This window comes from Coffea eugenioides, chromosome 11, assembly GCF_003713205.1.
Source record: "Coffea eugenioides isolate CCC68of chromosome 11, Ceug_1.0, whole genome shotgun sequence".
NCBI lineage: Eukaryota > Viridiplantae > Streptophyta > Magnoliopsida > Gentianales > Rubiaceae > Coffea > Coffea eugenioides.
Genome location: NC_040045.1, coordinates 8,941,129 through 9,013,217, shown reverse-complemented (window position 1 = coordinate 9,013,217; position 72,089 = coordinate 8,941,129).

Genomic DNA, 72,089 nt, shown 5'->3' with positions numbered 1-72,089 from the left:
TTTGTTTGAATTGCATTTAGTTCATGATCTTACGAGCTTTGTGATCAAGAGAGTTTGTTTTTGCATATTTTCTTTAATTGTTTCAAATTAAATTGGTGCCTTGACCTTTTCTTTTATTTTGGAGGATAAATAAGTGACTTCACCCCATTAGAGCTCCATTTCAAGGGAGGTATAACTTCTTTTATCTTTTTTGTCTCTCCCCTATGTGATCCAACGTGCTAAGTGAGAATTGCATGTCTACTTTGCTTTCCTTGCTTTTCCTTAATTCATTTCATTTATTTCATTTACTTTCGCTTTTATTAAGTCATTCTTTTATTTATTTATGGGGTATGTGTACACCTCTTGGCTTGTAATAGATAGGGCTTGAAGAGCATTTTTATTCATTTTTCCTCTTCCCCATTTGTTTTAGTTAGCAAATGTAATAGGTTCATTAGCTTGATTGCTTGCTTTTGTTGCTACGTGTTAATTTGCTTTGTTAGGCTCTTGCATTTAGTCGAGCATGCTAAGTGTTATGTGCTACGTGTTTATAGGTGATTGGCATGTCTACTTGCTTTTTATAGTCATAGATGAATGCAATGGATGAATGCGTCACCGTGGCTAGTCCAACGCTGGCCACGGTCTTTCCCCTCGAGCTCTCGCAAGTCCAATGCTTGTGAGAGAATTTTAGAAAAGGGCTAGTCCAATGCTAGACCCCAATAGGCCGTCCCCTCTCGTTAGTACATACTTGCATGTTTCACTACATTTCATACATTTTTCTTAGTTTTCTAGCATTTGGCATGATCCTCCAATCCTTTCCCCTTCATTTTAGGTTTTTGCATCCTCATGCTAGTTATAGGGTACATTTGCTTGAGAGTCCCCTTTGGGTAAGGGAAACGAGCGAGTGTGGCTACAAAATAGCCTTAGCACGCTAGTTCTTCCTTCTAATCAAAGGGAAAATTAAAATCATGAAGTTAGAAGTCATTCCCGTACCCGACTTGATGCATTCCTCTAGGTTCATACACTCTCATTTTTATTATATCACCTCCTCACTTTCTTTATCCACACTCTCTCACTACTTATATTTTTCTCAATCCACATGCCATGTTCGCACATTTTTCTTATCACTTATTTATTTTCTACCTCACAAATTGCACCCAATTGCACTTAGATGCATCTACTACCATTATACCATATTTTCATCCACCTGCACACAAACACCTTTATTTTCTCAATTGGCACACATGCACTTTTCTTACATTTGCACACATGCATTTTTCTTACATTTGCACACTTGCACTTACATTTGTATTTTTATTTTCTTTTGCATTCCTCTTACATTTTCACACTTGCACTCATATTTGGGTCTTCATTTGCATTACCCGTGACCTCTATGAGAGTTTTCCTTATTGGCCATTACAACTCATGTGATTGGGACCAAAAACCTCATAAGAGACATTTTAGATTTAGGATTGCATTTTTTTCCATATCCATTAGTCACATCCAACATGCAACACATATTTTGGGTAGAAGAATTAGGAAAAGTGGGGCTAAGTCACGCAACTAGCTTTGGCTAGGGTAAGGGAGTGCCTTAGGTTTTGCCTTTGCCTTCTCATTTATCAAATGTGACCCCCGATCCCTTTCTTTGGTTACGTAGACCTAAAAGTTCTTTAAAAAGGGTTTGTTTGCTTTTCTTTCCAAAAAATCACTTTTTTCTTGGGTGACTTGGTACACCCTAACTCTATACCAAGTGGCGACTCCTTTTCTATAAAAACCCTTTTTGAACTTTGTTTGGCCAAACCGTCGCATTTCACAATCCCACGGCCTTTTATTTTCACTTTCACACACGTTCACATACATATCCCACACACTACTTTCACATACTCAAAAGTGGGGTGCGACACTACTCAAATTACTAGCTTGGGAGGTAAGAGATATTGTTTTGTGATTGTTGATGATTATTCTAAATATACTTGGGTGATATTCCTTGCTCATAAAGATGATGCCTTCAAGAATTTTACTTCATTGTTTGCTAAAGTGCAAAATCTGCTTGGTTTAAAAATTGTTAGGATTAGAAGTGATAATGGGACGGAATTCAAGTTTTGTGATTTTCCAGAATTTTGTGATCATAATGGCATAACACATGAGTTTTCTATTGCAAGGACTCCACAGCAAAATGGTGTTGTAGAAAGGAAAAATAGGACACTCCAAGAGGCTGCTAGAACTATGTTGAGTGAATGTAGTTTGCCAAAATATCTTTGGGCTGAAGCGGTAAACACCGCATGTTATGTGATGAATAGAATCCTCTTGAGACCTATTTTGAATAAAACATCTTATGAACTGATTTTTGATAAGAAACCTACGGTTGGATATTTCAAAGTTTTTGGTTGTAAATGTTTTATTTTGAATTTAAAGGAACATCTTGGTAAGTTTGAAAAAAAATCTGATGAAGGAATATTTTTGGGGTATTGTGAGAACAAAAGAGGATATAGAGTCTTTAATAGAAGAACTCTTGTGATAGAAGAAACTATACACATAACATTTGATGAAACTAATGATGATAATTCCAAAAGTTCGTGTGAGGATGATGATGTAGGTGTTCGTGAAGGAATGAAAAAGCTAACAATTGGAGATGAAGGAAACTCTAAACCGGAAGCAAAGGAAATGGAGGATGAAGCTCATGAAGATCAAGAAAAGGAAGATGAAGACAAGAATGATGATTCATTCAAAGACCTTCCCAAAGCTTGGAAATTTAGCCAAAATCATCCAAGAGAGCTTATAATTGGTGATCCATCCGAGAAGGTAAAGACTCGTTCCTCATCTAAGAAATTGATAGACAATTTTGCTTTAGTCTCTCTTTTTGAACCTAAAAATATCAATGATGCCTTAAAGGATGAAAACTGGATTTTGGCAATGCAAGAGGAACTTAATCAATTTGAGAGAAATAAGGTTTGGACACTTGTTGATAGACCTCAAAATCAACCTATCATTGGCACGAAGTGGGTATTTAGAAATAAGTTGGATGATAAAGGTGTAGTTGTAAGAAATAAAGCTAGATTAGTTGCTAAAGGATATGCACAAGAAGAAGGAATTGATTTTGATGAAACATTTGCTCCCGTAGCTAGATTAGAATCGATTAGAATGCTTCTTGCTTTTGCTTACTTCAAAGGTTTCAAATTGTTTCAAATGGATGTTAAAAGTGCCTTCTTAAATGGTTTTATTGATCAAGAAGTATATGTGGATCAACCCCCCGGTTTTGAAAATATAAAATTTCCAAGTCATGTGTTTAAACTCTCAAAAGCATTATATGGACTAAAACAAGCTCCAAGAGCTTGGTATGAAAGATTGAGTGGTTTCTTGATTGAAAATGGTTTCAAAAGAGGTATTGTGGACACCACACTTTTTACTAAGCAAGTGTTAAATAATTTTCTTATTGTGCAAATATATGTAGATGATATTATTTTTGGTGCTACTAATGAGTATCTATGCAAGGATTTTTCCACCATTATGCAAAGTGAATTTGAAATGAGTATGATGGGAGAATTAAATTTCTTTCTTGGACTTCAAATACATCAAGCCCTAGAGGGAATTTTTATAAATCAAGCAAAATACACCAAGGAATTGCTGAAAAGATTTGGCATGGAGGACTCAAAGCAAGTTGGAACTCCAATGTACACTTCTACAAAACTTGACAAAGATGAAGAAGGTAAACATGTGGATGAAAAGCACTATAGAGGTATGATTGGAAGCCTACTCTATTTAACCGCAAGTAGACCCGATATTATGTTTGTTGTTTGCTTGTGTGCTAGATTTCAATCTTGTCCAAAAGAATCACATTTGAACGCTGTTAAAAGGATTTTTAGGTATTTGAAAGGTACATTAGACTATGGTCTTTGGTATGCTAGATCTTGTGAATTTGCTCTATATGGATATTCGGATGCGGATTTTGGTGGTTGTCGTGTGGACAGAAAAAGTACTAGTGGAACTTGTCACTTTCTTGGTAATTGCTTAGTTTCTTGGTTTAGCAAAAAAACAAAATGCAATCTCTTTGTCTACAACCGAAGCGGAATATATTGCCGCTAGTGCATGTTGTGCTCAACTTTTATGGATGAAGCATACCTTGAATGATTTTGGATTGTTATATGACTGCATGCCTATATTCTGTGATAATACTAGTGCTATCAATTTGACCAAAAATCCAATTCAGCATTCTAGGACAAAACATATAGATATAAAGCACCACTTTATTCGCGATCTTGTTCAAAAAGGTGAAGTTTGTGTGAATTATGTTTGTTCTAAAGATCAAATTGCTGATATTTTTACAAAAGCTTTGCCATTGGATCAATTCATTCATCTAAGATCAAAATTAGGGATAATCGAAAAATCATCTTAAAAATTTTTCTGTTCTAAGCTTTCGGACGTCCGAAAGCAGATGAACGGACGTCCGATAATGTTCTTCAGCTATTTTCCCAGAAAGCACCTGTTCGGACGAAACTGTCGGACGCACGACTTCGTTCGGCCGTCCGACAGTGCAACGGTACACTTTTTAAAGTAACTTCCCTCCTCATTTGCTTCAGACCCTTCTTCTTCTCCTCTCTCTCGGACGAAAACTGTCTCTCCTTTTCACTCTCAATTCATGCTATTCTGAAGCACTTATTCCAAAATTGACTCAACCAAAAAATTTTCTGATCATTGCGAGTTCATCTTCCTGATCTTTTCACCAAATCTCATCACATTTCGACAGTTCCCAAATTTCCCTCAAAACCCTATTTTCCCATAGCCATTCTGTTCAATCATCTTCAAGGCTCGTTTACCCCAAAATTCTTGTGTGATTCACTCCCATACTACTGTGTGCATCATTAGCATCATACATCTCATACATTTCACACAATGGTGAATCTAAGAGGAGGAAAAGTGCCTGCCGGACGCAAACACACACTCAGGGATGAGGATAATGATTCTCCTAGGGCAAAAAGATCCTCCAAACGTGTCAAAAAGGGAGCAGTAAAGGCTCAAACTTCACAGCCTTCTACTCAGCCTGAATTCGGACAAGGGACTACATCTCAACCGCCCTTCCAATCAACCACAGTCTCCCCATTCTTTGATGATGCTGCCAAAGAAAAACACTCCTGGATATCCCAAAAAGGTTTCATTCCTCAACGTACCATAAATCCCTCTGAATTTCGCAAGATAGGTTTAGAGTCCATTTTGCGTCTCTTTGAATTCCAGAAATGGTCACATATCATTTCCATGCCTAACGTTTATTACCCTGAAATGCTATATCAATTCTTTGCCAATCTTAGGAAAGGCACTGACCACACTGAAATTTTGTCCAGGGTAAATGGGGTATAGATTTAGTGTTTGATCCTGAGATTGTAAATGCTGTTTTAAATACTGTTATTGAACCAGGATGCAAAAGTAAAATTGCCAATTTCTTTTCTTATGAAGAGCATCCCACTGCTGATAATCACTTTGATAGTGTTAAAATGTTGTCTTATTTTCAAAAGAAGTTTTCTGCCCCTGCTGATACAAAACTAAATGACCTTACTCCTGTGAATCTCATTGCTTTCTCAATCATTTCAAATTTGCTTGTGCCTACCGATGGTCATAGGACAGATGCCAATAAAATGGAGCTGTATCGTTTTTATTCTTTTCGAGAAAAAATTCGCATTGACTTTGGCTTTGTCATGTGCAAGCTTTTACTTCGCTTTACCACTGATTCTCGTAGAAAACTGTCTTATGGAAAATTTATTCAGAAAATTTTTGAGTTTTACAAAGTACCCATCCTTGGTGTTTGTCCCAAAGAAACGTTTTCCTCTACCTTTACTAAGGCTTATTTTGAGCGCAAGAATCTTGTCTTTAGGGATAATATGTGGGCTTATAAGGGGGCCACGTCTAATGAACCTAGATCTAAGGCTGCACATGATCCCCTTCACACTCCATCCTCTATTGCATTGACTTCTATTCATCCTAGGAAGACTGCCACTAAGGCATCTTCTTCTTCAAATTCTGAAGTGGTTGAGCTCCTTCGAGATCTTAAACAACATGTTCTACTTCTTGAATATGGTCTCATGCTCACCATGTCATCCGAGCAACAAGCAGACTTCCTAGATAAAAAGAATCTTCTCTTTCCCCCACCTGTGGTTGAGGAAGTTCCTCATGGCAAAGAGCCACGCTCTACTGATCCCAGTTCATCAGCTCCTATTCGCTCTATGAGTCCTGCTCCCATCGACCTCACCTCTACTCCCGTGGCACCTCATGATCATTCTACATCTGACAAAGGCAAGAAACCAGTTGGTGAAGATGCTGAAAATGATGAAGACACTGAGGAGGATGATCTCTCTCAGTATCTGCTTACTCGAAGGACGCCTGGGTCCACTTAGTTTACCATTTAGGATCACTAGACCTATTAGGATCATTTGCATTCTGTTTGACTGTTTTCTATTTGCTGGATGTTAGATAGCTGCATCGGACTTTTTTGTTTCTTTGATTCTGGTGCTTGTAATGTTCAAAACTGGATATGTGGATGTAATGTTTGTGTTGCTCGTAAGCTATTTTGTTATGAATGTTTAGTTCGTTTTCATGTTACTGGTTCTTGTAATGTCTCTTTGCCTTTTGACTTTTGTGATGACGAAAAGGGGGAGAGATGTGAATATGGATATGTGCGGGATGCGTTGAATTGGCTGGATATTTGGTAAAATGTCGGTTGCTTAACTATTTTTTTTTGGATGATTGAATAAATCTGTGAAGTAGCCAAGTGAGGGGGAGTTTTTCAATTTTTGTTCTACGATTGACTAAGTAAGGGGGAGCTTTTGTCAAATGAGAAAGGGGGAGCCTATTTGTAATCATCAAATTTCATTTCAAACCATTGTTTTGTCATCATCAAAAAGGGGGACAATGTTATTCTTGATTTTGATGATCACAAAGCACTTTGAAATGTTTATCTAATTCTTTTCAAATATAAGTGTTTTGCTTTTTAGAGAATCAGGTACAAAGGTGTCAAGGAAAGAAAATCAACCAAAAGAAGAAGTAAAAACAGGGCACTCATGTCGGACGTCCGAAAGGATGAAGAACATCAAGAAGGAAACTCTGTCGGACGCTCGTGAGGAAGCATCGGACGTCCAGGAGGATCGGACGCACGCTTCGGACGCACATCGATCGCGTTGGACGTCCGAAAAATTTCGCAAAGTTTTCATTGACTCTCTGACGACGTTCGGACGCAGAAGCTGTCGGACGATGGGATCGGACGATGATTAAGCTGTCGGACGTCCGACAGCCCCAACGGCTAGCTGACTCTTCATCTGCCTTCTATCCGTTGGAAGTATTAATGAAACCCATTTTTGGTCCCCTTTAAATACAAACAATTCTGAACCAGCGAGTGACTTTTTGCACACTTCATTTACAAGATCTCAAGAGATATTTTAGTTAGAAAATAGTCTCCTAAGCAAGATTTGTTCTCCAAGTAGTATGAAGTTCTTGTAAGCACTTCTCTTGTGTTTGAAATTTTCAATAGTGTAGCTTTGTTGAGGGTTATTTGTGTGATAGTAAAACTTCCTAACTTGACTAAGTGAGGCTTGGGGCAAGGAGGAAGTGATCCCTCCATAGTACATTGAGTTGATTATTTTTCATCAAAGAGAAGGTGCTCATCTTTGTGATTGGTCTTCAAGTTTGAGGAAAGCTTGGTAGACAATCGGTTTGATACTCTATCTTATTCCTTTTGTTTAATAAAATTCTCATTGCTTATATACACTCTTATTTCTGATCAACATTGCTCTCTTCTTTAAATTTACTTGGCTGATCACTACTAGAAAAGAAGGTAAATTTTTATTAAAGAAAAAGTGCATAAACTCAATAAAGTATTTTTAATCAACTTAATTCACCCCCCTCTTAGGTTGTCTTTGGGCCTTACAGGTGCGCTTTCTATAAACTCTGTACCCGCTTATATGTTGTTTGATTGTAGTGCATCTCATTCGTTTGTTTCAAAAAGATTCGTGAGGTTGCTTAATATGGTATCAGAATGGTTGGACGACCCATATCGTATCTCTACACCTGGGAATAAAATTTTAGTTTCTCACATAAGATATAAGGGTGTCAGATTGATGTGGGAGGTAAAGAGTTTGACGCTGACCTAGTACAAATTGGCATGAATGACTTTGATGTAATTCTTGATATGGATTGGTTAGCAAAGAATTTCGCACAAGTAGATTGTAGACATAAAAGGGTGAAATTTGCAATACCGGGAGAAGAAGAACTTGTCTATCAAGGGAGTGTTAGGAAAGATTAGAATAAGCCCAGTAAATAATTGTTAACATCCGTACAAGCAATTAGAGCCTTAAAAAAAAGGGGCAAAGGAATACTTGGCATATGTGATGGATTCACTAGTGAAGTGCTACCTTTGGATAAAATCCCCATAGTGAGGGAATTCCCTGACGTGTTTCCTGAAGATTTACCTGGGATCTCCCTTGATCGAGAGATTGAGTTTGAGATCAATTTGATACCTGGAACTGAGCCAATTTCAAGGCCTCCATATAGAATGGCCCCAGCGGAACTGAGGGAACTAAAGGAACAACTACAGGAGCTACTGGATAAGAAGTTTATTCGGCCAAGTGTATCACCTTGGGGGGGCACCAGTATTGTTCGTATAGAAAAAGAATGGGACCTTACGATTGTGTATTGACTATAGGGAGCTGAATAAGATCACTAATAAGAATAAATACCCTCCCCCAAGAATTGATCACCTATTTGACCAGTTAAAGGGTGCTAGAGTCTTTTCAAAGATCAATTTGAGGTCGAATACCATCAGTTGAAGATTAAAGAAGGGGATATAGTTAAGACTGCCTTTAGAACAAGGTATGGACACTATGAGTTTTTGGTTATGCCTTTTGGATTGACCAATGCACCAGCTACTTTCATGGACCTGATGAATAGGGTTTTTAAATCTCAGTTGGATCAATTTGTAGTGGTGTTCATCGATGATATATTGATCTACTCCCCAAGCGAAGAGAGGCTCTAGGGAATAGGCACCTTAGGGAAGTTTTAGGCATCTTACAGAGGGAGAGGCTCTATGCCAAGTTCAGCAAATGCGAGTTTTGGCTCCGAAGTGTGCCTTCTTAGGACATGTGATTTCAGAACAAGGGGTATCGATCGACCCTAAGAAAGTGGAAGCAGTTACAAATTGGGCCAAGACCTACTAATGTTACGGAAATGAGGAGCTTTTTAGGCCTTGCTGGCTACTATAGAAAATTTGTAGAAGGATTTCTACAATAGCAACTCCCTTGAGTAGACAGACACAAAAGAGAGCCAAGTTTGCTTGGACACTCGAATGTGAGAAGAGTTTCCAAGAACTCAAGAGAAGATTAGTATGTGCACCTGTTTTGGTGTTACTCTTAGGAAGGGATGACTTTGTGGTTTATAGTGATGCTTCTAAGAATGAATTAGGTTGTGTATTGATGCAAAACGGGAGAGTGATTGCCTATGCTTCAAGGCAATTGAAACCCTACGAGCAAAACTATCCCACACATGACCTAGAGTTAGCAGCCGTAGTATTTGCATTGAAGATTTGGAGACACTACCTATATGGTGAGCGCTGCGACATTTTCACTGATCATAAAAGCCTAAAGTATCTGTTTACTCAAAAAGAGATGAATATGAGACAACGAGGATGGTTGGAATTGATTAAGGATTATGATCTTACCATAAATTATCATCCTGGAAAGGCTAATAGGGTAGCCGATGCCTTGAGTAGGAAGCCCATAGATACAAGGATTTCTGTTTTGAGCAGACAACTAGATGAGCTGAATTTGGAAGTGGTAGACTCAACTAAAGAGGTTTTGTCAGTTTTAATGGCACAACTGACATTGCTAAGTCGAATTCAGAACGCACAAAAGGAAGATGATGGATTTCGGAAGATGAGAGAAAAGTTATCTTTGGACTTCCAAGTGGACAAGGACAGGAGCTTAAGAATAAGAGGAAGGCTATGTGTACCTCGGAATGAGGAATTAAAATATGAGATCATGAAGGAGGCTCATAATAGCAAGTATTCCATTCATCCTGGAGGAAATAAGATGTATAAGGACCTTAAGAAGAACTTCTGGTGGAAAGGCATGAAGAGAGATGTGAGGACTCGCAAATTCCTCGTATTTTTCCTCAAAAATACCCTTTTTTTTTGAAAATTAGTATTTATCAAAGGCCACTACCCAAATATTTCACACTAAGAGTAAATAGACCTAGAAAAATAAGGTTTTACGCTTCAGTTTTAAGTTTGGAGCAAAATTAGGGTTTTCGCGATTTTCCGCCGGATGAATTTTCGGTACAGAGTAAGAATTAATTTGGGGATTAAAAGTGACTTTTAAGTGAGAAATAAGATGTGACTAGTGGCAATGATATAAGGTTTGTGAATGGGAAGTGAAAAACCTAGTACGTGAGTTTTTAAGAAAAACGGCGCGATCCGGCGGGTCCCGCGCATTACCGATTGAACGCACTGCTTGACCACCATTTTTTTTTCTTACCCTACAAGCTCATTGACAATTGAGCAAAATATCTTCTTATATTACAGCTAAGGGGACCGAAATTAGTGGCTAGAAAGCAAGGGAAAGAAAGAGAAAAATTAGTGGCCAAGATTGGGCCAAGTGTTGGGCAACTTGTGGACACCATTAGTTCTAATCCTTTTGGCTTTATCATAAGACAAACTTAGCTCCATTTCTCTTCATTTTCTGCCAAGGGAGCCGAGAGAGAGAGAGAAGAAGAACAAGGGAGAAATTTCTTCATTTCTTCTTGATTCAAGCTACAAAGTGAGAAATCCAAAGAACTAAACCGATTAAACTTCTCCTTGGGTGATTAGCTAGTGATTGGTGGTGAAATTTTGGAGAGAGAAAGCTTGGACTACACTTGGAGAACTCAAATCAAGGTAAGGAGAATGATATCTCTCTAAATTTTTCTTTCAATCTTGGTGAAATTAAGTCTAGTAACTTGAGTAGTAGTGGAATCATGGATGCTAGCATGATTGGAAGTTTTTTTCCCTCTTTATATGATGAACTAGGGTTTGGGAAATTCTGCCCAACTTGTTGTATGATGCTTGTATGTTACAATTAATGTTGTATAAGATGTTTTGGTAGTGTGAGAAGTGAGAATTTGGGGAAAGTTGCACTAGAAACTACAAATTTCAGATTTCTGGAAATTCTAGCTTACATTCTGTCCGAATTTGTATCTGTGTGTTAGAGGCCGAATTGGCCTTGGGTCAAAGAAGGAAAGTTGTAGAGAATGGTATTTTATAGGTGTCTACAAAATTTCAGCTCAATCGGAGCAACGCAGAACGTGAAAAGTCCAAAATACCCCTACTGTTTTAAGTATTTCCCAGCAGTCCGTTTCAGCAGTTAGGTCCAGTGTATCACGATTTTTGACCAGGATCCATTCTGATTTAGCTCTGGGCCAAAACATGAAAGTTGTAGTGTTCTGAAGTAGCTTTAAAATGCCTCTAAGAACACCTGAATTGGATTTTTGTACACTGAGTTATGACCATTACAGTGTTCTGCGTTTAAGCAGCCGACGAATTGGTTTCTGGTTTAGTAATTCGAGAATTTGACCAAGTTACATTAGAAACTGGATTAAGTGACCTTCATGAACATTGTAGCCCTAAGTCTTAGCTTCGAAACGGCATAGGTTACGTCTTAATCCGATAATCGTAGCCTCGGATAAGTTATTTCCGCATTCGTACGTCAAATCTGTCTTGTGCTAAGTTGAATTTCTGCATTTGTTATCATTGTAATTCTTGTTATTATGATATTGTGAGCCTATGGAACGGCTCTTGACATAAATTGCTGATATGTATGATGTTGGGTTGTGTTTGAGAAAAATAATGAAGCCTAAATGGCTGGAAATTAGGTAAACACAAAGGGCATGCTGCCCGAATTTTTACTCGAGGGCTAGAATGCTATATTTTCGACTTGGGTGAAGGTTAAGTACTTAACACTTGAACTAGCGAGGACTTTGGCTATTATGTTTCTTGAGTGTTAAACGTTAGGACTTGACTAAACTTGTACCCTTGGGAAATGAAATAATGATTGCTCGAAGTACGTTTTCCTTGTACTCTCGACTCACATGACAATTTCAAGTATAAATGTTACAAAGTTTTATCATTTAAAAAGTGAGCAAGTATTTCACGAGTACTCTCCAAGTGAATTTCCATTTCTTGATTCTTATTGAACAAAATGTCTAAGTTTCGAACTCTAGTCATGTTTCAAAGTTCTCAAATTGAGTTTTGTCGCAGATTTGGACTCCGAACTCGGAGTATAACCTGAAAGTGACCAGTAAAAGCACTATATCTTTTGGTGAGTGCTTTCAAATACTGAATTGAACTTGATACTTGTACTTGATACTTGTACTTGATACGTGCCAATATGATTACATGTCACATGCGTGAATTGTTAGGGCAAGAGTGTACTTTATCGCACTTGCCCTTACATGATATACACTTGTTTATTGATTGCAATTGACTTGACATACTTGTTATGATGCGCGCACTTCCTGGAATTCCAGACACCCTGTGGCGAGTTACTCTAGTCGGGCCGGCAGGGGCTTGGTCGATTGGGTAACGAGCCCTGGGTCTCTTGCTTTGTCGAGTGGAGTGATATCTCCTCGACTAATCGGTATACTCGAGTATTACCACCCGTGTTTATTGAGGATTTTGGGCCCAGTAGGGGGTGTGAATGGTGGACGGAGAGTAGTGTAAGTGGTGTTCTACTGGATTGGTTCCTTTACTTGAAAATTGACGGAGTGTCAACTACTATGTGATCAAGCTCCTGATGATGAATGGAAGTTGGCTCCTGAGAGCCATCCGTATCTTTATGCTTTGGAATGATTATTGTTTATTGGATTATAGTGTCTTCTGAAAACTTTTACACTCGCTCATTTTGAGATTTCTCACTTTTATGAACTCTTCATGCTCGTTACTTTGCTATATCGAAAACTTGTACTTCTAAATAATGGTCAATTTGCTATTTGGAACCTCACTGGGCTTTTAGCTCATACCACGCTATTTGTTTTCCTTACAGGGGGTACGAGTGACGCGTGAGACTTGTAAAAGACTAGCGTAGCCTTTTGTTTTGACTTTTGACTTTTGGTCTTGTACTCGCGCTATTCCTCGAATGGAACATGTTGTACTTGGATTGTATACGTTTTGAACTAGTTTGGTGTACTGAGGCTTTGTACCTCGATTTCTATCAATGTAAATTATAAGCTTGAATTGTGAATGTTATTTATGGTTCATGGATGTGTGTACATGACTCGATTGAGATAGTGAGTGAGTCCTGGCGAGAGCTGGGCAGGCGGTCCGCCGAACCCTTTGGTACGCCTTAGGGGGAGGTGGGGTCGTCACAGATGGTATCAGAGCTCCTATTGAGCTCGTGCCGGGAGAGGGTTCTCGGACTGTGGGGATTGACTTGTTAAGTATGGAACAATTGTCTATTGTTGGGGACCTTAGATATGTATGTTGGGTAGGAATCTCTAATAGGGTGATTTGCTCTTGAGCCTGGCCAGCTTGAGTGATGAATTATCATATTTTCGGATTCTTGTCCCCGAATACCAAAGAGTGACATCTTTACGATAAGTTGAGATCTCGCGTAATATTGGGATAAGTTTGGATTGCGAAAGCAAAGGCACGGGGAATGCGAATAGTATGGACTTGAAATATATTGAAGATATTTATGGGATTTGGGATCCTTCTTATTCACGTGTTTCGAGCCTTGATTAAGTGTAGTGCCTGAGCGATACCTAGGGTTAATGCTCTATAAGTTATGTGACTTGTTTTGATCGAATGTGTTGTATTGCCTTGTTTTATGATTTAGAGGGGTTTATGATTTGCGTTATTTTATTTTATGCTGTTTATATTTATATAGTTACTTAGTGGTTATATTCTATCATTAATTAGTTGGTTATATTGTTATAGTTGATTAGCTGCGAAACATGGAGGGTAGAAGAAGTCAAGCTAGGGGAACTAACCGAGGACGCGGTCCTAGCCGTGGCCGCGGGGGTAGACAGGCACAAGAACCGGTACGAGAACCGAGAGAGGAAAGAGAGGCAATGGTTGAACCACAACCTGAACCCCAGGCTGCAGGGGGAGATCAAGTGGCAACTGCCATTCAGCAGATGACTAACATCTTGGCTCGTTTAGTGGAACAACAGGGTCAATGATGTGAGACGGATCTAGACGAACACCAAGTTGGGATGATTGGCGGAACTTTGACCCTTCTAGAATCACGAGCCACGAACTAAGGAGATTCCTTAACCCACGACTAGCAAATTTAGTGAACCAAAAGTATGGATAGACGAACGCCACAATCAAGGAGACTACTTGATTGATAAGTTCAATGAACAGCTTGAGATTAATTCTCAAGTATTCAAAGGAAATTCTCTTGAGGCAAGAGAGAGTGAAATAACTCACATATATTTTATAAAATCTGAATTCCCTTTAATGAATGAAAACCTAGGCTATATATAGCCTTACAGGACTCAAACCCTAGCATGTCCAATGGACGACCTTGCCCTTCATTAAGGGCGAAAATGTCTAACAACTAATTGACTAAAATTAAGACTCCAAATTCGGCCAAAGTGAAGTGAAAATTGACCGAAATTATTAATGCTAACAAACAACTAATAATGGAAACTAAAACCCTAATTAGCAAGCTAGTACTCCGCGAACTAGTCTTTACTTGAATCTTCCAATTCCCCATGTGCTTGAATGGAATGGGCCTTGGTCTCTATATTCTCATCATTCCCCTCCTCTTAAAGGCGATTTGTCCCCAAATCATGACTCTTCTTACAAAACAAAGGTGATGAGAGCATGTGTATAGTCACCAAGCAGCCTGCATGTCGCCTTCTCAAGCGAAGAAAGATCAGGACACCCTTGTGGGACACCAGGAAAACGTGTGGTGGTGGTAGATACATGTTGCGGACAGCAAGAGTTCCATGATAATAGCCACACAAGTGACGTCTCAAGCCTATGGGTGGACCGTGAGCGGACGCCCGGTGAACCAAGGTTTGGTTGGGCTGCGCGTTGTACGCATCAAGACGTGCAAAAGCGGCATCAAAGGCCATTGTAACCCGACTAGTGCAGGTTGGAACAAGTAGAACTGGTACAACACAAGGGCTTAGATTCTCTTGAATCCAACCCTTACCAAGCAACTCCTCCACTTGTCGTTGTTGCTCCTTGGTTTCCTCAGGATTGGTCCTATATGGTGCCTTGTTTGGAAGGGAAGATCCAGGAATGAAATCAATTTGATGTTCAATTCCCCTTAATGGAGGCAATCCATTAGGTATATCCTCAGGAAAGACATGTTGATACTCCTGTAAGAGGTTAGTAATAACACTAGGCAAAGAAGCATCAAGAGCATTAGTGAGTAAGGATTCCTTGCCAAATAAAATAAATAAAACCTGATTAGAATGCAAGGCCTTTCTCACATCTTTCACCTTGGCAAGCATGCTGGGTTTTCTCTCCTGTGCGGGGTCGAAGACCGAATGAGAGTGATCCAACTTGCTTGAAGAAGGGTCGGTCAACACTAATTTCTTAGCTTTGGCGTTGTCCTTCTTGGTGGTAGCATGCAAGTCATACTCTTTTTGTAGACTAACTTGATCCTCATGTACTTGTTGAGGTGTAAGAGGTGCAAGTGTAATCTTTTTACAATTATGCATAAAAGAGTATTTGTTCAATAAACCATCAAAAGTGACTCTTTTGTCAAATTGCCAAGGACGCCCTAAGAGTATATGTGCAGCTTGCATTGGTACTACATCACACATGACATCATCTTCATACCTACCAATGCGAAAAGTAACCAAAACTTGTTTAAGAACACGTACCTCTCCACTGTTGTTTAACCACTGAAGCTTGTAGGGACGGGGGTGCTCACTAGTTGGCAAGTTTAGTTTCTCCACCATCAATGCACTAGCAACATTAGTGCAACTTCCGGGGTCAATCACCAAGCTGCATACCTTGGTGGTGACATGGCACCTAGTGTAAAAGATGTTGTCACGTTGAAGCTCATCTTTACTAGCTTGAGTAGCTAGTGCTCTCCTTGCTACTAATCCAACTTTGTCTTGAGTTGGAACTTCCTCTATTTCATCTGCCTCTTCAACCAAGGGAGGCATGTCCTTGTAATCCTCCTCTTCATCATCAGTGACAATGTCTCCATTTGGTAGGACAAGCATGGTCCTTGGGTTTGGACATTGGCTTGCAATGTGCCCAACTCCTTGACACCTCCAACATTTGGTGTCACAATTCCTAGGTTTTGAAGTTTCAAATGTTGGTTTTGAAACAACCTTGGAGTCGGTTTTAGTAAAAGGTGGCCGCGAGCTTGACTCTTGATCTTGCTTCGGCTTTGGAGTGGTCCAAGTATTCGAACCTCTCTCTTCCCTTCTAGGCTGGAATGGTCGAGTAAATGCTTGTGGATGAGGGTTATAATTTCTGGTTGTACCCCTCCTCTTGAGCCTTTGCTCAATCTTGATAGCCTTCTCCACCATATCTTCAATCTCCACATAGTATTGAAGCTCCAGTTGATCGGCTATTTCAACCCTCAGACCATTGAGAAATCTTGCCATTGTAGCCTCTCTATCTTCTTGAATATCAGCTCTTAACATGGAGATTTCCATGTCCTTGTAGTAGTCCTCAACTGAGCGTTGACCTTGTGTCAAGGTTTGAAGTTTTTGGTACAAGTCTCTATGGTAGTGACTTGGTACAAATCGCTTCTTCATCAATCTCTTGAGCTCAGTCCAAGTGGTTATAGGTGGTTCTCCACACCTTCTCCTGCTTGTAACCACTTGTTCCCACCAAACTATGGCATAGTCGGTGAATTCTACTACGGCAAGTCTCAATTTTTGTGCATCGGTGTAGTCATTACAATCGAATACTAGCTCCACTCGACTTTCCCATTCAAGGTATGTATCCAGATCAGATTTGCCTTGGAAAGGCGGAATCTTCGTCTTAATCCCCTTGATGGCATCACCGATTGCTCTTGTGTTTCGCTTTGGTCTTCGTTGTTCGTATGCCTCATGTTCCGAATCGGCATTGGAGTCACTAGATTCCCCCAGGGTGGATTTGCCCCTAGATTTCCTAGAAGAAGCCCTAGACGAACTTAGTTGATCAATTTGCTCATGGATTGTTTCCAACCTTTGGTCAAATCTCCTCTGCATTTCCTTCCACATATTATCCATTTTAAGTGATAACTGAGCAATGGTAATTTCATGTTCCTGAGACATGGTGAAACCTGCAAAACTTGACAAATTGTTAGTAGAAAATGCCTCACTTGCTCCCTTAAGTGTTTCACTCCTCTCGTGTTTTCACTCAAGTGTGTATGGCACTCTAATGCTCTCACCAATTCACTTCTCAAACCACTTGTTTGTTTCCTTTGAAGAATTCAGAAATTTTCTCAAGGAAGTTCAATCAAACTTTAATCAAAATAGCTCCCAATTGTATCAAAGGAACAAGGAAACAAAAAGTAGAAATGGAAAGCTCAAGTAATGAATAAGGAATGGAAGAGGAAAGAATTGATGTACAAAGAAAAAGAAAGTCCAAGTACGATGATGGAGTTCCCAAGTGCTTTACTTAATTGCCCAATTGATTTTTGGAAACAAGTTAGGTGTTAGACTTATTTGGAAATGTCCTTAAAGTCGGCTAACCAAACAGAATTATTACCAAAATTTTTCCAGATTCCCTCTCCAAAAACCTTCCAAAATTTTTCCAGATTCCCTCTCCAAAAACCTTCCTAAAGTCGGCTATAACAAATCAGAATTGTTCCCAAAAAAAATTCCAGATTTCCTTCTCTTTTTAAACCTCCCAAAGTCGGCTGCAAAACAGAATTTGGTAGCTAAAAAAATTTCCAGATTTCTGCTCCTTTTAAACCTTCCAAAGTCGGCTGCAAAACAGAATTTGGTAGCTAAGAAATTTCCAGATTTCTGCTCCTTTTAAACCTTCCAAAGTCAGCTGCAAAAAACAGAATTTGGTAGCTTCCTAACTGCTGAAAATTTCCAGATTTGTTACCTTATCAAAGCAGAATAGCTTCCACGAAAAAATTCCAGATTTCTTGTCTTCTTAAATTCCCCTCAAAGTCGGCTGGAATTTCCTAAAAATTTTTCCAGATTTGGTAGCTTCCTAACCCCAAAATTTTCCAGAATTACCTCTTCTTAAATCCCCTCAAAATTTTCGTCCCTTACTCTCCCTCAAGAACAACAATTCGGCCCTCCCCTCTTTGCTCCACACAAGGACAGTTTTTTTGACGCTTGGTGCTAAACAATGGCTTCACAAGATGACTCAAGCAACGTCACCCAAGAATACCCCAAGCGGCCTGCTCAAGAAACTCCCAAGAGGTTTACTCCTAAGCCAAGAAAGCCCCGTATGGATGCAAGGACGTACAAGAAACTGTTTATACGTAGGGAGGTGCAAATATTCAAGAACCAAGATGGTCAAGTTCCTCAAAAATCTCAACGGGTGATACAAGTGATCAAGACCCAAGGTGTGCAAGATTTTCAAGAGGAGGTTGGTCAAAACTTTTGAGTATGCTTTTCTTGATGTAATTTTCTGGTTTGTTGGAACAATTGCAACAAGACAGAATTGGCAAATAAAAGTGCGGCTTCCTCCTTTGTGGTTTGTCACCCGAATGCCCTTTGTTTTTTTTGTTTTTTTTTTGACTCTAAGAACACACAATTACTCGGCTGTTCTTGGGTAAAATTCCAGAATTTAATGTCAAACCAATGTTCTCCTTCAATCCTCCAACAACTATCAAGACATGTATCAAAGTTTCAAGACTTCAAGATTAGTTTCAAGGAACTCAAGAAACCCTAGATTATTGTAGTTCCTCTTCAAGATTCCAACCCCAAACAAGTTTAACCACAAAAATCAGTTTAGGAAATTAATGAAAACAACTTGGTGGAATAAACTAAAGTTTGGACAGATTTGGCAAGAAACTTGCACCCAAGGAAACCCTAGTTGCAAGTGAAAACCCTAGCCGTCGCAGAAATTTTTTTTTTTGTTTGATATTTAAACAGAATATGCAACGAACAAAACACGGCTACACTTGAAGGCAGGCTTCAAGACAGAATCACACAACAAGTAATGCACGAAGTGGACACGAAGCAAAAGAAATCAAAGAGTGACTCAACAAGACAACAAAGGCGGACAGAATTTTTTTTTTTTGTAATAACAATCGGACTTGACACAAAGGAAGACACGACCAGAATTGCAAAATAAAATTGACTAGAAAGCTTACGAACAAACTCAACGGGATATACTTGATGTCGTCGACTAGCTCTGGATACCAACTGATGTGAGACGGATCTAGACGAACACCAAGTTGGGATGATTGGCGGAACTTTGACCCTTCTAGAATCACGAGCCACGAACTAAGGAGATTCCTTAACCCACGACTAGCAAATTTAGTGAACCAAAAGTATGGATAGACGAACGCCACAATCAAGGAGACTACTTGATTGATAAGTTCAATGAACAGCTTGAGATTAATTCTCAAGTATTCAAAGGAAATTCTCTTGAGGCAAGAGAGAGTGAAATAACTCACATATATTTTATAAAATCTGAATTCCCTTTAATGAATGAAAACCTAGGCTATATATAGCCTTACAGGACTCAAACCCTAGCATGTCCAATGGACGACCTTGCCCTTCATTAAGGGCGAAAATGTCTAACAACTAATTGACTAAAATTAAGACTCCAAATTCGGCCAAAGTGAAGTGAAAATTGACCGAAATTATTAATGCTAACAAACAACTAATAATGGAAACTAAAACCCTAATTAGCAAGCTAGTACTCCGCGAACTAGTCTTTACTTGAATCTTCCAATTCCCCATGTGCTTGAATGGAATGGGCCTTGGTCTCTATATTCTCATCAGTCAAGTCCCTGTAAATCAACCTAGGGACCCTGGTAATGGACAAGATAGGGCCTTGGAGAGATTCCAGAAGTTCTCTCCACCCAAGTTTTTAGGAGGGCCAGACCCGTATGAGGCTGAGAAATGGCTGGAGGCCATGATAAATATTTTTGTTGTCCTAAACTATACGGAGGAGAGACAAGTCCAATTCGCTGTATTTCAGTTCGAGGGACCAGCTAGGGCTTGGTGGAATGTAGTGAGGGCCAAGTGGGAGAGAGAGGGAACTGCCTGGACTTGGCTAAATTTTGTACGGGACTTCAACGAAAAATACCTTCCACCCATCGTCCAGGAGAAGAGAGAGGACGAATTCATTAAACTCCGTCAGGGGATGTTGAGTGTAACTGAGTATGAGACTCAGTTTACAAAGTTGTCCAAGTTTGCTCCCGAACTGATAGCTACGGAACAAAGAAAAGTACGAAGGTTCATACAAGGACTGAACGTGGAGTTACAAGAAGCCTTAGCGGCGGTCCAAATTAATACATTCACAGAGGTTCTGGAGAAAGCCTTGAGGATAGAGACTGCTAGGGCACAAGTGAGAGCTTTCCATGCAAAAAGGAGAGGTGCGCCTGGTGGAAGTCAAAGGCAAGGACAAAGTGATTTAGATATGCCACCTTCTAAGATAGGTCGAGAAGATGGTAGTGAGAAAATTTCAAGGACGTCTAAGGAAAGTACTCCAAGAGGAGCTTCGCGTGGCTGGGGCCAAGCAAGAGGTGCCTCACAAGGAGGTCAGACCTCAACCCCTCAAGTACCTTGCGGGTACTGTGGGAAGGCCAATCACGTGGAGAGTGATTGTTGGCGAAAGGCGGGAAAATGTTTATGGTGTGGTAGCACCGAACACCAGCTTGCAACCTGTCCCCGTAGATCACGCCTAAACCCTGAACAAGCAAGTGTAGGAGGGACTAAGCCAAGAATGCCAGCTAGAGCGTATGCCTTGAACCAACAGGCAGTACCTGAACCAACAGAGATAGTAGAAGGTACGATTCGTGATTTCTATTGTTTCTCTAAGTTTTGGCTATAGTGAGACCTGAGAGCCGGAAATGAATATATAAGGAAAGTACCCTACGTTATTCGAAGTGCATGTATGAATTTCGAGGTCGAAATTCTTTTAAGGGGGAGAGAATGTGAGGACTCGCAAATTCCTTGTATTTTTCCTCAAAAATACCCTTTTATTTGAAAATTAGTATTTATCAAAGGTCACTATCCAAATATTTCACTCTAAGTGTAAGTAAACCTAGAAAATAGGGTTTTACGCTTCGGTTTCAAGTTTGGAGCGAAATTAGGGTTTTCGCGATTTTTAGACGGATGAATTTTCGGTACAGAGTAAGAATTAATTTGGGGATTAAAAGTGACTTTTAAGTGAGAAATAAGATGTGACTAGTGGCAAGGGTATAAGGTTAGTGAATGGGAAGTGAAAAACCTAGTACGTGAGTTTTTAAGAAAAACGGCGCGATCCGGCGGGTCCCGCGCATTACCGATTGAACGCACTGCTTGACCACCACTTTCTTACCCTACAAGCTCATTGACAATTGAGCAAAATATCTTCTTATATTACAGCTAAGGGGACCGAAATTAGTGGCTAGAAAGCAAGGGAAAGAAAGAGAAAAATTAGTGGCCAAGATTAGGCCAAGTGTTGGGCAACTTGTGGACACCATTAGTTCTAATCCTTTTGACTTTATCATAAGACAAACTTAGCTCCATTTCTCTTCATTTTCTGCCAAGGGAGCCGAGAGAGAGAGAGAAGAAGAACAAGGGAGAAATTTCTTCATTTCTTCTTGATTCAAGCTACAAAGTGAGAAATCCAAAGAACTAAACCGATTAAACTTCTCCTTGGGTGATTAGCTAGTGATTGGTGGTGAAATTTTGGAGAGAGAAAGCTTGGACTACACTTGGAGAACTCAAATCAAGGTAAGGAGGATGATATCTCTCTAAATGTTTCTTTCAATCTTGGTGAAATTAAGTCTAGTAACTTGAGTAGTAGTGGAATCATGGATGCTAGCATGATTGGAAGTTTTTCCCTCTTTATGTGATGAACTAGGGTTTGGGAAATTCTGCCCAACTTGTTGTATGATGCTTGTATGTTACAATTAATGTTGTATAAGATGTTTTGGTAGTGTGAGAAGTGAGAAATTGGGGGAAAGTTGCACTAGAAACTACAAATTTCAGATTTCTGGAAATTTTAGCTTACATTCTGTCCGAATTTTTATCTATATGTTAGAGGCTGTATTGGCCTTAGGTCAAAGAATAAAAGTTGTAGAGAATGGAATTTTATAGGTTCCTACAAAATTTCAGCTCAATCGGAGCAACGTAGGACGTGAAAAGTCCAAAATACCCCTACTATTTTAAGTATTTCCCAGCAGTCCGTTTCAGCAGTTTAGTCCAGGTTATCGCGTTGTTTGACCAGGATCCATTCTGATTTAGCTCTGGGCCAAAACATTAAAGTTGTAGTGTTCTGAAGTAGCTTTAAAATGCCTCTAAGAAAACCTGATTCGGACTTGTGTACACTGAGTTATGTCCATTACAGTGTTCTGCGGTTAAACAGCCGGCGAATTGATTTCTGGTTTAGTAATTTGAGAATTTGACTAAGTTACATTAGGAAATGGACTAAGTGACCTTCATGAATGTTGTAGCTCTGAGTCTTAGCTTCGAAATGGTATAGGTTTCATTTTAATCCGATAAGCGTGGCCTCGGATAAGTTATTTCCGCATTCATATGTCAAATCTGTTTTGTACTAGATTGCATTTCTGCACTTGCTATTGTTGTGAACCTTATTATTATGATATTGTGAGCCTATGGAACGGCTCTTGACATAAATTGCTGATATGTATGATGTTGGGTTGTGTTTAAGAAAAACAATGAAGCCTAAATGGCTGGAAAATTAGGTAAACACAAAGGGCATGCTGCCCGAATTTTTACTTGAGGACTAGAAAACTATATTAGCGACTTGAGTAAAGGTTAAGTACTTAACACTTGAACTAGCGAGGACTTTGGCTATTATGTTTCTTGAGTGTTAAACGTTAGGACTTGACTAAACTTGTACCCTTGGGAAATGAAATAATGATTGCTCGAAGTACGTTTTCCTTGTACTCTCGACTCACATGACAATTTCAAGTATAAATGTTACAAAGTTTTATCATTTAAAAAGTGAGCAAGTATTTCACGAGTACTCTCCAAGTGAATTTCCATTTCTTGATTCTTATTGAACAAAATGTCTAAGTTTCGAACTCTAGTCATGTTTCAAAGTTCTCAAATTGAGTTTTGTCGCAGATTTGGACTCCGAACTCGGAGTATAACCTGAAAGTGACCAGTAAAAGCACTATATCTTTTGGTGAGTGCTTTCAAATACTGAATTGAACTTGATACTTGTACTTGATACTTGTACTTGATACGTGCCAATATGATTACATGTCACATGCGTGAATTGTTAGGGCAAGAGTGTACTTTATCGCACTTGCCCTTACATGATATACACTTGTTTATTGATTGCAATTGACTTGACATACTTGTTATGATGCGCGCACTTCCTGGAATTCCAGACACCCTGTGGCGAGTTACTCTAGTCGGGCCGGCAGGGGCTTGGTCGATTGGGTAACGAGCCCTGGGTCTCTTGCTTTGTCGAGTGGAGTGATATCTCCTCGACTAATCGGTATACTCGAGTATTACCACCCGTGTTTATTGAGGATTTTGGGCCCAGTAGGGGGTGTGAATGGTGGACGGAGAGTAGTGTAAGTGGTGTTCTACTGGATTGGTTCCTTTACTTGAAAATTGACGGAGTGTCAACTACTATGTGATCAAGCTCCTGATGATGAATGGAAGTTGGCTCCTGAGAGCCATCCGTATCTTTATGCTTTGGAATGATTATTGTTTATTGGATTATAGTGTCTTCTGAAAACTTTTACACTCGCTCATTTTGAGATTTCTCACTTTTATGAACTCTTCATGCTCGTTACTTTGCTATATCGAAAACTTGTACTTCTAAATAATGGTCAATTTGCTATTTGGAACCTCACTGGGCTTTTAGCTCATACCACGCTATTTGTTTTCCTTACAGGGGGTACGAGTGACGCGTGAGACTTGTAAAAGACTAGCGTAGCCTTTTGTTTTGACTTTTGACTTTTGGTCTTGTACTCGCGCTATTCCTCGAATGGAACATGTTGTACTTGGATTGTATACGTTTTGAACTAGTTTGGTGTACTGAGGCTTTGTACCTCGATTTCTATCAATGTAAATTATAAGCTTGAATTGTGAATGTTATTTATGGTTCATTGATGTGTGTACATGACTCGATTGAGATAGTGAGTGAGTCCTGGCGAGAGCTAGGCAGGCGGTCCGCCGAACCCTTTGGTACGCCTTAGGGGGAGATGGGGTCGTCACAGATGGTATTGCAGAGTTTGTGACTAGGTGTCTAGTTTGTCAACAAGTAAAGGCTGAGTATCAACGTCCTGCAGGATTGTTGAAACCGTTAGAAATTCCGCAATGGATATGGGAACACATAAACATGGATTTCGTCGTGGGCTTGCCTAAGACTAAACTTGGAAATGACACCATATGGGTTATAGTGGATAGGCTGACGAAATCCGCACATTTCTTACCTATGAAGAATACGGCGACGATGGAAAAATTGGTAGAAATATATGTGGAGAACATAGCGTGTCTTCATGGAGTACCGGTGAGCATAGTGTCAGACCGCGATCCAAGATTTACTTCCCAATTCTGGACCGCTTATCAACACGCAATGGGGACGAAATTACATTTAAGTACAACATTTCATCCTCAGACTGATGGGCAATCAGAGCGTACCATACAGACATTGGAAGATATGTTAAGGGCCTGTGCGTTGGATTTCAAGGAGAACTGGAATAAATTGGTTAAACTCATGGAATTTTCCTACAACAATAGTTACCATAGTAGTATTAGAATGGCTCCATTTGAAGCCTCATACGGGAGAAAATGTAGGTTACCATTGTACTAGGATGAAGTCAGAGAAAGGTTGGTAATTGGCCCGGAGTTGATACAGCAAACGGTTGAAAAGATTAAGATCATTCAACAAAGGTTAAAGGTTGCACAAGACCACAGTAAAAGTTGGGCAGACTCTAAGAGACGTCCCTTGGACTTCGGGAAGGGTGATAAGGTGTACCTTCGTATATCCCCTACGAAAAGAATAGTGAGATTTCATAAAGGGGGGAAGTTAAGCCCTAGATTCATTGGAACGTATGAGATCTTAGATAAGGTTGGGGACCTGGTTTACAGGTTGGCCTTGCCACCTTCATTATCACGGGTGCATGGTGTGTTTCACGTATCACAATTAAGAAGGTATATAGCGGACCCAGGGCACGTGCTGAAAGACCTGTGACGGCCCCACCTCCCCCTACGGCGTACCCCAGGGTTCGGCGGACCACCTGCCCAACTCTCACCAGGACTCACTCATTCGTACCTCGAGAAATTAACTAGCATCCATAGAAAAGTAAATAACATGGCAATTCAAGCTTATAATATACATTGATGCACAAACCAAGATACAAAGCTTCTAGACACCAAAATACTTCATAGCGGTTACACTTCAAATACAAATCACCCTAGTCGAGATATAACGCGAGTACAAATTCAAAATTCAAAATAACTAGACTATGCTAACCTGTACACTTGTCACGCCTCGCTCGTATCCCCTGTAAAAAAAACAAATGGCGTGGAATGAGCTAAAAGCCCAGTGAGGTTCCAAATTACAAATTAACCATTTTTAAAAGTACGAATATCAACGTAGCAAATTAATGAGCATCAATGGTTCATAAAAGTGAACAATAATACTTCAAATAGCAAATTTCCAAGTGAGCGAGTGTAAAAGTTTTTCAGAAGAAACAATAATCCAATAAACAATAATCATTTCAAAGTATAAGGATACAAATGGATCTCAGGAGCCAAATTCCTGTTGCTTCACCGGAGCTTGATCAAGTATTAGTTGACACTCCATCAACTTTCATGTAAAGTAACCAATCCAGTAGTACTTCGCTTAACTCCAATCCGTCCACCATTCAACCCCCTTACCGGGCTCGAACACCAACTAAACACTGGTGATAATACTCGAGTATACTGATTAGTCGATGAGATAACACTCCACTTGACATCACTAACTACCCACGGTTCATTATCTAATCGACCAATCCGTTGCCAGCTCGACTCGATTAACTAGCCAGTTGGGTTTGGGTTCCCAAGGTTGTCGATGAGATAACATCTCCAATCGACTAAATCAAAATAAAAGTACGGAGTCGGGAATGAGAGGTACCTCCCACTTGGATCGAGTGTGGTACATACTGCCGCTCAGTACTTACAAGTCAAGTACAAGTATAGCAAGTCAATTGCAACAATAAACAAGTATATATCATATTAGGGCAAGTGCGATAAAGTACACTCTTGCCCGATCAAACAAATTACATATCATTAAATCACATTGGCCAAGTATTGAAAACAAGTATCCAGTTCAATCAGGTATTTGGAAGCACTCACCAAAATGTAGTGCCTTTCAAAAATCACGTTCCGATTCAACTCTTTGGGTGGAGTCCAAATCTGCGATAAAATATCATTTACGAATGTAAACCTTTCTAGAGTTCGAAACATAGGAGTTTCGCTTCAAGAAAATTAGGTAAATGCAACTCGTTATGTAGTATTCACGATACTTATCAAATCCCGAAAAATTCATGCTCGCTCGTTTAGTTTCGGTAAGGAAGTGGTTAAAACTTTAGAACTCCCATTGGAATCGAAAGAACGAGGAAAACATATTTCAAGTAGTTGTTATTTCATTTCCCAAGGGTACAAGCTCGGCCAAGTTTTAACTTATATACCTCGACAATAGTCTAGGTGGTTCAAGTGGTATTCGCTCTCAAGCCTTGCTCAAGTCACAAGTATATCTACCTAGCCCTCGAGCATAAATTTGGGCAGCACGCCCCTTGTATTTTCCTATTTTCTAGCCATTTATGGCTTCATTCTATTTCTCAATCAACCCCACAGTTATACACAAAATAATCTCATTTCAATAGCCGTTCAATAGGCTCAAAGTCATACAAGTACAAAATCAAGTTAAGAACATGTGCGGAAATGAAGTTTAGCCTAAGACAGATTTGACGTTGTTTTGCGCAACGGACACAACCGAAACTACGCTGATCAGATTGAGATACAATTTATACCGCTTCGAAGCTAAGGCAGAGAGCTACAACTTTGATGAAAACCACCTAGTCCAGTTCATAGTGTATCGAGGTCAAAATTTGAAATTACTGAACCAGAATCACACGAACAGGTCAGTTAACCACGCTATGTTTAAATTGTAAAGCCCGAAGACAACCAATGAGACAATTAACAAGAAAGCAAGACTGCTTGGGAGTAGAAGAGATAATCAATTTAAAGAACACAAACGTAACAATAAGTAAATAAAAAGAAAAGAATAGCAAACCAATTAACTACCCAGCTCCTCTTGAGCTTGTAGGTTAATTCAAACAAGCTACTTCAAGTTGATGAATTACAATCACTCTTGTGTACAAAGGAAGGTTCACCTCCTCCTTGCCCCGAACTCCACTCGGTCAAGCCAGGACGTTTTACTATCCCTCAGGACAACTCTCACAGAGTTACACTCATGAAGTATTCACTCACAAATAAAAACCTTACAATGAATCTCACACCACTAAGACTACAAATCTTCTTTTAAGAGTATTTTCTCACAAAAATCACTCTAGATCTTTTGTATCTTCAGTGTGCAAAAGTTGTTTGAAATATCTGACCAACCACTATTTATATAGGATCAAGAAAGTGCCTCATTAATCATCCAACGGATAGAAAGTAGCTGAAGAGTCAACTAGCCGTTGGAGTGTTGGACGTCCAATAGCCCTGTTTTATGCGTCCGACAGCAGGCAGTGAGTTTAAGAGATTTTCTTCAATTCTTTCGAACGTTTGGTACAAGCTTTTTGTGCGTCCGACAGCAAACAAAGAGATTTGAGAGATTATCTTGTTTCTATCGGACGTTCGGTAGAGACATATTCAGCGTCTGATAGTTTCGTCGACTTCGAAGAATCCTATCGGACGTCCGAAGCATGAGTCCGAAATTGTGCAATGATTATTGGACGTCCGGTACAGTCTTCTTGAGTGTCTGACAAGTTCAGCATAACCTGATTTGTTTCATTTCTGAAAAATCCTTTGAGGAGATGTTAGCAACATCCATTTGTTTTGAAATCATCAAAAGTTAGGGACGAAGGTCAACATTCTCCCCCTTTTTGATGATGAAAAAACAATGGATGGAAGAAAGAAAAAAATTGAGCATATAAGCATAAGCTCCCCCTCACACAATGCATCTAAACTTATGAATTCAGAAAAACTCCCCCTTACATATAGTATCCATTTCTCCCCCTTTTTTTCATCATAAGATGAAAGTGAAAATATTATACCATAATTCAGCAACAATAACAGAAAATCCAACATTTCAAACAAAGACAGAGAAATGATACCAGAATTCAGCAATCACCAACATACCAATATATCAAAGCAAATCATCATTAGATCAGAATTGTTCTTTTCTCTCCCTTTTTGTCATCATATAAATTCAATAATATTCAAAAACATCAAGAAAAAACTCAGTTCTAAGCATCAGAAACTTCAAAAAAGAATTACAGAAAAGCATTATGAACAAGAAACTCATCAATCTTACCAATATCTCCTACTTGTTAGAGTTAGCATCATGTCTAACTATTCATATGCATTTCATGCCTTTTTTCATATTTTTTCTCACATAACAATCACTTTTCATGTGACCTTTTTGGCAACAGAAATTACACATAACCAAAGAGTTATTTATATGAACAGGTTTAATAAATCTTACTTGTCTTCTCTTATAAATAGCAAATTCGTTGGAATTAGAATTCAACCTATTCTTTTGAAAACAGACTTGTTTCTTGTGTTTAAGCAACTCATTTAGACCATCCATTCTTCTTTTCAAATCACATTGTTCCTTTTTGAACAATTCACAGAGCTTTGTTTTTCTATCAAGCTCAAAGTGTAAGGCAGTCTCACTCTTTTTGAAGTAATCATTTTCAACTTTCAACTTTTTATTTTGTTGAAAAAGATTTGCATTATCTCGAAGCAAAAAACTAATTTTCTGTTTTAACTCCTTGTTTCTGGCATAGGATTCTTTCAAACTATCATGCAATTTTATAATGAAAGATTCAAGATCCTCATCAGTTTCATTATCACTTTCAAATTGAGAGTTACAAGATGTTACCTCATCATCTCCAATGGTCATAAAAGCCAATTGAGCAGATTCTTCATCCTCTTCAATTTCACCATCGGAGTTGCACTCATTCCATGTGAATTGAAATTTATTGAATCTTGGTTTTCTTCCTTCTTTCTTCTTCATCACTGGACACTCACTTGCATAGTATTCAGGTTGGCCGCATTCAAAGCACTTATCAGTTTGTTTTTTGTTGAACTCTAACTTCCCTTTGTTTCTCAAGTTGTTGGACTGATTCGGGAAGGAGTTGTTAGGTCCACCTTTTCTGAAGCTCCTCTTGTTGAGTATTCTTTTGAAGCCTCGTGTGATGAATGCAATATCACTATCATCGCCTTTCATGTCATCTTCACTCACGGAGGCTGTATCATCTTCATCGTGTGAAGCCTTCAGAGCAATATTCTTCCTCACTTTTGTGTCTTCTTCTTCCTGCACCTTGGACTTGAGTTTTAGCTCATAAGAAGTCAGTGAATTAATGAGAGATTCAATAGGCAAGGTATTTAGATCTTTGGCTTCCTCAATGGCAGTTACTTTACTCTCCCAATCCTTCGATAAAGCATTCAAAATTTTTCTGTTTTTCTCACCTAGAGAGTATTCCTTTTCCAACACCTCTAAATCCTTAATAAGGTCATTGAATCTACAATACATCTCATCAATGTTTTCATGAGGTTGCATCTTGAAGGATTCATACTTTGTAACTAGAATGAACTTCTTTTGTTCTCTAACATTCTCACTACCTTCATGAATTTCTCTCAGTTTATCCCAAATTTCCTTGGCTGACTTGCAGCCTTTGACTCTAATAGATTCATTTGAGTCTAAAGCACAATATAACACATTCATGGCTTTTGCATTTAATGTGAGATTAGCTCTATCCGCAGCAGTCAGTTCACTTCTTGTTTTTGGTCTAGATCTCTGAGTATTTTCATCTATAAGAGAGGCATCATATGGACCTTCACTAATAATAAACCACAATTCAATATCAATAGATTGCAAAAAAAATAATCATTCTTTCTTTCCAACTCACATAATTTGACCTATTAAACATAGGTGGTCTAATGACAGAATGTCCTTAAAAAAATATAGCATTGTTGGTTGTCATCTTTACTCCAAAGCCGATTGAGCTTAATCTCTAGAAGACCAAGTTCTGATACCAATTGTAAAGCCCGAAGACAACCAATGAGACAATTAACAAGAAAGCAAGACTGCTTGGGAGTAGAAGAGATAATCAATTTAAAGAACACAAACGTAACAATAAGTAAATAAAAAGAAAAGAATAGCAAACCAATTAACTACCCAATTCCTCTTGAGCTTGTAGGTTAATTCAAACAAGCTACTTCAAGTTGATGAATTACAATCACTCTTGTGTACAAAGGAAGGTTCATCTCCTCCTTGCCTCGAACTCCACTCGGTCAAACTAGGACGTTTTACTATCCCTCAGGACAACCCTCACAGGGCTACACTCATGAAGTATTCACTCACAAATGAAAAACTTACAACGAACCTCACACCACTAAGACTACAAATCTTCTTTTAAGAGTATTTTCTCACTAAAATCACTCTAGATCTTTTGTATCTTCAGTGTGCAAAAGTTGTTTGAAGTATCTGATCAACCACTATTTATATAGGATCAAGAAAGTGCCTCATTAATACATCCAACGGATAGAAAGTAGCTGATGAGTCAACTAGCCGTTGTAGTGTCGGACGTCCGGTAGCCCTGTTTTATGCGTCCGACAGCAGGCAGTGAGTTTAAGAGATTTTCTTCAATTCTTTCGGACGTCCGGTGCAAGCATTTTGTGCCTCCGACAGCAAACAAAGAGATTTGAGAAACTATCTTGTTTCTATCGGACGTCCGGTAGAGACATATTTAGCGTCCGATAGTTTCGTCGACTTCGAAGGATCCTATCGGACGTCCGAAGCATGCGTCCGAAATTGTGCAATGATTATCGGACGTCCGGTACAGTTTTCTTGAGCATCCGACAAGTTCAGCATAACCTGATTTCTTTCATTTTTGAAAAATCCTTTGAGGAGATGTTAGCAACATCCATTTGTTTTGTAATCATCAAAAGCTAGGGACCAAGGTCAACATAAATGACAATAACTCAGGCTACCGAAGTCCAATCGAGGTGATTCTGGGGGCGTTGGAAAGCTAAGACATATCACTACAACTTTCATGTTTTGGATAAATGCTAATTCAGTATACATCAGGGTGACCAGACACGGTTAGTGTTGTGAAATATCAAAACTGTCCATTGGACTAAACCTATGAGAGTCAGGGGTATTTTTGTCTTTTCATAGGATAATTTCCTCTGATTGAGCTGAAATTTTGCAAGAAACTATAAAACATCATTCTCTACAATTTTTATGTTTTATACTAAGGCTAATTCTGCCTCTAACATGGTGAACTGAAACCGGGCAGAACAAGGTACATACTAACTTCAATTCTGGAAATTTGCTACAATCAATATATAAATCTCATTTTTAGCTTGAAACCATCACTACCACCTCTTATACCAACATATATACATCATACACCATCCATACAACAAGTATGAGGAGGATATCATTCGAACCCTAACTCAATTGCATCATTCCAAACATCCAAAATCAGTTGACATAAGCATTATTATAACCACAAATATAAGTTACTAAGCAACTCCAACATGATTAAAGGAAAAAGAAAAGTGTGGGCAGCCATATTAACTCAAAACAAAGGTTGCTAGAGTTATCCTCCACTTCCCCTTGAAAATTTTGGTTCCTTAAGCTTCCCAAACTCCCAAACTAGTGATTAATCGGTTTAGTTTTTCTTGTTTTCACTAAAAATGTTGGATTCAAGGTTGGAAATTGAAAGCTCTCTTCACTCTTTCTCCCTCTCTTGCTCTCGGCCAAACCAAGAAAAATGGCGAAGAAATGGAGTCCAAGTGAAGATAAGAAGAAAAGAAAATTGGCTTGGTCAAAGGTCTCTAAGTGACCAACAAGTGTCACACTTTGGTGCATCCAAATTTTTTTCCTTTTCTCTCCTTTTTGAGTCAATAATTTTGGCTGCCATAAGGGATATTTTGAGGTGATTTTTACTGAAATAAGAGTAAGGAAATTAAGGTAATAAAATATGGGTCAAGTGGTGTGTTTATCCGGCAACAAACGGTACCCGTCGGTTCGAACCAATTTTCCTTAAATCGCGTATACTAGGGTTTTAATTTATAATTCACTAACTTATTATTATCACTTCTAATCATACACTTAATATCATCTACAAATCACTCTTAATCACCAAATTTGATCCACACTCCGTACCGATTAGTCACACTACGAAAAGGCGTAAAAACCCTAATTTGCGATAACTTAAAACGAAAGGGAAAACCCATAATTCTATGTTCATTTGGACTTTTTATAGGGTGATTGAGTAGTAGGGCTATTATAAAATAATAATTTCCAAATAAAAGAGAATTTTTAAGAAACATATACGGAAATTTTCCGGTCGTCACACTCTCTCCCCCTTAAAGAAATTTCGTCCTCGAAATTTCATGCGTATATCTGTAAATAGCTCATGGTATTTTTCTTGCATGTCATTCTTTAGCCCCCAAATCTCCTCATTAGCCAAACATATAGCCAGACAAGGAAAAACATGAATTCTACCTTGGTGGTCTAAAGCATATACTCTAGCTGGCACTTCGGATTTATCCCCTCTTCTATTCGGTTGTTTAGGGTTTGATATATCGGCTGACGGGGCATCACTGATCAGTGGACAATTGGCGATCCGGTGCTCAGTACTTCCACACCGTAAACATCTTCGAGCCTTTCGCCAGCAATTATCTTCTGTGTGATTGGATTTCCCACAGTATCCACAAGATACTCGAGGGGCTGGGGTTTGACCTCCTTGCGAGGCACTTTTTGCTTGCCCCCTTCCACCTGAGGCCCTTCTTGAAGGAATTTCCTTAGGTGTCCCCGAAATTTCCTCACCACCATCTCCTCGACTCATCTTAGAGGGTGGTCTACCTAGATCACCTTGGTCTTGCCCCTGACTTCCACTAGGTGCACCTCTTCTTTTTGCATGAAAAGCCCATACTTGTGCCCTAGCAATTTCTATTCTCTGGATTTTCTCCAGAACCTCCGTAAAAGTGTTAATTTGGGCTGCCGCCAAAGCCTCATGTATTTCTACATTGAGTCCCTGTACAAACCTTCTAACCCTCCTTTGCTTCGTAGTTATCAATTCGGGAGCAAACTTTGATAGATTAGTGAACTGTGTCTCGTACTTAGATATACTTAGGGTTCCCTGACGGAGCTTAATAAACTCATCCTTCCTCTTTTCCTGGACTATCGGTGGAAGGTACTTCTCATTAAACTCTCTTACAAAATTCGACCAAGTCCATGCAGTCTCTTCTCTCTCCCATTTAGCCCTAATTACGTTCCACCAAGCCCTGGCTGGACCCTCAAACTGAAAGATAGCAAATTGCACCTGTTTATCCTCCGCATAGTTCAAAGCAGCGAATATGTTGATCATGATTTCTAACCATTTCTCGGCTCTCTCAGGATCTGGTCCTCCAAGGAACTTAGGAGGAGAGAACTTTTGGAATCTCTCCAGGGCCCTATCTTGCCCTATTTCAGGATCTTTTGGTTGATTCACAGGGGCTTGATCCTGTTGTTGCTTTACCAAACGAGCAAGGATGTTAGTCATCTGCTGAATTGCTATTGCTACCTGGTCCCCTCCTTCTACTCGGGGTCCAGGTTGAGGTTCAACTATTTCACCTCTTTCCTCCCTTGGTTCTTGCACCGGTTCCTGTGCCTGTCTACTCCCACGGCCATGGTTAGAACCACGTCCTCGGTTAGTTCCACGTCCTTGGCTCCGTCTACCCACCATACCTCTTTTAAACAATAGCCGATATAAGTATAAGAAAATTAAAGTGGCTATAAAACTCGATAAAAGCATTTTCTAATCATAAAGTGGAAAATAATAGAACACATTGAAAATAACATACTTTCTTTCTAGCAATTCACATTTCCTATGGAACATTAACCCCGGGTGTTGCTCAACCATAGCACTTAAGCAAAACTCGAAGAAATATAACCAGGTATGTACACTTGCATGCTAAGGGTTTCAATTCTCCCTAATATCTTCAATCTATCCCAAGTTCAGACTAGTAGCCTTCCTTGTGCCTTGGCCTTCGCCATCCTTACTCTTTCTCATATTACTCCAAATATCGACTTATCATAACGGTATCACTCTTTGGTACTCAGGTACAAGAATCTACAATCAGATAATTCACAACTCGAGCTGGCCAGTCCCCAAGAGTAAATCATCTACTTTTGAGATTCCTACCCAACGTACATATCTAATATCTCAAACAATAGATAGTCATTCCACACTCAACAAGCCAATCCCCATAGTCCGAGAACCCTTTCCCGACATGAGCTCGATAAGAGCTCTGATACCATTTGTGACGGCCCCACCTCCCCCTAGGACGTACCACAGGGTTCGACGGACCGCCTGTCCAACTCTCGCCAGGACTCACTCACTCGTACCTCGAGAAATTAACTGGCATCCATAGAAAAGTAAATAACACGGCAATTCAAGCTTATAATATACATTGATGCACAAACCAAGATACAAAACTTCTATACACCAAAATACTTCATAGCGGTTACACTTCAATTACAAATCACCCTAGTCGATATATAGCGCGAGTACAAATTCAAAATTCAAAATAACTAGACTACGCTAGCCTGTACACATCTCACGCCTCGCTCGTATCCCCTGTAAGGAAAATAAATGACGTGGAATGAGTTAAAAACCTAGTGAGGTTCCAAAAAATAAATTGACCATTTTTAAAAGTACGAATATCAACGTAGCAAATTAATGAGCATCAAGGGTTCATAAAAGTGAACAATAATACTTCAAGTAGCAAATCTCCAAATGTGCGAGTGTAAAAGTTTTTCAGAAGAAACAATAATTATTCCAAAGTATAAGGATACAAATGGCTCTTAGGAGCCAAATTCCCGTTGCTTCACCAGAGCTTGATCAAGTATTAGTTGACACTCCGTCAACTTTCACGTAAAGTAACCAATCCAGTAGTACTTCGCTTAATTCCAATCCGTCCACCATTGAAACCCCTTACCGGGCCCGAACACCAACTAAACACTGGTGGTAATACTCGAGTATACCGATTAGTCGAGGAGGTAACACTCCACTCGACATCACAAACTACCCATGGTTCGTTAACTAATCGACCAAACCCTAGCCGGCTCTACTCGATTAACTAGCCAGTGGGATTTGAGTTCCCAAGGTTGTCGATGAGATAACATCTCCAATCGACTGAATCAAAATAAAAGTACGGAGATGGGAATGAGAGGTACCACCCACTCAGATCGAGTGTGGTACATACTGCCGCTTAGTACTTATAAGTCAAGTACAAGTATAGCAAGTCAATTGCAACAATAAACAAGTATATATCATATTAGGGCAAGTGCGATAAAGTACACTCTTCCCCGATCAAACAAATTACATATCATTAAATCACATTGGTCATGTATTGAAAACAAGTATCCAGTTCAATCAGGTATTTGGAAGCACTCACCAAAATGTAGTGCCTTTCAAAAATCACGTTCCGATTCAACTCCTTGGGTGGAGTCCAAATCTGCAATAAAATATCATTTACGAATGTAAACCTTTCTAGAGTTCGAAACATAGGAGTTTCGCTTCAAGAAAATCAAATGCAACTCGTTATGTAGTATTCACGATACTTATCAAATCCCGAAAAATTCATGCTCGCTCGTTTAGTTTCGGTAAGGAAGTGGTTAAAACTTTAGAACTCCCATTGGAGTCGAAAGAACGAGGAAAATATATTTCAAGTAGTTGTTATTTCATTTCCCAAGGGTACAAGTTCGGCCAAATTCTAACTTATATACCTCGACAACAGCCTAGATGGTTCAAGTGGTATTCGCTCTCATGCCTTGCTCAATTCGCAAGTATATCTACCTAGCTCTCGAGGATAAATTTGGGCAGCACGCCCCTTATATTTTCCTATTTTCCAGCCATTTATGGCTTCATTCTTTTCCTCAATCAACCCCACAGTTACACACAAAATAATCTCATTTCAATAGCCGTTCAATAGGCTCAAAGTCATACAAGTACAAAATCAAGCTAAGGACATGTGCGGAAATGAAGTTTAGCCCAAGACAGATTTGACGCTGTTTTCCGTAACGGACACAACCGAAGCTATGCTTATCGGATTGAGGTGCAATTTATACCGTTTTGAAGCTAAGGCAGAGAGCTACAACTTTGATGAAGACCACCTAGTATAGTTCGTAGTGTATCTGGGTCACAATTTGAAATTATTGAACCAGAATCGCACGAATAGGTCAATTAACCGCTCTATGTTTAAATGACAATAACTCAGGCTACCGAAGTCCAATCGAGGTGATTCCAGGGCCGTTGGAAACTAAGACATAGCACTACAACTTTTGTGCTTTGGATAAATGCTAATTTAGTACACATCAGGATGAACAGACACGGTTAGTGTTGTGAAATATCAAAACTGTCCATTGGACTAAACCTATGAGAGTCAGGGGTATTTTTGTCTTTTTATAGGTTACATTGCTCTAATTGAGCTAGAATTTTGTATACAACTATAAAACATCATTCTATACAACTTTCATGTTTTATGTTAAGCCTAATTCTGCCTTTAACATGGTGAAATGAAACCAGTCAGAACAGGGTACATACTAACTTCAATTCTAGAAATTTGCTACAATCAAGATATAAATATCATTTTTAGCTTGAAACCATCACTACCACCTCTTATACCAACATATATACATCATACACCATCCATACAACAAGTATGAGGAGGGTATCATTCAAACCCTAACTCAATTGCATCATTCCAAACATCCAAAATCACTTGATATAAGCATTGTTATAACCACAAATACAAGCTACTAAGCAACTCCAACATGATTAAAGGACAAAGAAAAGTGTGGGCAGACATATTACCTCAAAACAAAGCTTGCTAGAGTTATCCTCCACTTCCCCTTGAAAATTTTGGTTCCTTAAGCTTCCCAAACTCCCAAACTAGTGATTAATCGGTTTAGTTTTTCTTGTTTTCACTAAAAATGTTGGATTCAAGGTTGGAAATTGAAAGCTCTCTTCACTCTTTCTCTCGGCCAAACCAAGAAAAATGGTGAAGAAATGGAGTCCAAGTGAAGATAAGAAGAAAAGAAAATTGGCTTGGTCAAAGGTCTCTAAGTGACCAACAAGTGTCACACTTTGGTGTATCCAAAATTTTTTCCTTTTCTCTCCTTTTTGAGTCAATAAATTCGGCTGCCATAAGGGATATTTTGGGGTGATTTTTGCTGAAATAAGTGTAAGGAAATTAGGGTAATAAAATATGGGTCAAGTGGTGTGTTCATCCAGTAACAAATGGTACCCGTCGGTTCGAACCGATTTTTCTTAAATCGCGTATACTAGGGTTTTAACTTATAATTCACTAACTTATTATTATCACTTCTAATCACACACTTAATATTGTCTAGAACTCACTCTTAATCACCAAATTTGATCCACACTCTGTACCGATTAGTCACACTATGAAAAGGCGTAAAAACCCTAATTTGCGATAACTTGAAAACAAAAGGGAAAACCCATAATTCTATGTTCATTTGCACTTTTTGTAGGGTGATTGAGTAGTAGGGCTATTATAAAATAATAATTTCCAAATAAAAGGGAATTTTTAAGAAACATATAAGGAAATTTTCCGGTCGTCACAAGACCAACTGAAGATAATTATGGATTCAGACTTAACTTATAAGGAATGCCCCATAAGAATTGTGGACCATGAAGAGCGGGTCATGAGAAACAAGACAATTCCCTTTGTAAAGATGCAGTGGTCAAATCATGATTCAAGGGAAGTTACGTGGGAACTTGAGGATGAGATTAGGACAAGTTACCCCCATTTGTTCGCATAAGGTACATAAGTTTCGAGAACGAAACTCTATGTATGGGGGGTAGAATATAATGTCCCGTAAATTTTTCCTTCCTTAAACAAATTCTTGAAATCAGGATAAAAAAAAAGAAGTTATTTAATTGAATTAAAAGTCCATCAAGCTTAAAATCCGGGACTCAATTGATTTCTTTTGAAATTCATAGGAAGGGAATTCGAACCTTATTAGTTACGGTATTTTTGTGACTGTTGGAAAGTTATTTATGAAAAGGATAATTTGGAATAGGTAGGAAGGATGTGCTTCATATAAATAATTTTATGGAAAAATAATAATATTAAATAAGAGGGGGGTAGATAGTCCAATAACCAAATGGGTAATTATGTTGCAATAGCAACCGTGTACACACAGTTATGTATATATATTAAGAATTAAATACCTACCTTACTCCTAATCCAAATATGGTTAGGCATTCGGGATATACTTAGGGACATAATAACCAAGGATATGGGCCAATATTTGGGAATGAATCAGGCCTAGTACCATAACACCGGTTGGGTAAAGAAAAGGAAACCTAGTTCAAAGGGGATGGTGATTAGGGTTTGTCTATATAAGTACACCTAGGGTAATGAGGAGCCGTTCCCCTTGCAATTTTTTCAGCAACCAACAGCGAGGAAAAAGGAGTGAGAGAGACGGCTGGAGTTCAAGAAAGCTTGGGATCAAAGGAGGTGCACATACCGGGCGGTTACGCGAGTGTTGAAGAGGTAAAACACATGTCTCATGAACTTAGTAAATAGCTATGAGTTTTGAGCCCTTCATTAGAGGAAGAAAATATGTGGACTGTGGGTCTCATCCTAACTACCATGACCTGTGATTTAGTACGTGATTGTAAGGGGTTAAAACTGAAAAAGGTTTGAACGTTTAAACCAGGAAGGAATAGCCTACGGGTTTTGACAGATTGTAGTGACAAGAGTATGGAATCTATTTGTGGCCTAGAGGCTGAGATTTTTTTATGAAATTTTGATATGTTATGGGCCTATATGTGCAGGATTTGTGTATAAAATTTTAGACTAAAATTTGAAGTATATAAGGGTCTTTCGATTTCTGAATCAGAACTGGTCGTGCGTCGGCAGCGTTTGCATGAGGCTGGGTTGTATGTCAACAAAACGTTTTCTTAAGCATAATTTTTGGAAGAATCCTGAACCAGAAACCTCCTAACATGTAAAGGGTCAGATTTTAAAAGTTTGGGTAATTTTTGAAAAGGTTTCTTGAGTTTTCTCCAACAGGGAAGAAGAAAAGAAAAAAAAACGGTTGCCTAATCTGTCAGGTTTCGTAGCAGATTTGGAAACTTGCTTTTTGTGGGTTGAAGCAACGAATTAAAGGCAATCTTCACCCAAGATTTGACCATATATTTGGGGTATTACTTGTATAAGAACATTCTGAATATTGGGGATATAAAACCCAGTTCTTAAAGATCCTTTTTGCAAGGGTTCAGTGGTGAGTTCAAACCTGTCAAAAGAATTGGATTGTTAAATCTAATGAGTTATTGCTTTGGAACTTGGAAGAGCACTTAAACCTTAACTTGGGGGGAGGTTAACATCAGGTAAAGACTGATTTAAACATCATGAGTAATAAGGAAGGGATTTTAATTGTCTAACTTAAAGATTAGGAATTCTTCCAGTAATAGATTATGAACAGAAAATCTAGCAGATGGAGTAATAGGAGTTTATGAGCGAATTTTGCCAAGGCAAATGAACAAATCTAGGGAGTAGTCTGCACGAAAATGGTAGAGTTTCAAGTCTAGTTCACGGATGTGTCTTTAGTTTCTAGTTTCAATGCATATACCTGAAGTTAGGACCAAAACACTAGCAACCAGTTGAATCTGGAATTTTTTTCGTAAGATGTAGTAGAAGCTATAAGGAGCGCGGAATGAGACCAATTCAGGCCACACGAATTAAGAGTGTTTGTTTATGGACAGTTGGATGATACTTTTGTATATTATTAGGGTCACACGTAAGGGGCTAGCTCAAGGGGTGGAAGAGTAAAAGAAGTTAGTCGAAATTGAGGTGAGTACTTCACACTATCCTTGTATTTGTAACAACGAACGTTTTACAAATTGGGATATTACTTTACTATATAAAATTCGGATCATATATGCTATTTTGAATGGAATCTTTATCATGATATGCTTATTTTTTGAAGTGTTTAAATAAAATGTACTAATGTAATGGACCCTCTTAATTACGATCATGACTATATTCGACAGGACCAGGCCCAACTACTATGAATTCGAATTCAAACTATGACCTTTCCCTAGTGGGGGTTAAACACTAGGCTGTGTACACAGAGACCAATGAAGGCATGATCCTCTAATTAAGCCTAAACTTTTATTTGGTGATTGTTATGAATTCAAATTTAATGCATAATTGTGTTTGCAAATTTGCATACGACTCTATGGTCTTTTTGTAACAGTTGGAGCTATGAATATGAAGTAGGAATTGTGTTATGTGAGTACAAAATTATATGTATATGTAACATGTATGATCTGACAGGGATAGTAGGTAGTACTTGCTAAGCTTGCAAAAGCTTACCCCCCTTTTATCACCCCACTTTGCAGACAACGATGGAGAATATGAGTTAGTGTTCGTGGAAGAAGAGAAAAAATAGATGGACAATGGGTGGAGGTTGATATAGTGGTCAAGCTTATAAGCTTAGCAGCGGAGATTTTTCATTATCATTTATTTTTATTTTCTAGTCATGTTTGAGGGATTCTAGTGTCTGGCACTTGTCCATAAGTGGACAAGTTTGACTTTTATTTTCATGATACGTTTACTCCTTATGCTAGTTGATGTTGAGCGTGGTTCTATTGGATCTTTTCTTTTGTTGTAAAAGCACCTAGCCCAAGCATTGTTTGCAAGGCTGTGTAGCAAAGTAAGATGCCTTGTGAGACTTCAGGAGGGGTTACACCCCTTGAGTTTCACGGCGTGTTGCATTCCAAATCAGGTGGTCGATTTGAGGCGTGACATTTACGTCTTTTGGTAGTATGATTAATCGGTGTGGAGTGTGTACTCAATTTGGTGATTAAGAGTGAGTTTTAGATAAGATAAAGTGCATGATTAGAAGTGATAATAATACGTTAGTGAATCATAAGTTAAAGCCCTAGTACGCGCGATTTAAGGAAAATCGGTTTGAACCGATGTGCACCGTTTGCTACCGAATGAGGGCACCACTTGAACACTACTTTATTACCTTAATCTCCTTGTTATTAATTGAGAAAAATCAGCCCTAAAATATCTCCTAAAGCAGCCGAAATTTTGGACTAAAGAAAAGGGAGAAAAGAAAAAAAAAATAAGAAGCCATCTTGAGTTGACACTTGTTGGCAATCCATGGAACTTTGACCAAATGAGTTTCTTTCTTTTTTATCTTCTTCTTGGCTCCATTTTCTTCCATTTTTCTTGAGCTTGGCCAAAATTTTAGGGGAGAAAAACAAGAGGAGAGAACCTTATTTCATCTTGGGATTTTAGTTTCTTTGGATGAAAAATCAAGAATCTAGACCGATTAATCCTTTCTTTGAGCACTTGGGAAGCTTGGTGTGCTAAAAGTTTACAAGGAGAGGTGGTGGATATCTCTTGCAAGTATCTTACTGAGGTATTATGGCTGTCCATACTATTTCTTTCCCTTCATCTTGCTTAAGTTGTGTAGCAACTCATATTCTTGGTTAATGATATCTATGTAAGTAGTTTTGATGAGTGTGGTGGATTTGTGAGTTAGGGTTTTGAATTGTTCAGCTGTATTTCTTCTTGTTTAGATAGAATATGATGTGAATAAACTTAGATAAGGAGTTGAAGTAGTGGTTCAAGCTAGAAATGTGAAGTTTATACCTTGAATGCATTAAATTCCAGATTTAAGGATTTCAAATGCTCTGTTCTGACTAGTTCTATTCGTGCATGATAGAGGCTGAATTGGGCTTAGATTAAAACATAAAGTTGTAGAAAATGATGTTTCATAGCTTCCTGTAAAATTTTACCTCAATCTGAGTACTGTAGCACTTGAAATGACAAAAATACCCTTGACTGCCATAGGTATAGTTTTGCGGACAGTTTTGACATTTCATCATTCTGGCTGCATTTTTTCACCTTGATCCATATCAAATCAGCCTTTGGCCAAAACACAAAACTTTTAGCTCTATATTTCAGCTTTCCAACACATCCGAAAACACCTCAAACGGAATTGTGTAGCCTGAGTTATTGTCATTTGAATTCAATACTGACAACCGCACTAACAAGGACCTTATGGTTCTGTAATCTGTACTTTTGACCTAGATCAATTGTGAACTAGATTGAATGGTCATAAAATTTGTAGTCCTTTGTCTTAGTTTCGAAACAGTATAAAGTTCACACCAATCCGATAAATGTAACTCTAGTTGTGACTAAAATGTTATAAGATGTCGAATCTACCATTTAGCCTTTTGCCTTCAAAACTTGATTTCCGATTGGATTATTATACTTGTGTTGTACTTGGATGATTTTGATCCATTGAATGGCTATTATGATGAGATTGATTATTTGTATGTGTTTTGGGGCTGAATTAAGAAAAACAATGAAACCATAAATGGCTGAAAAATAGGTAAATTGTGACGACTTCACCTCCCCCTAAGGCGTACCAAAGGGGTCGGCGGACCGCCTGCCCAGCTCTCGTCAGGACTCACTCACTCGTATAATGTGCATACATCTATGGACCATAAATAACATCCACAATTCAAGCTTATAATGTACATTGATGCACAATTAAGATACAAAGCCTCAATATACCCAAACTGGTTCAACGTGTATATAATCCAGATACAAAACATTCTATTCGAGTAATAGCGTGAGTACAAGTCAAAAGGCAAAACAACTAGACTACGCTAGTCTTTACACGTCTCACGTCTCGCTCGTACCCCTGTAAGGAAAACAAAACTAACGGAGTGAGCCAAAGCTCAGTGAAGTTCCAAATATCAAATTGGCCATCAAACGAAGTAATAACAGTGTAATAGTGAAATAGCGAGCAAACAAGTCCAATCAAAGAGATAATACTTCAGGTAGTCAAGAATATATGGATCATATTCACATGAAAGGATACAATGGCTCATGTCTCGGCTGCATCCCAGCTTGATCGATTGGTAGTTGACACTTCGTCAACTTTCAAGTATTAACTAGTCCAGAAAGAAAACCCCAGTTCACGCCAGTATCAGTCCACCGATCAACCCCCTTATCCGGGCCCGCACGCCACACGAAACACGGGTGGTAATACTCGAGTATACCGATTAGTCGAGGAGATAACACTCCACTCGACATTACTAGTTACCCAGGGTTTGTTATCTAATCGACCAGGCCCTTGCCGGCTCGACTCGACTAACTAGCCACAGGGTTTCTGGTTCCAGACAAGATACAATTCATATGCATGTAGAGTAAGTCAAGTGAAATCGATAAACAAGAACAATTCTCGTTAGGGCAAGTGCGATAAAGTACACCCTTGCCCGAACAATTCACTTATATATCATGTAATCACATTGGTCAAAGATAAATCACAAATATCACGTTCAATCAGATATTTGGAAGCACTCACCAAAAGTAGTGCCCTTAATGTTCGCGTCTGGGTGGTACTCCGGGTTTGGAGTCCAAATCTGCGATAAAACTTGATTTAAGAACTTTGAAAATCAACTAAGGTTCGAAACTTAGACGTTTCGTTCAATAAGAATCAAGAATTTGAAATTCACTTGAAGAATAGTCGTGAAACGGTTGCTCGCTTTTCAAATTGAAAAATTTTGTAAGATGTATACTTGGAAATAACTTTTGAGTCGAAAGTGCAAGGAAAACGGATTTATAGTGATTATTACCGCTTTTCCTAAGGGTACAAGTTCGGCTATGTTCTAACGTATAACCCTCGATAACCAAAGTAGCAAAAGTCCTAGTTGGTTCAAGTGATATTCATTTATCAATTTTACCCAAGTCGCAAGTGTATTTCTCTAGTTCTCGAGCGTAAATTTGGGCAGCATGCCCTTTGTATTTACCTAATTTTCCAGCCATTTTTGGCTTCATTATTTTTCTCAGCCAATCCCAAAGTAATACAAAATATAAATTCATCACACTAGCCATTCAATAGGCTCAAGACAATACAAGGACAAAAATTCAAGCTAACAACAAGTGCGGAAATGAGCTTTAGTAAAAGACAGATTTGATAGGATTTTGCGTAACAGATACAACTGAAGCTACGTTTATCGGATTAGAGTACAACTTATACCATCTCGAAGCTAAGACGAAGGCCTACAACTTTCATGAAGATCACTTAGTCCAATTTCCAGTGTAACCTAATCAAATTCCTAGTTCACAGAACCAAGTTCCAACTAATCGGCTAATTAACCGTACTACATTTAAATGGCCATATCTCAGGCTACCAAAGTCCGTTTAAAGCGTTCTTGGAGGCGTTGAAAATCTAAGACAGAGTACTAAAACTTTAATGTTTTGGAAAATGGCTAAATCAGTACGGATCATAGTGAATATACATGGTCAACTGGATGAACTGTCTAAAACAGATCACTGGAAGCATCCTAGGGCAGCGAGGCTATTTGGTCTTTTCACAGGCTACGTTGCTCCGATTGGGTTGCAATTTTGTAGAAAACTATAAAATATCATTTCCTACAACTTTCATGTTTTATGATAAGCCTAATTTGTAACGACCCCATTTTCCCCAAAGGCGAACCAGAGGGGTCAACGGGCCGTCTGCCCAGCTCTCGCCGGGACTCAGTCGATCACTACAGTCCTCAAACAAATACAGGATAAAATCTCAAATATATATCAAATATTCTAATATTTACATATCAAAAGCGAAGCGTCCACGCTTCCACTGCGCCACTCTGATCCTTGATCACAATTATTATACAGGAGGAAGTCCAAATCTTGACTATTACACATCCAATCAATTCTAAACGTTCAATACAATCCCAATATGAATGATTACACAAAAGGAAATACAAATTCAATCCATCAATTGAGATAATCCATGAATAAACACTACAAGCCCTTCCTTCGCCTTGAGCCCTGTGGAGGGGAATAAAACATTTTGGGGTGAGCTAGAAGCTCAGCGAGTAACCAATAAAATCAGTTATCAAATCAGGTTCACAATCATTCATTTCAATAATGCCATGCTTCAATAATCAATGCACTTTCATTTCTCTCGTGAGCCAGTGAAATCATGGTACTTAGACGGCCAACGCTCCACACAATCATTTATCATTGAACATTTAACATTAAACAGTGAGAATGAGCCCATTGGTGCTCTACAGGAACATTAAACGGTGGAGGAGACGTCGGGGTCCAGCACACGAATTCCAAGTACTCATTTGAGCCAAAACATGTCAAGAACTTATATGCCGGCACACAGGATATGCAATCAAAGAAACGATGCAAGAAACATTTTAAAGTACCGTTGGAAAGAGTTTAAGGTCACTCACCTCCACGGCTCATAATTCTCGTCCAATATAGCCAATTTCATCATTCAAGTCCAAGCCTTTTAACTTAACTCAAAGTCACCAATGCTATCCAAAATCGGACAGCATTTCCCCTTAATTCCTTTATTTTTCCAACCTACAAACAAACCCAATCACATGCAATTAACCACATTTGCTCATACAATTCGAAAACGATAAAACATATCCAATTAGGGCCTCAATTCCCCTCAATTGAGCCAATTAGAAGCTCATAAGCCAACCTTGGAAAAATTCCCCAATTGAAACCCTAAAACCAGAAATTTATACCATAAGCGTAAATTTCCCACAACCAATCACAATTAACGCACAATCACTTCATTTAACACCATTTCAAGCCATCATTTCAAGCCAACTAAGCATAGTCATATTAAATCAGAAAAATACCCAATAAATCAGAAATTCATCAATATTTCCTTAAACCCATAAAATACTCCACAATATAACACACATGGCCACCACAAACCATTAATTCACCAATACTAGAACAAAAGGAACTTGTATATCCAACTTACCTCAAATTCAAGAGAGTAATCAAACCAAAGCTTCCCCTTCAAAACCAATCCATCAAAAGCTTTAATCCACCATAGCAAACCCTTGTGTGAAATATTGTCCAAAACCATTGGTTAAAACTCAAGATTGAGTAAGAAATCAAAGCTAGAAAATTGAAGAGTTTTTCTTTCTCTCAAGGCCTCGGTTGAGCAGGAACAAAAAATGGAAGAAAAGACAACAAAAACCAGATATTTATGAAGGAAACAGCCGGTCAAACCTTCTGACCGGCTGTGACACGTCACAATCCGGCCGGAATCTGGCCGGATTTCCGGCCGGATTCTTGGCCGGATTCAAGGCCGAGGCTGATCAAAATTTTTTCAAAACTGCAAGGCAATCCGGCCAGCTATCCGGCCAGAAACTGGCCGGATTCTCGGCCGGATTTGGCCCCTGCATTTTTCCGAAAATTTTCTTTTTCCTTTCCGAGTTGAAAACCTTTGCTACTCCGCTCGAACAACAACGCTATGTATCAAATAAAAACCCTCCGTCATACGGGGCGTCACATAATTCGGCCTATAACATCATGAAATGGAACCGGACAGAACTGAACTACAAATTTCCAGAAATCTGAAATTTTACGGTTTCAAAGGAAACTTTCTTCATTTCTTGCTTCAACCACCACCACAACCTCTTATATAAGCTCAGATACAACATATACTATCCATACAGCAAGTATAGACAGCAAATCCTTCAAACCCTAACTCATGTAACTCAAGAAAACATACACTATATCCACCCAAATCATTATAATAGCTATCATCCACCACAATTTTAAGGTGCTATGCTAAGTTAAACAAGATTAAGAGTAAGAAATGGGGAAGTCAGCATTATTACCTTGCTAAAATTACTACCAAGAGCAGCCCTAGCTTTTCCTTGCAAAATTTCACCAACACACCACTAGCTAAACACTCAAAGAAGGTTTTAATCGGTTTAGTTTCTTGTTTCCTCACTTGGATGGCTCAAACTCAAGATGAAATGGTGAAGCTCTCCCTTGGTTTTTCTCTCCCTCTCTCTCGGCCAAAGCAGCAGAAAAATGATGAAGAAATGAAGCTCCATGGTGATAAGAAGGCAAGACTATTTGGTCTTGGTCAAGGCCCTCAATGGCCAACAAGTGTCACCACCAATTTCCACTCATTTTTTTGTTTCTTTTCCTTGCAATTTTGGTCAAAATTTTCAGCCAAAGCCAGCTGGAAATGAGGAGATAGTTTACTTAAATACTAATGAGCTTATATGGTAAGAAAGTGGTAATCAAGTGGTGTGTTCAATCAGTAGTGCACGGTACACGTCGGTTCGCACCGTTTTCCTTAAATCACACGTACTAGGGTTTTTACTTCCTATTCACTAACTTTTTATCATTGCTCCCACTCACATATTATTTCTCACCCAAAAGTCACTCTTAAGCACCCAATTTGATCCTCGCTTCGTACCAGATAATTACACTACGGATACACTTGAAAACCCTAACTTGCTCCAACTTGAAAACGAAAAGTGAAACCCTACTTTCTAAGTTCATTTGCACTTATTGTGGAATGATTGGGTAGTAGGGCTATAATAAATGAATAATTTCCAAATAAAAGGGCATTTTTGAGAAAAATATAAGGAATTTGCAAGTCCTCACATAAATACAAAGGGCAGTATTTTCACTTAAGGGCTAGGTAGATATAGTTGCGACTTGAGTAAGGATTTGAGGTCAAGTTGGACTTGGATCGCCTATGGTATTCGAGTTTTTTTTAGTCAGGGTATATAAACTAAAATTTTGCCGGAACTCGTACCCTTGAAAAGTGAAAGTAGCGACCCTGTCAAAATATGATTTTTCCCGGTCTTTGATACCAAATATAACTTCTAAAGTCGAAACCACTTCTTGATCATAACTAAACGAGCGAGCATGAATTTTTTGGACTTTGATAAGTATCTTGAATACTACTTAAACGAGTTGCATTTACTTGATTTTCTTGAAGCGAAACTCCTACGTTTCGAACTCTAGAGAGTTTTACATTCGTAAATGATATTTTATCACAGATATTGGACTCCAACCAAGGAGTTGGACTTGAACGTGACTTTTGAGAGGCACTAGACCTTTGGTGAGTGCTTCCAAATACCTGATTGAATTGGATACTTGTTTTCAATACTTGACTAATGCGATTTAATGATGTGTAATTTGTTTGATCGGGCAAGAGTGTACTTTATCGCACTTGTCCTAATATGATATATACTTATTTATTGTTGCAATTGATTTGATATACTTGTACTTGACTTATAAGTGCTGAGTGGTAGCATGTACCACACTCAATGTGAGTGTGAGGTGCCTCTCATTCCCGTCTCCGTACTTTTATTTTGATTCAGTCGATTGGAGATGTTATCTCATCGACTTCTTGGGAACCCAAACCCCACTGGCTAGTTAATCGAGTCGAGCTGGCAAGGGCTTGATCGATTAGATAACGAACCATGGGTATCTAGTGTTGTCGAGTGGAGTGTTATCTCCTCGACTAATCGATATACTCGACTATTACCACCAGTGTTTATCTTGGAGTTCGGGCCCGGTAAGGGGTTTGGATGGTGGATGGAGAGTAGTTTAAGTGGTATTCTACTGAACTTGTTACTTTACTTGAAAGTTGATGGAGTGTCAACTACTACTTGATCAAGCTCTGGTGAAGCAATGGGAACTTGGCTCCTGAGAGCTATCCGTATCCTTATACTTTGAAATGATTATTACTTATCGGGTTATTGTTTCTTTTGAAAAACTATACACTCGCTCATTTTGAGATTTGCTACTTGAAGTGTTATCGCTCATTTTTATGAACTTGTTCTGCTCGCTATTTTGCTACGTTGATACTTGCACTTTTAAATAATGGTCAACTTACTATTTGGAACCTCACTGGGTTTTCAGCTCATTCCATGCCATTTGTTTTCCTTGCAGGGGGTACGAGCGAGGCGTGAGACTGGTACAGGCTAGCATAGTCTAATTTTTGAAATTTTGCGATTGTACTCGCGCTAGTGCTCGGTTCGGGGTGAATGTATCTGGAATTCACAACTTTTATTATATTTGGTATTGTATGAATGTTTGGGAAAGATATGAATGTAAGTACATGTTCCAAGTTTGGGAATTGTTATTTCACTTATTCTTGAGGTTGTATCTTATTTTATTTGTTAAGAATGAACGAATCCTGGTGAGAGTTGGACAGGTGGTCCGCCAAACCCTGGGGTACATCCTAAGGGGAGATAGGGCCGTCACAGAATAGGCCAATCTAGAGGGAACAACAAGTGGTACTGGAGTAGATTCTCTTATTTTAATCACTTGGAGTTTGATTTTTCATAGCCAATCATTCAAATTTGATATACCTTATTTAGATGATAGTTCTTCAAGCTATCTTTCTTTGCTTACTGGTTCAAATTATCGTTATTGAAAAAATAATATAAAAATTTATATAAGATTTTTTTGGGTATGACATGTGGTGGATAATTGAGAATGATGACTATATATCCATTAAGATCAATGATAAAGGGTAACTATTCCTAAAGTATCTAGGGAATATACTGACGAGTATGATAACTTCATTACCAAAATATGATTGCTTTAAACTTATTGGATTGTACTTTATTTAAGGATGAATATAATCTGTCAGTATGAATTTGTTAGGGAACGATGATAAATACTTGAAGAAACACATAAAGGAATTAGTGATGTAAAAACTTCAAAGAGAATAACGCCAATTCATGATTGTGAAATATTCAGCATGGAATTGAGTAAAATCATAAAGAGATTTACGGACATCATCAATCCTTCCATGAATCCTGGCAAAAAATATCTCTTTGTTGAACTTAATGCCAAAATTTTCGATTCATAACCAAATAACTAGAAGCTAAATTAGATGACATTGTTGGTAATGGTAAAAGATATTTAGTTGCAAAAAGGAAAAGACAAGAAGGAGAAAATAACAAAGACAAGAAATTGCTAGCCTTTGTCACAGCAGTAGATAGTGATGACTCCAATATCAATCTTGGTAACGAGGAACTTGTTATAGTCACTTGAAAATTTTGACATCTATTTAAGAAATTTGGGAGAAGTCCATCTATTTGAGAAATCAAACCAAAAGGATGAATTTTCAAATCAAAATAAAAATCAAAACTCTCCATTAGTTTCTACTCATGTATATTTTCAATGTAAAAATTTGGACACATGCAAACAGAATACTACAAGTGGAAAAAGTTGAACAAGGGTAAGGTTGATAATAAAGGCAAAATAGAAGAAGAATAGTGTCTACTCATGGAACTAAAAATTCAGACAATAAAGCCAAAAACAAAGAAACTTATGTGAGGCCCCGAAATTTTACTTGTCTTTATAGCTCTTATTTGAACTTACTTGTATTAAATTCTTGGTTGTTTTTATGATTGAATCATGATTTTTCTCTTAAATATGATTTTTCTCTTATTGTATTATTTAACTTGGTACATGTTAATTTTTTGACGACTGGAAAATTCGCTCATGTTTTCTTAAAATTCCCTCTTATTTTGATTAAATTACTTTATAATATTTTTTTACTATTTATTTACTCTCTCAATAGTTGGAATAAAGAATAGAATGTGTAGACACCAAATTTTTTAAATAATTTTTAGTGACAATTCTTGTCTATTTTTATTTGTTAATTTCATGATTTTGGTCTTAGACTTTGTTTTTAGCATTTGTATAGCATTTTAGATTATTATTATCTATTGTTTTATTTTAGTTTTTTATTTTTTATTTTTTGTATTCGTTCTTTCCCTTTTAGTTGTTTAAGACTTTTAGCGTAAAATTTGTCAAAAGAGAAAATTATTCATAAAATAATGTGTTTTATTTCTTTTTGCTGTTTATTAATTGAAAAAAGGGAAAATCATTAATTGAACACAGGAAAGCTTAGCCTTTTTTTTATCTTTTGCTCCTAGCTTTGTTCATTTTATTCAAGTTTTTTTTAAATTGTTATTTTAAATTTTATCAAAAAAAAAAAAAAAAAAAGCCACGCGCGCTGCATTCCGTTCCAGTTTCGTACGAGGCAGCAAAAATAGCGCGGCCCTGGTTTGTTTTTCTTCCAGTTTTCTTCCATTTTTTCTCCATTTTTTGGGCTCCGTTAGATCATCACAGTACTGTTACACTTGGCTTTCATCTACAAGCCCAGAGCAATCTAGAAATGGAAGCTAATCTGATGGCTGAGAGGGGAACGGAGACTTGAAGCTGCTTCTGAACCATTGAGATGAGGTTTAAGGGGTTTGGATGGGATATAAAAGCAAAGCTAAGGGTTCAGAAATGAGGGGGGGTGTTTTTTGGACGGCTGGGTGGATGAAAATTGGAAAAACAGAAATCAGAGGGAAAAAGAGGGAGGCGGCTGGAGTTTTAAGGAAAGTCTGATAGAGGAGAGAGCCGCCAGTAGAGAGAGCTAGGAGCAAAGGGGCTGGGGGTTGTTCACGGCTGAAGAAAAAGGCAGAGTTAGGTAGAAAGAGGAGGGTTTTTGACAACGGATGAGAGCTGAGGTTGGCGGCTGGGCTAAAACAAAGCAGACGAAAAGAAAACGTACGGATAGAAAGGGGGTGCAGACTGTGTACGAAGGAGAGTGCTGCAACTGAGGGGATTCGGAAAAGGAGGTTGTCACGCCCCGAGCCCGTACGTGCCCGTCACATGACATTCGCCGTACTCCCAAGTCCCACTCAGGAACACAAGGCTACATTAACTAATTTAACTTGACAGTACTAAATAATTTAAACAAATAAAGTGCGGTTCGAATTACATATAAAAGGAAGTCTACGAATATTCAAGATGTTCGTACATTTATTGAAACAGCGGAAACAAAAGTAAATAAGACTAGCAACTAGAGGTAGCTAGCCTGCCAACTTCTATTCATCTAATGTTAATAAAAGTCATCCTCGGGGTCTTCTACGTAAACCAATTCATACTTTTCAAAATCTGCAAAAATGGTAAGAAGTGGGTTGAACGACACATCGCTCAGTAGGTAATATTTACCCCTCTGTTGGACCATGCACTCTTGGTTTTATAGATACATATACGAATATAAGTATAACTCAAATCATTGCACCTTGTTCAGTTCCAAAAGCAGGGAGGCACCGTCGTTTATAAAATCATCAGTAGTAAAGAATGACAAGCAATTTAAAAGTATCTTATTGATAATTAAACATGAGAAATTGTAATATCATAAATCATTTCGTCTCAAGTCACAAATCAATTCATATCAGTTCATGAGTCTCATCTCATATCAGTTCATAAATCGTTCTAAATCAGCTCGTAAATCATTTCATATTAGCTCATAAATCTTTCCATATTAGCTCATAACAAGTACATGTAATGACCGACTACTGAGTACTCAGCCTAGAGATTAAACCCCTTCTAGGTGGGCGACCAATAAGTTCCATGACTACCGATTGGTCTCATTCATATTTGGGTCAATCGGCCGGACTCTATACCAGACTACCATGACCTTGTCAATCGGCCGGACTCTATACCAGGCTACCATGACCTTACCAATCGGCCGGACTCTATACGAGGCTACCATGGCGATTAGACAGGACTATAGCCCCTACCGTCTATTCCATGACTGCTTGAGCTTTACTGGTCAAAATTCATTTCATACATCATATACATAAATCCTTGCTTTAATAAAAGATTCAGCTCATTTGTATATAAGAACATATCAAAGCATTTCAAATAAGTCACATGGTCCATTTTTGTATATTAAAATATAACTTCCATAAATATCCAAGTAAAGCATTTAATCAACCACCTTTCGAGTCAACTTAACAAAATCGGATCGAAAACAAGAATTTCGTTTTGCACATTTGAAATCTCAGAAGGGTAAGTACCACCTACCTTTGTTTGGCTGCTCGAGTGGAACTACCTTAGATCCTTGTATCGTACCTATCAAATGCATAGGTTCCCTAATTAGTTGCTACTTCCTATAAATGCATAAATATACAACCTCTAAGTAAGTACAAGATTCATATCTAGACCATTATATAGACCCTAATAGCATTCCCCTCAAATTGGACGATTTCTATTTTTGGAAAGTTTCCTAATTCGGAAAGTTTCTATTTTTAGAAAGTTTCTTAATTTGGAAAGTGTTCATTTGTGAAGTTTCCTAATTTAAAATGAAATAATTTATTCATAATCCCGTTTACTATCTTGAGTATTATCTTACTATAAATATTTATAAATTATAATTATTTATTTTTATTATTATTATTATTATCGTCCTTGTCGTTGCTACTTTATTTTTATTACCACTTACGTATATTTATTAATTAGTTATTATTATCTTTCACTTTATTCCTACCTTTGTGCGTGTGTAGGTGTTATTATTATTTATGTATATATGTATATATATATATATATATATTTCTTTATTATTGTAATTATTGTCTTAATTTATTACACTTGTATTTATCTTTATATTTCCGCTTATATCCTTTATTTGTTTCATCCATATTATTGTTACTACTAGTACCATTATTATTCTAGGCGCTTTGTTCAACAGTCTAGAGCTTATCTTACATTGTATAACTTAATCTAACAAGGCTAGGCTAAAGTGTTTTAGATTTCTATTTAAGTACCTTAGACTTAATTAATAAGGTAATATTTTACATGACTAACCCTCACTTCCAACAATTATAATAGATTGGGTCCTAAATTTTAATATTCACAATATACTATAAAAAAATGGCCTAGTTATATTTAAAATCTATTTATTAAATATTTACTAAATTTTTATACTATAGTTTGGTCCAAGTTTAAATTGCTCCCTCTTTACTTATTTATTTTTTGTTTATTGTTATCATTATTTATTTTTATTATTTTTTTTTCTCGAGTGGGGTCCATGGTTGGCCAAAAGGCCAACCATCTTTGACTAACACTTGCTGGCGACCCTCTGCTTCCATTGGTTGGCCGAAAGGCCAACCATGGGTTTTATTCATTGTCGCCAGCACTTGCTGGCGACAACCTCTTTAATTTTTTTTTTTTTTTAATTTTTGTTTTGCTTCGGTCTTGGGTTGGCCGAAAGGCCAACCTTTGGTATACTTCCTGTGGCGTTGCCTCTGCAACGCCTAGCCGAAACAGAGCAGCGGCAGCCGCCGCCGCTCTTCCCTTTCCTCTTCTTTTTTTTTTTTTTTTTTTGTTTAAAAACAGATTCAAACACCCTATAATATCAGGATTAAAATCACCCTCTTATTTCTATTAATCCAGATGTGAATCTTATCGAAACATATATATCTAAACCTATATAGCAATAATACATGTCCATAAGATTTCCTAGAACAATTAATACCACTATTTACAACCAAAAAGAATCGAAACTTACAGGTTTAGGTGCCTAGTCGTCGGATCGATTGACGGTGTCGCCTGCTTCTCCTTCCCTCCTTTCTGACGGCTCTTGCACTAGGGAGGTAGACGAAAGAGAGGTAAGACTAGGATTATTTTTCTGTCTAGGGTTTTAGTAAAATTCTAACCCTAGCAATACTTACTAATAGGTGGCTTGAGTCAGAGTTTTACTTTATTAGAGCCCATTAGCCCATCCTACAGTTACTTTATTTTTTTTTCTTTTACCTAGCAAATTTTATCTTTTTAATTAATTGGAAAAATTACAATAATGCCATAATAAAATAGGGGCCAAAAATCGCGGGTTTCACATTCTACCCCCCTTATGAAAAGTTTCGTCCCCGAAACTTCCGTACCTTGATCAAAAAGATATAGGTACCTATTCCGCATGTCCTCTTCTAACTCCCACATTGCCTCTCGCGGTGTATGGTTCGTCCATTGCACTTTGACATAGGGTATGGTCATTCTCCATAGGACTTGATTCTTCTGATCTACTATTCTTAAAGGAACTTCCTCCACTGATAAGTTCTCCTTCACCTCGACAGGTTGGTCCTACAAAATATGACTCGGTTCTGACACATACCTCCTTAGTTGGGAGACATGGAACACGTTATGTATCCTTGACAAAGCAGGTGGGAGAGCTAGTCGGTACGCTAGAGGTCCAACTCTATCCAGTATTTCATAAGGTCCCTAATACCTTGGACTTAACTTGCCACTTCATCCAAATCTCATTACTCCCTTGGAAGGGGACACTTTCAAATATACATTTTCTCCCGGTTGGAACTCAAAAAGTCTTCTCTTTAAATCCGCCCAACTCTTATTTCGGTCCTGAGCTACCTTTAGTCTTCCTCGAATGATCTTAATTTTCTCTAAAGTTCGTTCCACCAAATCAGGGCCAGTGATCAGTTTCTCACCTACTTCATCCCAATATAAGGGGTGATCTACACTTTCGCCCGTACAACGCTTCAAATAGTGCCATACCTATCCCGCTATGATCGCTTTTATTGTACAAAAACTCCACTAGTTGCATCAACCTATCCCAACTATCTGAGAAGTTTAGAATACAAGCTCTTAGCATGTCCTCCAATGTTGATACGATCCTCACTATCTATCCGTTCATTTGGGGGTGAAAGGCGGTATTTAGTCTTTAAGTATCACTCCCTATAATCTCTTGGTAGGTTGACCCAAGTCTAGATGTGAATTTAGGGTCCTCATCCGACACTACTTTCACAATTCATTTTAGACTAGATATCACACTCCCCCCCTTTTTAAAGGTTTCGCCCTCGAAACCCAGAAAACATAAACATCGAAACAAGTTAACAAAATTTCTAATGTTCTTGCAATACATCTTGGGAATTATTCCCACAATGTCTAAATTGGATTCCCTTATTTAATTCCATCAAACTTCTGCTGCGCACTCTTATTTTCTTAATACCTTCCATCTTCATATTTATATAGCTCAGATGGTCATAATATCTCTCACAAATCCAGCATTCTAAATATCGACTTATAATGCTCTATAAAGATCAACCTATAGAAAAGATACCAGAGGCTCTAACAGTACCATTTCTTCTTTTGTCACACATTTTATCACAACTTACTTATCCACTATCACAAAATAATCCTTATCTCGATATATGGGTTCCTGCCCACTGTATTTGTAATTGGTGATGAAAATCCCTTATTTCCCTCAAATTTCATATCTATCTCTTTTCAAATTTCAAAGAGATCAATAATACCTCAAATAGCATCACTCCTATTTTCAGATCTTATAACCTAAAACTGTCATGGGAATCTTATTTCCTTTGGTCATTTTTTTTCCTAGCTCAATTCAATTTTCGAAATTATTAATATCTCAAATATCATTTCACAAACTTTTTGATGATACAAAATTTAGAAAATTCTATGCAAAAATTATTGTCAAATTCTCATATTTGAATATAATAACTTTATCATAACTTTGGTTAAATATTTATCTATGTATAGAATTTCGAACTCATACAGGTTTAGAAACTGACAGTGTTTGAAATACATAAGTCAACCAACTATACTTCTTACAGCATTAGAATTTAGAGTACAAAGAGAATTTATCAAGAATTATTGTTAGATTTTCTATACGATAAGGAAAATTTTTTTTTTGTAGAATACTTTTATCTAAAGCTCTTTTTGAGCTTGGGTGAGTATAAAAACAAATATTTTGCACAAGATTGTAGGATATAGTTATTCAATATATTTATTCTTTTTTTATAGATATATACATACATATTTAGAAACTATATTTACCAAGCAACTGTAAGGTAAAGGTACATATTTAAAAATTCTGATTAAAAACTATTTGTGCAAATAAAATTTTGGTTTCACCATTTACTCATTTTTAGGTAAAACGTATGTAAAATTATATATTGTAAGAAATTTATAAATATGTTTGCCTGATCATGATGTAACACTACTTGAACTAATAATATCAACTAGTTTAATAAATGTCTTGAGCGTTAGATCTAATTATCATAAACCTCAAATGAGTCAACAAAATTCCAAGATCCAACTTGTATTGCTTGCGTTCGATGACATCATATTGTTGATCATTCAAACTTTCGTTGTGCACTCTAATTTCCTCAATATTTTCAGTTTTCTCTATACTAGACTTCAATTAGACATAAGATTATCCATAGATCTGACATCCTAAATGATAAACTTGAAATGTACTATAGAGATCAAAACTTACAAAAAGAACACCCTAAGTACCCTTTTATTATTATTATTCTTTTTTTTTTTTTTGTAAGTGTCAATCATATCTAGTAGGTGGGCTTGGTTACCTTTTCAACTTAACATATATATATAGTCACCACTTACTTACTAAAAGTAATCATCATCTCAATACCTGAGGTCATTCCAGTAAATTCGTAACATAAAATTCTAATACCATTAAATGCTATGGAGTCACTTATTTTCTTTTAATCCCTTATCCATTTCATTCCAATTCTCAAAATCACAAATATCTTCAGTATCTTTATACCTACTTCCAACTATTACAACTTGATCTATAATACTACTAAATATCATAGGAATCTCTTGATCGTTTGGCATCTCCTTTCCATTTCCAAAATCATTAATATCCAAGCATCATTTCTCACACTTTCAGATTATAAAACCTAAGCTCTGATACAACTAAAAAAAAATCACAACAATCTCTTATTTCTTTTGATTTATTTATCCATTACCTTTTAATTTCCAATAGACAATACTTCAAATACACATAATATTTCCTGCACGTCCGACATCTTAAACGTAGAGTGTACTACCAAAATTACATCCAATAAAAGGACATCATAAACACCAATTGTACCATTTCAACTATTCACACATGCAAATTTTCAAGCCTATTTATTTGGTCACAATTGATCATTTCCTAGGATATACTTCATCTAAAGAGTAAATCGTACCTCAAACTCTGTTATCATTAAATATTATGAAAATCTCTTATTTCACAATATTCTATCCAACCTCATTCCCATTTTCTAAAATCACTAATATTACAAATATCATTCAACATACATCTAGATCGCATAACCTAAACTTTGATAACATTAAAAATCAAATGAATCTCTTATCTCCTTTAATCCTCTTTTTCTTTTCATCTCATTTCAATTCTCAAAACCCCTAATACCTCAAAAACCATTTCACATGCTTCTGGACCATATAACCTAAGCTCTGATACCATTAAAAATGTCACGCCCCGAGCCCGTACGTGCCCGTCACATGACATTCGCCGTACTCCCAAGTCCCACTCAGGAACACAAGGCTACATTAACTAATTTAACTTGACAGTACTAAATAATTTAAACAAATAAAGTGCGGTTCGAATTACATATAAAAGGAAGTCTACGAATATTCAAGATGTTCGTACATTTATTGAAACAGCGGAAACAAAAGTAAATAAGACTAGCAACTAGAGGTAGCTAGCCTGCCAACTTCTATTCATCTAATGTTAATAAAAGTCATCCTCGGGGTCTTCTACGTAAACCAATTCATACTTTTCAAAATCTGCAAAAATGGTAAGAAGTGGGTTGAGCGACACATCGCTCAGTAGGTAATATTTACCCCTCTGTTGGACCATGCACTCTTGGTTTTATAGATACATATACGAATATAAGTATAACTCAAATCATTGCACCTTGTTCAGTTCCAAAAGCAGGGAGGCACCGTCGTTTATAAAATCATCAGTAGTAAAGAATGACAAGCAATTTAAAAGTATCTTATTGATAATTAAACATGAGAAATTGTAATATCATAAATCATTTCGTCTCAAGTCACAAATCAATTCATATCAGTTCATGAGTCTCATCTCATATCAGTTCATAAATCGTTCTAAATCAGCTCGTAAATCATTTCATATTAGCTCATAAATCTTTCCATATTAGCTCATAACAAGTACATGTAATGACCGACTACTGAGTACTCAGCCTAGAGATTAAACCCCTTCTAGGTGGGCGACCAATAAGTTCCATGACTACCGATTGGTCTCATTCATATTTGGGTCAATCGGCCGGACTCTATACCAGACTACCATGACCTTGTCAATCGGCCGGACTCTATACCAGGCTACCATGACCTTACCAATCGGCCGGACTCTATACGAGGCTACCATGGCGATTAGACAGGACTATAGCCCCTACCGTCTATTCCATGACTGCTTGAGCTTTACTGGTCAAAATTCATTTCATACATCATATACATAAATCCTTGCTTTAATAAAAGATTCAGCTCATTTGTATATAAGAACATATCAAAGCATTTCAAATAAGTCACATGGTCCATTTTTGTATATTAAAATATAACTTCCATAAATATCCAAGTAAAGCATTTAATCAACCACCTTTCGAGTCAACTTAACAAAATCGGATCGAAAACAAGAATTTCGTTTTGCACATTTGAAATCTCAGAAGGGTAAGTACCACCTACCTTTGTTTGGCTGCTCGAGTGGAACTACCTTAGATCCTTGTATCGTACCTATCAAATGCATAGGTTCCCTAATTAGTTGCTACTTCCTATAAATGCATAAATATACAACCTCTAAGTAAGTACAAGATTCATATCTAGACCATTATATAGACCCTAATAGCATTCCCCTCAAATTGGACGATTTCTATTTTTGGAAAGTTTCCTAATTCGGAAAGTTTCTATTTTTAGAAAGTTTCTTAATTTGGAAAGTGTTCATTTGTGAAGTTTCCTAATTTAAAATGAAATAATTTATTCATAATCCCGTTTACTATCTTGAGTATTATCTTACTATAAATATTTATAAATTATAATTATTTATTTTTATTATTATTATTATTATCGTCCTTGTCGTTGCTACTTTATTTTTATTACCACTTACGTATATTTATTAATTAGTTATTATTATCTTTCACTTTATTCCTACCTTTGTGCGTGTGTAGGTGTTATTATTATTTATGTATATATGTATATATATATATATATATATTTCTTTATTATTGTAATTATTGTCTTAATTTATTACACTTGTATTTATCTTTATATTTCCGCTTATATCCTTTATTTGTTTCATCCATATTATTGTTACTACTAGTACCATTATTATTCTAGGCGCTTTGTTCAACAGTCTAGAGCTTATCTTACATTGTATAACTTAATCTAACAAGGCTAGGCTAAAGTGTTTTAGATTTCTATTTAAGTACCTTAGACTTAATTAATAAGGTAATATTTTACATGACTAACCCTCACTTCCAACAATTATAGTAGATTGGGTCCTAAATTTTAATATTCACAATATACTATAAAAAAATGGCCTAGTTATATTTAAAATCTATTTATTAAATATTTACTAAATTTTTATACTATAGTTTGGTCCAAGTTTAAATTGCTCCCTCTTTACTTATTTATTTTTTGTTTATTGTTATCATTATTTATTTTTATTATTTTTTTTTCTCGAGTGGGGTCCATGGTTGGCCAAAAGGCCAACCATCTTTGACTAACACTTGCTGGCGACCCTCTGCTTCCATTGGTTGGCCGAAAGGCCAACCATGGGTTTTATTCATTGTCGCCAGCACTTGCTGGCGACAACCTCTTTAATTTTTTTTTTTTTTTTTAAATTTTTGCTTCGGTCTTGGGTTGGCCGAAAGGCCAACCTTTGGTATACTTCCTGTGGCGTTGCCTCTGCAACGCCTAGCCGAAACAGAGCAGCGGCAGCCGCCGCCGCTCTTCCCTTTCCTCTTCTTTTTTTTTTTTTTTTTTTTGTTTAAAAACAGATTCAAACACCCTATAATATCAGGATTAAAATCACCCTCTTATTTCTATTAATCCAGATGTGAATCTTATCGAAACATATATATCTAAACCTATATAGCAATAATACATGTCCATAAGATTTCCTAGAACAATTAATACCACTATTTACAACCAAAAAGAATCGAAACTTACAGGTTTAGGTGCCTAGTCGTCGGATCGATTGACGGTGTCGCCTGCTTCTCCTTCCCTCCTTTCTGACGGCTCTTGCTCTAGGGAGGTAGACGAAAGAGAGGTAAGACTAGGATTATTTTTCTGTCTAGGGTTTTAGTAAAATTCTAACCCTAGCAATACTTACTAATAGGTGGCTTGAGTCAGAGTTTTACTTTATTAGAGCCCATTAGCCCATCCTACAGTTACTTTATTTTTTTTTCTTTTACCTAGCAAATTTTATCTTTTTAATTAATTGGAAAAATTACAATAATGCCATAATAAAATAGGGGCCAAAAATCGCGGGTTTCACAGAGGTTGGAAACGGAAAATCAGCGGTTGGAAAAGAGCAAACTGGAAAGATTTGTTCCAAAGTCAGGACCTTTTTTTTTTTCAGCAAGCATCTTCATTGAAGGTAACCATCGCTTTCTTGATTCATGTTTCGCATGATTTTTCATTGCTATCTTGGAAATCTGTATAGAGTAATGACTATCTCAGAGATCTGTATGCCTACTTTCTGCTCCTGAGTACATTGGAGATTGCTGTTGTTTAGTTTTCGAAAGGGTTCTTGGATGAAAATCACCCTTGGGTCGAGCAGATTAAGTTTATTTTTCTTACGAAAATGGATTCATTGTAAAAAGGAAAAAAGGAGATGAAAAGTTAGAAACTTTCACGGCTAAGCTCACCTTTTGTGTAGTTGGTTCTGTTTTTTTTGAGTCCTTTGCCGGTTCTTTGTTTCATGTCAGACGGGTGCATTCATTCTGTCCTGCTGATTTCCTTTTGCTTGCGTTGTTCATCCAGCAACCTGTTGAAACCTTTTGGGTGCAATTTTTTGAACTTAAATAATTTTGTCAAACCCAGAGTAGCTTTGTTTTGTTGCAACGATTCTGCTCATGGCAGAATGTCCAAGTTTAGGTGGACCCTGGTACTAAACGAACGGAAATCTGGTTTCTTGTCTGTTGTTTTTTTTTCTGTTATCTAATAGTGCATGATCCAACCTGATTAGTTAGTATTCCTGAGGATTCCTAGTATATATTTCATTATCTGAGTTTGAAATGCCAGGGTTTGAGTGAAAAGCTGGCCAAACGAAGCTGTCGTTCTTGCTCTACTGAAGGACGCGGCTTCGATTGCGTTTTTTACATGAAAGTTTCCCAAACATTTGCGTCACTTCTGTCTAGGTTTTTACTTGTTTGGATGACAATTTTATGTGTGGTGTTGTTTAATTTAAAGTTTTGGAGGTTGGTTGAAAAGATCTTGAATCAAACTTTGGTGTTTGGATCGGGTGTATCCGTTGGAAACAAAAATTGCGGCGGCAAACCTTGACTTGAATACAATTTAGTGAACCTGAAACCTAAATTTATTTGTCTCCTGGGTTCTGTATCTCTCACATAGTATCTTGGCAAAGAATTCTGAGGGTCTAATGTGAACTTGGAGGTTGATCCTTGCTCCCTGTTAAAAAATTTTGTTTGCCACACAAGGTTGCTGAAGTTCCTCAAGTTTTAGTTGGCTGTCGAAAGTTTCTTCTTGTTGTAGAAATGTTTTAAGTTGCTGGAATTGTTCAGATTTTGCATGGTTGTTTGTCCGATTTTTTGGTACTTAAATCTACAGGTTTCATGATACAAAGTGGGAAGATTGTGTGATAATTGTGTTTGGATTTGATTATGTTTGAAAAACTGGTTGAAGTGCCGAACTGCATGAAGCTTGCATCAGATTTTTTTTTTTACAGGCAATGTTTCGTAGTTTCACATGCATTTGCATGCAACAATTGCTTTCAAAAGTTGCACTTCACTCCCTTTAGCTCCCATCTATGCTACAAAAGCCTAAACTTGCTCCAATTTCTTGCAATTAGATCCTAAAATAGTTGCAATTTGAACCATTACTTGACCTTTCCTTTGCTCTTAGACCCTTGAAGTCCCAAAAATGTTTTGTTTGGACTTGAGTGATTGGTTAATGTTTGCAATTGGGTCCTTGGTAGTTTTTCTACTTTAGAAATTTGATCCATAATTTACTTTTTCTTGGAAATTATGCATTATTTGGTTTCATTTAAGTTGCAATTGGGAGGAATTTGGTGATTTTGTTTATACTTTACCATTTAATTGGTGCCTTGACCCTTTTATTGTTTTGAAGCCATTTTTCCTTCATTTGCTTACCATTGTGAGGGAGGTACATTCTATCCTTTATTTTTGGCTCTACGTGCGTATATGTGTCTTATATGTGCAATTGCATGACTTTAAGTGTTTATTTCATTTTCACTTTATTTATTTCTTTAGTTGCTTAGTTTTTGCTTTAATTTCAATTCAATTTTATCATTTGGGAGGCACTCGAATGCCAAAATTGTAATAGTTAGGGATTTAATTGTTTTATTCCTTCTATTTCCCCTTTTAGATTGTAGTAGGCCTTCCCTCCTAAAAATGTAATAGTTAGGGCCTTAATTGCCTTGTGTGTTTTGCATGTCTATGTGCTATGTGTTTAATCGCTTTCTTAGGTTTTGGCATTCTAGATATGCATGCTTATGTGTTATGTGAATTACGTGCTCACATGTCTACTTGCTTTAATTATGCATATTACTTATATATGTGTATGATGGATGCAAAGGCACGTAACCGTGGCTAGTCCAATGCTAGTCATGGTTGTCCCCTCGAACTCTTGCAAGTCCAATACTTGTGAGAGAGCGTAGATATGGGCTAGTCCAATGCTAGACCCTTAGGAGCCCTTTGCGCGTTAGATCATGATTGCATGGTAAAATCACTCCATCTCATGCATGTTTTCACTTTTTTAGGGCGTTACCATGTTGCATGACACTTTCTTATATATGTACATCCTTTATCCCATATTCCTTTCTATTTATATCCCCTATTCCCTAATTTCCCTATCTATATATGCCCCCTTGTATGTTACATAACATTAGACTTGCATTTCATTTTAGATTTAGGATTAGGGTAGTGCATTTGCTTGATTAGATTAGGGAACCCCCTTGAATATGGGATATGGACGAGTTTGGCTTTCTAGCCTTAGCACGCTCGTATTCCATCTATTAAAGGGAAAATTGAGTCACGAACATTAGTCCCCCGTACCCGATATGATGCATTCCTTTAAGACATGTATATTTCTATAATTATTTTTATTCTTTTCCTTTTCTTAGTGTCTCATATTTGTGCATCATTCGTGACCTCTCCAAAGAGTCATTATTGGGCGTCACAATTAATGTGATTGGCACCATTCAAGCTTTGAAGAGAAATTTTGCCCCCCTATACCCCCCTAGGTCTAGGGTTTGCATTCATATAATACATCCAAATGTGATAAATCTTTTGGTTAAAAAAAAGAAAATCCTTGACTAAATCACGCAACTAGCCTTGGTTAGGTCGAAGGGGTGCCTTGGATTTTTATCCTTGCCTTCCCCTTCGTCAAATGTGACTCCCGAACCTTTTTCATTGGTTTACGTAGACAAGGAGTCGTTTAAAAGGGGTTTCTTTTTACCTTTTCCTTTTAAAAATTCATTTTAGGTGACTTGGTACACCTTAATTCTATACCAAGTGGCGACTCCATTTTTCATTCAAAGAACCCTTTTTAAACTATATTTTGGGTCAAATCGTCGCATTTTCATGTCCCATTTAGACCCATATTTTTCTTCATATTCTTTGTAAATCAAAAATTCATTTTCAAATCAAAAATTCACTTTTTAAACCATTTATTTATTTATTTTTCTTATAAAAAATGGGGCGCGACAGAATGAAGAATTTCCCTTTTACTTTCATCATTAGGGTAAATTAGGGTTTCTACGGGTTTTTACGTCTTTTGGTGGTGTGAGTAATCGATACGGAGTGTGTACTAAATTTGGTGGTTAAGAGTGAGTTTTAGATAAGAAAAAGTGTATGATTAGAAGTAATAATAATAAGTTAATGAATTAGAAGTGAAAACCCTAGTACGTGTGAGTTAAGGAAAAACGGTGTGAACCGACATGTGCCGTTTGTCACCGAGTGAATACACCACTTGAACACTACTTTATTACCTTAATCACCTTGCTTTTATTTCAGCTAATCACCCCTAAAATATGCTATAAAACAGCCACTATTTTTTACCAAAAGAAAAGGAAGAAAGACAAAAAAAAGAGGACCAATGGCGGCTTGACAAGTGTTGGCCAACCAAGTTTGACCAACAAACTTTCCTATCTATTTAACTTTGTTTTGGACCAAAAAATTCCTGCACTTTTTTCTCCATCTTAGCCATGAGTTTGAGAGGAAAAATAGGAGAGAAAAGTTCATCTTCAACCCCAACTTCATGCTTGAATCTTGAGTTTCAATCCACAAACTTGCAAAATACTCCATAAAGGTGGTTCACTAGGGAAGATTAAGGACTTGAGTAGAGAGATTTTTGGAAGAAAAGCACTAAGCTTCCATCTTTCTTGAGGTCTGAAGGTACTTTCGGCAAGAAACTACTTTATTTCTTTAATCTTGCACTTGAATGAGATTATGCTTGTTTGTAGCAGGTTTTATGGAAGATTTTGTAGTTTTGGTGGTGATTCATGAAATTTCAGCTAGGGTTTGATATTTTAAGCCTTGAATAGTTGTTTAACTTTCAAATGTTGGTAATGGGTTTGGATATGGAATTTATGAGATGATTAGTGGCTTAATTTTGATTTTTAGCCTTAAAAGTTGAATTTCCAGCTTTGATAGTGGAATCTGCTCTGTTCTGACCAATGTAATTCGTCCATGTTAGAGGCTGAATCAGGCTTAGATCAAAACATGAAAGTTGTAGGAAATGATACTATATAGTTTCCTGTAAAATTTCAGCTCAATCAGAGCACTGTATCATGTGAAATGACTGAAATACCCCTGATTGCCAAATGTTCTTTTCAGCAGGCAGTTTTGAGATTTCACAGGTTTGGCTTCGTTTTTCACTTTGATCCGTATCAAATCAGTATTTGGCCAAAACATGAAAGTTTTAACCCTATGTTTCATGCTTCTAACGCATCTAATAATGCCTCAATCAGAATTTTGTAGTTTGAGTTATTACCATTTAAATCCAGTGCTTATAACCAGACTGATAATGAATTCTAGTTCTGTAATTTGCAAATTCGACCTAGATCAAATGTGAACTGGGTTGAGTTGTCTTCATGAAAGTTATAACCCTTTATCTTAGTTTCGAAACGGTGTAAGGTGCACCCCAATCCGATAAGTGTAGCTTCAATGGTGACCAAAATGCTAAGAGACATCAAACCTGTGATTTTGTTAATTGTCTTAAACATTAGTTCCGGTCCATTTTCTAGCATTGTTTTGTAATTGAATGACATTGAGCCTATTGAAAAGCTATTGTGGTTAGATTATTTGTGTATGATTTTGGGGCTGAATTGAGAAAAATAATGAAGCCATAAATAGCTGAAAAATAGGTAAACACAAAGAGCGCCCGAATTTGCACTCGAAGGCTAGGTAGATGTAAGTGCGACTTGAGTAAGGATTTGAGAACGAATATCACTTGAATCATTTAGGATATTCAAGTCTTCTTTCATAAAAGTATATAAGTTAGAATTCGGCTGAAACTTATACCCTTGAAAAAATGAAATTTACGACTAATAGAAATATATTTTCCTCGTTTCTTCGACACAAATGGTATTTCAAAATATAATTGTTTCAAAGTTTTACAGTTTGAAAAGCGAGCAAGAGTTTTATGAATATTCTCTAAATGAGTTTCAATTACTTGATTCTTGTTCAACGAAACGTTTAAGTTTCGACCCTTAGTTGATTTTTAAATCTCATCAACGATGTTTTATCGCAGATTTGGACTCCCAACAAGGAGTAATACCTGCCCATGACCCGTAAAGGCACTACATCTTTGGTGAGTGCTTCCGAATACCTGATTGAACTTGACATTTGTGTTTAATACTTGACCAATGTGATTACATGATATATGAGTGGATTGATAGGGCAAGAGTGTACTTAATCGCACTTGCCCTAATGTGATATATTCTTGTTCAGTGATTTCAATTGAATTGATATACATGCGTATGAGTTGTATCTTGTTTGGAATTGCAAAAACCCTGTGGCTAGTTGGTCTAGTCGAGCCGGTAAGGGTTTGGCAGATTCACTAACGAACCCTGGGTCACTAGTTTTGTCAAGTGGAGTGCTATCTCCTCGACGAATCGGTGTACTCGAGTATTACCACCAGTATTTATTGAGGATTTTGGGCCCAGTAGGGGGTTTGGTTGGTGGACGGAGATTGTAGCTAAGTGGTACTCTACTAGATTGGCTCCTTTATTTGAAAGTTGACGGAGTGTCAACTACTACTTGATCAAGCTCTGGTGAAGCAACAGGAACTTGGCTCTTGAGAGCCATCCGTATTCTTATATTTTGACATGATCGTTACTCATTGGGTTATTGTTTCTTTTGAAAAACTTTTACACTCGCCTATTTTGAGATTTGCTATTTGAAGTGTTATTGCTCACTTTTATGAACTTGTTATGCTTGCTATTTTTCTACATTGATACTTGTACTTTTAAATAATGGTCAACTTGCTATTTGGAACCTCACTGGGTTTTTAGCTCATTCCACGCCATTTGTTTTCCTTACAGGGGTACGAGCGAGGCGTGAGACTTGTACAAACTAGTGTGGTCTAGTTTTTTTGAATTTTTCAATTGTTCTCGCGCTAGCACCCGACTAGGGGTTGATTGTTTTTGGATTGTGAACATTTTAATGTATTTGGGCATGTATGAGACTTGTAGTTGGATTTGAGCATCAGTGTATATGCTAAGTTTGAAATCGTTATTTTATTTCTTTTCTATGGTTGTAAATTCTTTTCTTGAATTAAGCGTGAATGAGACCTGGCGAGAGTTGGGCAGGCGACTCACTAAACCCTAGGGTATGCCCTTGGGGGAGGTGGGGCCGTCACAAATTTGGTGCATGTTAAGTTTCATAGTGCATTACACTAGTGTGACCGACTTGTGAGGTGTGTGCAATAAATTTGGTGGAATAGAAGGAGTTTTGTGTACAAGAGATTATGTGACAAGAAGTGTTAAGAGTTAATTAGAGAAGCATTAGATATGTTAGTGATTGGAGACAAATAGAGAGATAAAAAGATAAACAATATATCATTCCTTGCCATTTGTCAACTAGCCTACCAAGTTTGACCAAGACCCTTGACCAAGGCCAAGTTTTTTTCTTATCCAAATTTAGCTCTTATCATTTTGCTATTTCTTCTTCTTGTTCCCTGGCCTTGGACGAATTTGTAGAGAAGAAAAGAGAGAGAAAACCACAAAAAAAATCCAACCCTGATTTCTTGCTTGAATTATTTAGAACCCAACAAAAAATCCTAAGCTACTCCGATCAATCTTGAGGTAAGTTAGGAGGGAAGCTTTTGGTGAAGTTTTGGAAGAAGAAAATCTGGCATCCCTTTTGATTTGCTTGTCATCTTTGGGGTTGGAGGTCAAGAGGTAAACTTTGCTATAAAACCTAACTTTCTTGATGTTTATATGGTGATTTACTAGTTTTACTTGAGGAACTACTAGATTTTCTTGATATATGATGATTTCCTACGTTTACTTGATGAACTACTAGATGTTACTACTAGGTTTTTAGTTCACTTGATGTATGTTGCTTTAGGATGAAAAAGGCATGACTTTCATGGAAGATTTCATGGTTTTCAAGCTTATATTCAAATTTTCACCTTTAAGGTTAATTTCCAGCTTTGATCGATATTTTCCAGCTTTGAGTTGAGAGTTTCCAGCTTTGATAGGGACTTGTGTGACGGCCCCACTTCTCCCTAGGGCGTACCCCAGGGTTCGGCGGATTGCCTGCCCAGCTCTCGTCGGGACTCACTCACTCATAAAACTAGAAAAAAGATTCACGCCAAAAGAAAATTCTGTCTGAACGATTACATCTTCAAAAGTTGCGCAACCTAGTACATCAAGTCATGCATACCACGAGTACCAGAAAGTAAACCCTAGAAAAGCTGATAACTACAACCATCACGACAACTATATACATCTTACTTGTCAACTCATAACAAGTACAAGTTCAACTCGTCTCTATAAGCAAAACACTAAACCCCTTCCCGAGCGATCCCCACGTCAGCCCCCTGCTAAGGAAAACAAATAGAATGGGGTAAGCTATATGCTTAGTGAGTAATCAGGGGGAAAAATGTAAACTCACATAATTAAACAAGTAAATCAGGATAATTCACATCAATAACCGAAAAGTAACATCACAATGATAGGATACGGGTGGCTTCAAAGCCAGTTCAATTCCCCGAACTTGAACGCCTGTTGACACTCCGTCAACCAAAGTACTCATGGTCCGTAGACTCCACTTAAACTTCCCCATTCACCTTATCAACCCCCGCTGGCCAGTCAACAGCACACAACAGCTCAAGCGAAAAAAATAACGTAGCTTTCGTCAATGCTTTAACAAGGAACTAAATCCCAAATTTAGCATGGAACTATCTTCGACCAAGCCCTGAGATATCACCCTGGCTCGAATAGTTCATCTAACCCTTGGAACCGGGCTAGAACCAAGCCCTGAGATATCCGATCTCTCAATAGATGGTATCTCTCAACAAAGTACACAACAAAGCACTTACCCCAAACAACACACATCAAATGGGGTTTAATTCAAGTCATGTAAACACCCCCATCAGCACACAGCAAATGGGTGATACTCAAGTCATGTATTCACCCTCCTCAGCACACAGCAAGAGGGTGATACTCAACATAAAACATGTATTCTCACATAGGAAATCAAAACAAAGGATGGGCTTAGGTCGAGTGAGATAAAGTACACCCTTGCCTAAGTACCCATTTAACATATACAAGGTACTTCAACAATTCCACATCAATAAACAACCCAATTACTCACTTGATAAAGCTTGGCACGAAAAAAGATACAAGTCACTGAGCTTGACCATCACCGTCAAAAGCCTCACAGTCTGTATAGACAGATTATATACACATATAAGTGAAATGGCTATACAATAGCAGTTTATAACTTAAACGATTGAGAACGGTCGAAAACGGTCAAAAATAATCAAAAAAGGTACAAAACGGGTTACACGATTTTGATCATAATTAGAGCTGTGGTTATCGGATCAAAATGTACTAGATAGTGTCTCGAAACTTAGATAAAAGGTTACAACTTTCATGAAGATACCTCAACCCATTTTTCAGTGTATCCAAGTTAAATTTGCAAAATACAGAACTAGAACTCCAAAGGCTAGTTTATCTTTCTCATGAAAATTTGGCGGCATGCCCCTTGTGTTTACCCATTTTCCAGCCATTTATGGCTTCAATATTTTCTTCAAACAAACCCAAAGTTACACACAAAATAATCTCATTTCAATAGACGTTCAATAGGCTCAAAGTCATACAAGTACAAAATCAAGTTAATGACATGTGCGGAAATGAAGTTTAGCAAAAGACAGATTTGACGTGTTTTTGCGTAACGGACACAACTGAAGCTACGCTTATCAGATTCGGGTGAAATTTATACTGTTTTCGAAGATAAGACAAAGTTCTACAACTTTCATGAAGACCACTCAGTCCAGTTTGCAGTGTATCTAAGTCAAAATGTCAAATTACAGAACCAGAATCTCACACTCGGGCTAGTTAACTGCACTATGCGTAAACAACCATAACTCAGGTTACCGAAGTCCAAACGAGGTGATTCTAGGGGTGTTGGAAATCTAAGACATATAAATACAACTTTCATGTTTTGGCTAAACACTAGTTCAGTACGTATCAAGGTGAAAAGATACGATCAGTTTGGTGAAACGTTGCAAATGTCCACTGGTCCAAACCTATGGTAGTCAGGGGTATTTTGGTTTTTTCATTGGTTACGTTGCTCCGATTGAGATGAAATTTTGTAGGAAACTATAAGACATCATTCTCTACAACTTTCATATTTTATGTTAAGCCTAATTCGGCCTCTAGCATAGGGAACTAGAACCAGGCAGAACTAAAGCTTCAATTTCCAGAAATCTGGAATTTTGCTACATCAAGCTATAATTCACATTTTTACCTTAAAACCACCACTACTTTCTCCTTTACAAGATTATATACCATATATATACACTATATAACACCTAACCAACAAGAATTATAAGTGAATAAATCAAAACCCTATCTCAAAATTCATCCCTCCAATCATCAAAACCATTTCAAAGGGTGATCAGCCATTATACCTCAAGACAAGGCCTTGTAAGAGTGATCCTCCAATACTCCTTGAAATTTTTGGTTCCTCAAACTTCCCAAGCTTTCAATTTGCAAGTTAATCGGTTTAGTTTTCTTGTTTTCTCACTAAATCAAACAAAACCCAAGATGGAATTAAAGCTTTCTTTCTCTTGTTTTCTCTCTCACTCTCACGGCTGGAGGGCTGGAAATGGGGGCTCAATTGAAGCTTCAAGAAGGTTAAAATGATAGGAAGTAAGTTGGGTCAAAATGGACAAATGTCACCCTTGGATTGGAAGTCAATTTTTTCTTTTCTCTCTTGTTTTCTTGGTCAAATATTGTGGCTGATGTATGAGATATTTTGAGGGTTAATTATCTGAAATAAAATGAGAAGATTAAGGTAATAAAGTATGGGTCAAGTGGTGTGTTTACCCGGTAACAAACGGTACCCGTCGGTTCGAGCCGATTTTTCTTAAATCGCGTATACTAGGGTTTTAACTTATAATTCACTACCTTATTATTACCACTTCTAATCACACACTTAATATCATCTAAAACTCACTCTTAATCACCAAATTTGATCCACACTCCGTACCGGATAGTCACACCACGGATAGGCGTAAAAACCCTAATTCGCTCTAACTTGAAAACGGACAATGAAAACCCTTACTCCTATATTCATTTACACTTATTGTGGTGTGATTGGGTAGTGGGGCTATTATAAAATCATTAATTCCAAATAAAAGGGGATTTTTAAGAAAAACGTGAGGGGTTTTACAATTCCATAAATTGAATTCAGGGTTTTGGTTAAAATATGAGAAATTTGAAAAACGGTGAGTCACAAGCGAAACTAGGATTTTGATTAGACGTTTAGGGTTTCTAGTCTTTTAAAATAAAACAAGGTTTTAAATCAAACCCAAAGAAATAACTTTAGTTTCTTCTTTAAGACAAAATAATGTTTTAAAAT